This window comes from Perca flavescens, chromosome 13 (genome assembly GCF_004354835.1).
Source record: "Perca flavescens isolate YP-PL-M2 chromosome 13, PFLA_1.0, whole genome shotgun sequence".
In the NCBI taxonomy this organism is placed as follows: domain Eukaryota; kingdom Metazoa; phylum Chordata; class Actinopteri; order Perciformes; family Percidae; genus Perca; species Perca flavescens.
The window spans coordinates 18,524,148-18,596,236 of NC_041343.1; the positions used below are offsets into that span (position 1 = coordinate 18,524,148).

Sequence of the window (72,089 nt, forward strand, 5' to 3'; positions counted from 1 at the left end):
TCCCGCTCCATTGTCCCCTCACTCGCGAACACAACCCCAAGGTACTTGAACTCCTTCACTTGGGGTAAGGACTCATTCCTTACCTGGAGAAGGCATTCCATCGGTTTCCTGCTGAGAACCATGGCCTCAGATTTAGAGGTGCTGATCCTCATCCCAACCGCTTCACACTCGGTTGCGAACCGATCCAGTGAGTGCTGAAGGTCGCAGGCCGATGATGCCATCAGGACCACATCATCTGCAAAGAGCAGCGATGAGATCCCCAGCCCACCAAACTGCAACCCCTCCCCACCCCGACTACGCCTCGATATCCTGTCCATAAATACTACAAACAAGATTGGTGACAAAGCGCAGCCCTGGCGGAGGCCAACCCTCACCTGAAACGAGTCCGACTTACTACCGAGAACCCGGACACAGCTCTCGCTTTGGTTGTACAGAGATTGGATGGCCCTGAGAAGAGACCCCCTCACCCCATACTCCCGCAGCACCTCCCACAGTATCTCCCGGGGACCCGGTCATACGCCTTCTCCAAATCCACAAAACACATGTAGACCGGTTGGGCATACTCCCAGGCTCCCTCCAGGATCCTTGCGAGTGAAGAGCTGGTCCGTTGTTCCACGACCAGGGCGGAATCCGCATTGTTCCTCCTCAACCCGAGGTTCGACTATCGGCCGAACCCTCCTTTCCAGCACCTTGGAGTAGACTTTACCAGGGAGGCTGAGAAGTGTGATACCCCTATAATTGGCACACACCCTCTGGTCCCCCTTTTTAAAAAGGGAACCACCACCCCAGTCTGCCACTCCTTTGGCACCGTCCCAGACTTCCACGCAATGTTGAAAAGGCGTGTCAACCAGGACAGCCCCTCCACACCCAGAGCCTTGAGCATTTCTGGACGGATCTCATCAATCCCGGGGCTTTGCCACTGTGTAGTTGTTTGACTACATCAGTGACTTCCGCCTGGGAAATCGACGACAATCCCCATTATCCTCCAGCTCTGCCTCTAACATAGAGGGCGTATTAGTCGGATTCAGGAGTTCCTCAAAGTGCTCCTTCCACTGCCCTATTACCTCCTCAGTTGAGGTCAACAGTGTCCCATCCTTACTGTACACAGCTTGGATGGTTCCCCGCTCCCCCTCCTGAGGTGGCGAACAGTTTTCCAGAAGCACTTTGGTGCCGACCGAAAGTCCTTCTCCATGTCTTCTCCAAACTTCTCCCACACCCGCTGCTTTGCCTCTTTCACGGCAGAGGCTGCAGCCCTTGGGGCCTTCGGTACCCTGCAACTGCCTCCGAGTCCTCCGGGATAACATATCCCGGAAAGACTCCTTCTTCAGTCGGACGGCTTCCCTGACCACCGTTGTCCACCACGGTGTTCGTGGGTTACCGCCCCTTGAGGCACCTAAGACCCTAAGACCACAGCTCCCTCGCCGCAGCTTCAGCAATGGAAACTTTGAACATTGTCCACTCGGGTTCAATGCCCCCAGCCTCCACAGGGATGCACGAAAAGCTCCGCCGGAGGTGTGAGTTGAAAGTCTGTTGGACAGGGCCTCCTCCAGATGTTCCCAATTTACCCGCACTACACGTTTGGGCTTACCAGGTCTGTCCAGAGGCTTCCCCACCCCCCTGACCCAACTCACCACCAGATGGTGATCGGTTGACAGCTCTGCCCCTCTCTTCACCCGAGTGTCCAAAACATACGGCCTCAGATCAGATGAAACGATTATGAAATCGATCATTGACCTTCGGCCTAGGGTGCTCTGGTACCAGGTACACTTATGAGCATCCCTATGTTCGAACATGGTGTTCGTTATAGACAATCCATGACTAGCACAGAAGTCCAACAATAAACAACCACTCTGGTTTAGATCAGGGAGGCCGTTCCTCCCAATCACGCCTCTCAGGTGTCTCCATCATTGCCCACGTGTGCGTTGAAGTCCCCCAGCAGAACAATGGAGTCCCCCACTGGAGCCCCATGCAGGACTCCAGTCAAGGTCTCCAAGAAGGCCGAATACTCCGAACTCCTGTTTGGTGCATATGCACAAACAACAGTCAGAGTTTTCCCCCCACAACCCGCAGGCGTGGGGAGGCAACCCTCTCGTCCACCGGGTAAACTCCAACACAGCGGCGCCAGCCGGGGCTTGTGAGTATCCCCACACCCGCCCGGCGCCTCACACCCTGGGCAACTCCGGAAAAGAAAAGAGTCCAACCCCTATCCAGGAGTATGGTTCCAGAACCAAGACTGTGCGTAGAGGTAAGCCCCACCAGATCTAACCGGTGGCGCCCACCTCCCGCACCAGTTCCGGCTCCTTCCCCACAGAGAGGTGACGTTCCACGTCCCCAGAGCCAGCGTCTGCCGCCCGGGTCTGGTCCGTCGAGGCCCCTGACCTTCACTGCCACCCATGTGGCATCGCACCCGACCCCAACGGTTCCTCCCACAGGTGGTGGGCCCATGGGATGGAGAGGGAGTTGCCACGTAGCTTGTTCGGGCTGTGCCCGGCCGGGCTCCGTGGCAAACCCGGCCACCAGGCGCTCGCCGACGAGCCCACCGTCTGGGCCTGGCTCCAGACGGGGGCCCCGGGCTTCCTCCGGGCAGGGTCACTCCATCTCTGCTTAGCTTTTTCATTGGGGTTTTTGAACCATTCTTTGTCTGGCCCCTCACCTGAGACCACTTTGCCTTGGGAGACCCTACCAGGAGCACAAAGCTCCAGACAACACAGCCCTCAGGTTCACAGACACACAAACCTCTCCACCACGATAAGGTGATGGTTCACGGAGAAGAAAATGTCATGAAAATGTCATGAAAATGTCATGAAAACTCTTCACCACAACTTTGACCGTTGCCAAGTGGCCAGTCCATCTCTGGTCCAAGAGACGTTTCAGGGTATCGCCTTTTTACAGAATAGCCACGGTTGGCTTCCTGATGAAGTTGTACAGCATGTTGCATACACCAAAAAAATCCTCGACAGCTGCTTCGCTGGACATCGCATGAATCACAACCAGATGAAGTTGGTGATTAAAGCAGTGAATAGATGGTATGTTACGATCCAGCTTGTTTTGGAGCAATTTCTGCACACCACCATGCCTGCCAGACATGAGTGATGTGCCATCATAAACCTGACTCAGGATTTTGTCTGTGCTGAGTCCGGCGCTGGTGAGCTCATCAATGATGACACCTGTCAGAGCCTCTGCATCACCTTTCTCAGATGTGGCCATTACCAAGAGGCGCTCACACACACCATAGTTTTTGACAACAAAACAAAACTTACAACTACAGATCCAGTGTGCCATCCACTTTAATTGAATACCAGCTATCGCCGACTTGTTGCACTATCTCTTCTGTCACGAGTTTGCTCATCATTTTGATAATCTCGTTTTGTATCTGTGGGCTGGTATAGCGTGCATTCTGTGGGATTGTTTTTGTAATCCTTGTCAGTTCGGGATCTTTGCGCATGGTGTACTCAAAGAGAGACAAAAACAGCCCCATGGAGCTATTATCATCTAGCACACTGGCAAAACCAGAATTATCTCCACGTAACGGCAACTGATTCACCACTAAAAACTCCAGCATATCAATTACGGCTGACATGTAGTATCTGTTGCGAGCCAGTTGCTCTGAATTTAAGAGAGTGGAAATCTCTTCCTGTCTCTCTACGTTTTTCTGAATCTCTCCACATTGCTTCACATGCTAAATGTTCTTTTGAAGCTGCATGCTTATTTAAGCCCTTGCCTGTTTCGATTGCACGTTTCCAATCATTGAATCCCTTAATGGAGAAGGTCGCGTCCGATGATGCAGATTTGAATTTCCTGCAGGCATAACAAAATGCAGAGTCCTTTTCCACCGAGTACTCAAGCCAGGCCCTGTTCAAATACCAGCTAGAGGAAAATGATCGCTTTTTTGAACCAAACATTTTAACTGGATATTTCTTCAACACAACCTGTTTGGGTTTGTCTGTGCCGAGGTCACTCACACCCACTGATTCATCAGGCAGTTGTTGTGGCCCAAATGCTGCCCCAGTCGCGGTTGCACTTGACCTGCCAGGCCCAGGGTCATCAGGCTCAGACTGTCATCCAGGGTCTCCTTCTCCAACATAAGGCGTCGGTGTCGTTTCAATTGTGGCAGAGGAGACTGTTGGTGGGCTTTTCAACCACTTACGGATATCCATCTTCTTATATACTGTCTATGATCTGAAGCGAGTAAGCGAAAACTCATCCAGTTTTTAAAAATTCGCGGTAACTGTTGAGCGGCTACACTGACGTAGGCAACGTCACGTACGTAACCTAACGTTCTTTTTAGTAAGGCCGTGATAGGCTGTTGCAGTGTAGATTCCCATCAATCAAACAAAATCACACCATTGTTTCTTTATATATTAATGTTTTAATGATAAAGAATGCAACATTAATGGAAGACAAAATTAGCAACTATGATAATATAAAATTACTGTATTTTTTAAAAGATCTGTGCCTCAAGTGGGGGGGCACAAGCATTTTTGGGGGCGGGCCCGGCCCCCTATGGCCCGCCCATAGCGACGGGTGTGGTTGTAACAGTTAGTAGTTAACAATAGTCACTGTCCATAGTGATCTAAAATAGTTACAAAAGTTATTTACGTTATTAGCATTAACCCTGATAACAAGTCAGGTAAATTAAAGCAATATTTTAGTGGTTAAAGTTATTTTAGTTCTAGGGAATGTAACGTCAACGTTACTGGTGCAGCAACAAGTCTGGGAAAAATCACTTATAACGTTTCAAACTGGAAATAAAGACTCCGTAGAAAACAGATGTAAACGTGCTGTTTAAAAGCTCTTAGCAATAAAATACATCACATCTTTGTAGCGTCCATGTTCCCATGAACAACAGAAAGAACGATCAGTCCATTAAACATTTAGTCAATCAATAGAAAAATCATCGGCAACTGTTTTGATAATCAACAAATCATTTAAATATTTTTTCAAGCAAATATGTCCAACTTAAACTTGCTTTAGCTACTCCGTTGTGAATATGTCAAATATGGCATTTGGCTTGATATTTGACATATTGTTCCACTCAAGTGCAAAGTGCACAACAGGAACGGAACAGAGTAATTTATGTTAATATTAAACCTGTGCTTTTCATGTAATGAATGTAATGAAGTCAAAATAATGGAAAAGGCCAACCTATAAGATACATCTTATCACATCACATTAATACAGCCAGTCATCACTTAATAAGCTGTGACTCTCTGTAAGCTATTTCCTGATATATTTCTTTCCCCTTGTAGTCAAGATTTTATTCACCGTTTAATAATTTAAGGCATTTTTTAACAGCAGGGTTCTGATACAGTGAACTGCTTAATTGTTTCGGCCTATTTGAGTAAGACCAACACACTGAAGAAAATAAAAAAGGCCAAGCTGTGTCGGCAAACATTCAGTCAAGGTGAGTTGTGATTTCCAACTTTTCAGTGTCACCTGGAGTTCTCCATGAATGACCACTAGAAATACTAAAAACTGCTACTTTTGATTATTCACTTAAACTGGCTGACTGATTTATCACATGTCTTTGGTTGAACTAGAATGCATGGATTTTGTCCTCCATTTCTTACAGTGGGCTCGGGCTGGGGAGTCTGTAGGACCAGGATGGAGAAGTGGATCGATCACTGTGACCAAAGACCTCCTGAAGCACATATTGGCAGTAAGCACAAAATCAAGATTATTATTAAGTAATTGCAACCCTATTATTTAAGCTTGGGACAACTTTAAGGGGATTTTGCAAAATCTGCTTCATTTAATAATTATTTTTCGTTTGTAGTCTTAGCAATAGATCATGTTCACTGTTAACATGGTAAAAAGCTAAGGTTTGGTTGCCTAAATTAAACATTAAATCACTAAATGAATTTAAAACATTTGCTCCATATTCAACAGTATTAAGAATACCCAAAGGCCGTTACGTAATAATGTCTTGTGGATTTCCAACATCTACCTGGCAGATCATTTGTCATTTGAAGTTCATTTTGGGGGGGTTGAGGTGCCTAATTAGTTGCCTGAAGGATCAACAATCTGGTTATCCAATGCATTTCTGGCGTGCCAGAATTTTTTGTTGGCAGTCTGAGAAGTTTATAGTTTGTGTAATACAATTTGCTGTGAACATGGATATAGATGTTGATGCACATGGCACAAGCCTACCAACATTTGATAAATACCAACTTTGTTTTTAGAGTCACGTTTTCTTCTAGAAGTTTATTGATGTCCTTTGCCAATGAGTGTTAAGGGGCCCTGTGCCAAGAAGGCAGGGCTTTCATATCAATGCTAACCACTGAGACACAATGTCTCTTGTCGTAGAATTTTGGAGAGCCAAAATTCAGAGACTTGAAGAAATTTCAGGAGTCTTGATGACTTATGTAGAAGCATTTAATGAATCTTGATCAAGAAGAATTAGGATTAAGTAGTACAATTTAACCACAGTGTAGTGTCATGCTGGAGATGTTAAGTTAAGCTGTTTACCAAATACGGCTTTCTTTGACCTTTAATGCAAACAAAAATATTACTGGTGCCGTAAACACATATGCTTACCTAAATCATGAACCCAAACACCTCAGCACTGAAACCAGTGTCAGCCTGACTATACTGCGGTATGGCCTATATCCTTAGGTGTGGCGTTTATTCAACTGTGTCTTCCCTGTGTTATCTAATTCCGGGGACCTTGGTAAACAGAATCACAGGCCCAAGCCTTTTTGTTATCTTGCAGCTGAGGCGACCACTCTTTTTCAGCAGTTGCTCCCAAACTGTGGAATGATTTACCACCGCACATTAAAGGTGCGCCCACCCTCCACACCTTTAAATCTCGTTTAAAAACATATTTTTATTCCCTGTCATTGTTAGTGTTATTTTATTTATTTTGTTGTTCCTTTTTGTTTTATATGTTTATCTCTGTGAAGCACTTTGGTAACCTTGTTGTTTGTTTAAATTGTGCTATATAAATAAAGTGGATTATTGGATTGGATGCAGCTGCTGAACATCCCTCATCTCTGCTGACAGAGAGTTGTCCTACTGTCTAGCTTATGTAAGACAGGTTAGAATGAAGGGTTGCCAAATTGGTCATGATGGGCCTGGAACTGTAGGTGACCTGAATGTGACCTAGGGTACCACTGTCTTAATTTAGCAGCATGAGTTTATAAGCTGGAAACTCCACCACCTCACCCATTTTATTACCACACAGAAGCTACACTAAGTCCTCCCTTGCAAAAAAGGACACAAGCAGCTATATTATGGCACAGTAAAAAAAAAAAAAAAGTTTATTTTTTGTATTTCCACTATAAACTGAATCAAGATAATGAAGAAAATACAGCTCTATCAAAGGCCAGAAATGTCAGAACGCATAGTGTAAGGAAAACCCTGTGGAAACTCCTGTACGTCTTACATAAGGCAAAAACAAAAGTACTTGAACAACAATAAGCTGCATCATTCGTCTCTCTGTGTTGGAGGCTAAACCCTCTCAGGATCAATTATTCAGTTTGGTCATAACATGTTTAAGCAAGACTGTTGTCCTCTGGGAAACAGCCTGGTTTGTGGAGAAAAACAGTTCAGGTCTCTCCTGAGGGCAAATGTGACAGTACAGTAGCATTGTGGTGGGATTCCCCTGGGCCACCCTGCTGGAGGGCCGGTTTGTAATAGAGGAAAGTCAAGTTTACTCTATAATTCATGATGATTCCTTTAGGATCTCTTTACTTTTGAAAGTTTTCAACCAACATAGGAAATGTAATGTGCTAGCAACACCTATTATCAATACTACTTCCACATCACTGTTACTTCTACTGTTACTACTACAACTACTACTACCACTACTGTGCTATTACTGCTACTATTGCTAATACGATTATGACAACTGACAACACAACTTCTACTTTGCTATGCTAATCAGTGACATCTCGCTAACACAAAAATCACTTTAGGGTAGACAAATGACAGTTGATTTGTAAGAATTTACACAATAAAGTTGTGAAAAAATAAATATAAATACTGGGAACCAAGCAATCGACACGTTCCAAAAAGGCACACGCTCCAAACAGGCCCTGCACTAGTTTCATCAAAATGAATGAATTTCAAATTAAATCGTATGAGGTACAATTTCAATGAAATGTTATCCCATCAGCATGATTCATCATAAAGCAGAATGTGGCCGCCAGATCGGCACAAAGAAAAAGAGTCACACGCTTAAATGGCGTCGGCACTCCAGGATCCAGTTAAGTCTCGGCGAAAGGACACCACTGCTACCGACATTCCGCTGGAAACCGACGCCTGCACACTGGCTAGCAGGATGGCCAGCAGAGAAGTCACAGTCAGTGTTCAATTCCTCTATGCTTGACTTGGTGCCCCCTCTGATGTAGAGCAGGGGAAATGGTCTTGCTTGTCCACGTAGTTGGGATCGGAGTCATAGGTCGTAGCTGATAGCCATCTTCACCTTTTCCTTTGTGTTTACTCCGATGTTTACGTTTGAAAACCTGAAGCGGCCAGGCTAGAAGAGTCAGCTAGCCTGACAAGTCAGACCTACATCAAGATGTTGGGTCTGGGAACTCACTGTTGACAGAGCTCAATCCGAGTGGCGGGATAAACGGTTGTCTTTCAAATTATAATAATAATAATAATAATAATAATAATAATAATAATAATAATACATTTTATTTGTATTGCACTTTACACATGAAGGACACATCTCAAAGCTACAGGTGCACAGATAAAAACAGGAAACATTAAAACAGTTAAAAACAGCAAGAAAACAATAATTATATTAAGAAAATGCAATAAAAAATAAGTTGGTCTTTAATTTATTTTTAAAAACCTCTATAGACTGTGGTTCCCTCAGGTTGTTTGGGAGGGCATTCCACAGTCGAGGCGCAGCCGCCTGGAAGGCCCTATCTCCCATAGTGCGGAGTCTGGACTTGGGGACCTGGAGTTTGTGGCTGTCAGAGGAACGGAGATGTCAGGTAGGGTTATGTCTATTGGTAAGTTCTTTAAGGTACAGAGGTGCGCTGCCGTAGATACACTGATAGGTCAGGAGACAGATCTTGTACTCAATCCTGAACCTAACAGGAAGCCAGTGGAGTTTATGGAGGATGGGTGTGATGTGCTCGAATTTGCGCACCCTCATCAGGACCCTGGCTGCAGAATTCTAGATGTACTGCAATCTCTGCAGGCTCTTGCCAGGGATCCCGATGAGGAGGGCATTGCAGTAGTCAAGTCTGGAGGAGACAAGGACCAGCTTCTCTGCATCAGAAAGAGAGAGGAAGGGGCAGAGTTTCCCTCTGCACGCAATAGGATAGCACTACAACCAGGCAGAGCAACAAAGAAGGTAGCAGAGCTAGTTGATGGATTAAACTTTAAACTTTTGCCGTATCCGGTCGGCAAAACTCCGAACACATCTTCCTTTTTTAAGAATGATTTTAGTGCCGTTCTTTGTTCTTTTCTCAAAGAAAAGCTTAACTCCAAGTCTTCCAGAAGACTCCTCTTCCCAGCAGCAGCAGCCATAAGCCCGCTCACCGACTCTATACACGATGTGATTGGCCTGACCAGAGTTTGGTTTTTCCAGCTCGCAAGTCAACGGAGAGTGCCTAGATTCCCCTGGCTGCAAATTAAAAGAGTCAGCAGGACTGGTGCGTTGATTTCACTGTCCTGGTGTGCGACTCGTAAATGACTCATGACGTAGCCGCAGTGATGGTCTTGTTAGCTTGAGATCTTCTTCTCCACCTTTTCCTTCATGTTTACTAAAAAAAATGACAAGCTGGCCAGCTAGCCCAGGCTAGCAGAGTCGGCAGGAGACTGGCAAGTTGATTTCCCTATTCTGGTGAAGGACTCATACCCACATGTCATCACCGTCCAATGTCAACCACATAAAGCACAACTAATATTTGTAAAATAGACAATTCAGTATAATTTTTGTGGAGCTGATGGAGAGGCGGGGTCAGTGCCTTCTAAAACAGATAATTGGTTGAGTGTCAGAAAATTACTAATCAATTGTCTTATGTAATTTCTAAAATAAAAATGCCCAGCATTTGTAGGTTTCAGCTTGAGGTGTGTGCATTTTCTTGATCTTATTTACTTATGAAGATAATTACTTGTTTTCTGACATATTGTAGAAGAAACAGTCAATTGATTTGTTGAACAAATTAACTTAAAAATAAATTGATAACGAATAAAATCATTAGTTGCAGCCCTACTGTATATATTGGTGGTTCCCTCAAGAGGCTAATTTGTGAGCTTTTCTTTTGCAGAATGTGAAATAGTGTAATGAACCGTTCCCTGCAGGCAGTGGATGGTTCTCGCCATTTTACCCTCTGTTTAGGGTTTTCAGAGGAGATCTGTCTCTGTGGGAGATTCTAAACACCTGTAATATACCCAGGGAGCTAATGTCATTAATTTGGCAACCATCTTATTATATCTTAATAGTAAACCCCTGTGGATAATACTCCATGTAATAGTTTGAGTTTATATGTCTCGTTACCCTGGAGCTTCAGTAGTCTCTTGAGTAGGTTCTGATATTGTTTTAGGCACAGAACACTGAGCCAAATGAAATTAATAAGAATTATGAATGTTTGTATTGCAGGAATTTAGAATGCACTTTCTCCAAGGCAGGAGTTAGGATTTAGTCTATCTCCCTCTTGCTTTCACCTGACCTGAGTGCAGTTTTATTGCATATAAAGATATTATGTCAGAATTGTCTAGTTTTTATTATAAATAGCTAAAGGATCATTGGTGCATACAAACAGAAGGACTTATTTTGGATTTGAATTAAAACACATTTTAGGGATAAACAGCTACAGTTATTTTTGCCAATTCATTTCTGGCTTATGTATCCATCAAAATACAATATGGAACTTAAATTATATTGTTTTCATAGAATGTTAAAATTGATGAATAGATTTTTGTATCAGTTCATGGACTGAATTTGGTTGTGTTGTGACACCTGGGGAATAGAATAAGTGTACATTTTACAACTTCTAAATAAGTGTTTGCTCCATTGATGAAGATTTAATGCAGAGCTGTCCTCTTATGATTCTGATTAGTTTAACAAACAAGTAATACAGTTGCTCAACTAAACAAGCATTTATTATATGCTTGTTGTTAAAATAATCCAGGTCATGGAAAGTTCCTAACATACCCCCCGCCCCTCACCCCACCCTTTCTCTCTTGAGTGTCCCCTGGAGTTTGGGACTAAGTCTAACTGTTTTGGATGTGTCGTCACCTTGCAAGAGCACTGTCAACAAACAACTCATTAACAGCCTCATTAGGCAGAGTTGTTGCAACTTTTAACAGGGGAGTAAAGAACAGTTCAGTTGTTGACTTCTTACTCATAATGACTGTAAGAATCAAACAATCATAATTAAATGAAAAAGCAAAACAAAGACTTTATGAACATATAGTATTTATTAGAGTGGAACCCTCTGGGCCTTCAAGATGTTCAGTAAAGGCCTAAGAAAAAATCCATCCATCCATCCATCTTCGTCCGCTTATCCGGTGTCGGGTCGCGGGGGGAGCAGCTCCAGCAGGAGACCCCAAACTTCCCTTTCCCGAGCAACATTAACCAGCTCCGACTGGGGGATCCCGAGGCGTTCCCAGGCCAGGTTGGAGATATAATCCCTTCACCTAGTCCTGGGTCTTCCCCGAGGCAGCTGGACGTGCCTGGAACACCTCCCTAGGGAGGCGCCCAGGGGGCATCCTTACCAGATGGCCGAACCACCTCAACTGGCTACTTTCGACACGAAGGAGCAGCGGCTCTACTCCGAGCTCCTCACGGATGACTGAGCTTCTCATCCTATCTCTAAGGGAGACGCCAGCCACCCTCCTGAGGAAACCCATTTTGGCCGCTTGGACCCTGGATCTCGTTCTTTCAGTCATGAGCCAGCCTTAATGACAATAGGTGAGGGTAGGAATGAAAACTGACCGGTAGATCGAGAGCTTTGCCTTCTGGCTCAGCTCTCTTTTCATCACAACGGTGCGATAAATTGAATGTAATACCGCACCCGCTGCGCCGATTCTCCGACCAATCTCCCGCTCCATTGTCCCCTTACTCGTGAACAAAACCCCAAGGTACTTGAACTCCTTCACTTGGGGTAAGGACTCATTCCCTACCTGGAGTAGGCACTCCATCGAATTCCTGCTGAGAACCATGGCCTCAGATTTAGAGGTGCTGATCCTCATCCCAACCGCTTCACTCTCTGCTGAGAAGTGTGATACCCCTGTAATTGGCACACACCACCCCGGTCTGCCACTCCTTTGGCACTGTCCCAGACTTCCACGCAATGTTGAAGAGGCGTGTCAACCAGGACAGCCCCTCCACACCCAGAGCCTTGAGCATTTCTGGACGGATCTCATCAATCCCAAGGGCTTTGCCACTGAGGAGTTGTTTGACTACATCAGTGACTTCCACCTGGGAAATTGACAGTGATCCCCCATCATCCTCCAGCTCTGCCTCTAACATAGAGGGCGTATTAGTCGGATTCAGGAGTTCCTCAAAGTGCTCCTTCCACCGCCCTATTACCTCCTCAGTTGAGGTCAACAGTGTCCCATCCTTACTGTGCACAGCTTGGATGGTTCCCCGCTTCCCCCTCCTGAGGTGGCGAACACTTTTCCAGAAGCACCTTGGTGCCGACCGAAAGTCCTTCTCCATGTCTTCTCCAAACTTCTCCCACACCCGCTGCTTTGCCTCTTTCACGGCAGAGGCTGCAGCCCTTTGGGCCCTTCGGTACCCTGCAACCGCCTCCGGAGTCCTCTGGGATAACATATCCCGGAAAGACTCCTCCTTCAGTCGGACGGCTTCCCTGACCACCGGTGTCCACCACGGTGTTCGTGGGTTACCGCCCCTTGAGGCACCTAAGACCCTAAGACCACAGCTCCTCGCCGCAACTTCAGCAATGGAAACTTTGAACATTGTCCACTCGGGTTCAATGCCCCCAGCCTCCACAGGGATGCACGAAAAGCTCCGCCGGAGGTGTGAGTTGAAAGTCTGTCGGACAGGGGCCTCCTCCAGACGTTCGCAATTTACCCGCACTACCCGTTTGGGCTTACCAGGTCTGTCCAGAGTCTTCCCCCACCCCCTGACCCAACTCACCACCAGATGGTGATCAGTTGACAGCGCCGCCCCTCTCTTCACCCGGGTGTCCAAAACATACGGCCTCAGATCAGATGAAACGATTATAAAATCGATCATTGACCTTTGGCCTAGGGTGCTCTGGTACCAAGTACACTTATGAGCATCCCTATGTTCGAACATGGTGTTTGTTATAGACAATCCATGACTAGCACAGAAGTCCAACAACAAACAACCACTCTGGTTTAGATCAGGGAGGCCGTTCCTCCCAATCGCGCCTCTCCATGTGTCTACATCATTGCCCACGTGCGCGTTGAAGTCCCCCAGCAGAACAATGGAGTCCCCCACTGGAGCCCCATGCAGGACTCCAGTCAAGGTCTCCAAGAAGGCCGAATACTCCGAACTCTTGTTTGGTGCATATGCACAAACAACAGTCAGATTTTTCCCCCCACAACCCGCAGGCGTAGGGAGGCGACCCTCTTGTCCACCGGGGTAAACTCCAACGCAGCGGTGCTCAGCCGGGGGCTTGTGATTATCTCCACACCCGCCCGGCGCCTCACACCCTGGGCAACTCCGGAGAAGAAAAGAGTCCAACCCCTATCCAGGAGTATGGTTCCAGAACCGAGACTGTGCGTAGAGGTAAGCCCCACCAGATCTATGTAGCGCTCCACCTCCCGCACAAGCTCCGGCTCCTTCCCCCACAGAGAGGTGACATTCCACGTCCCCAGAGCCAGCGTCTGCTGCCCGGGTCTGGTCCGTCGAGGCCCCTGACCTTCACTGCCACCCTTGTAGCTTTGTCTTCGTCTGGCCCCTCACCTGAGACCACTTTGCTTTGGGAGACCCTACCAGGAGCACACAGCTCCAGACAACACAGCCCTCAGGTTCATAGGGACACACAAACCTCTCCACCACGATAAGGTGATGGTTCCCGGAGAGGCTAAGAAAAAATATTAAAAATAATTTTTGTATTCAAATTATTTATTTATGTATTTATTTTTCTGTTTTTATTCACTGAAATAATATTAATATTGTCTAGATTATTGTTAACTTGGATTTACTTATTTTTGGCAAACAGTGGTTCAATATAACGGTCGGGGAAATGGACCAATCACAATTTTTGTGATTCCCCCTAGCGAGACAGGGCCTTCAGTAGCTGGACCGAATGGCCGTGTAATACAAGTTAATGGGGGCATGCATTTGATAGTGACAGGTGTCTTTAGTAGAGCAGATAAGCATAACAATTGTGCATTTTGTGAGAAAAGCATGACATTTCTAACATAGTTAGAGCATACCATAAGATTATTTTCCGATGTGGAGGGAAGTGAGATTTGACCTCTGAGAGCCATTAGAGGTCAAAATCAAGATGGCCGCCAGTCCCTCAGGTCTAATGTTCAAAAGTGTCTAATTTTGGAACCAAACAGTGTAGAAAAACATTTAAGGTGTCATTTTCAACTAAGTTGGGGGTGCCCATTCATTTGGTGATACTTTTGAGATCACCAGAATTTAAGAAAATGCGTTTAATATCCTTATATACTTCACAGTCTTTTGCTTATACATTTATTTTACCTTGGACATTGGATTGGAACTATGCAATATGGTGAAACTTCACCTCCAGTTTAACACTTTAGAGATAAAACAAAACAATTAAGGATTAGCCAATCATATTGTGATGTGTGTGAGTTGTGGGTGGGATGATTTCCCCAGATCTTCCGGGCATTCGCGTATACCTTCCCCATGGGTCCTAGTTGAAGCGGCTCCCTAAAGTTGTCAGCGAGTGAGAAAGGAGACTTCAGTTCCTTCAACGATAGGAACAACAAAAAACGAGTATTGATTAACAGTTAGAGCCGTAGATGACGGCAGTCAGTGAAGAAGTCTGTGTGGCTGGATTAACTTAATTTTCAAGATCGCCTTTTCAGGAAAAACTTTGCCAGAATTAATGCAAACTATAAGAGCTATGAGAGGCATTTTCAAGCTAGCAGCTAATCTTACAGTCCCTATCCGCTGTGCTGTTTTGTATTACTTATATTTCTTTGTTATATTGTGTACTCGGAGAGAGAGAGAGAGAACTAGCGAGAGAGAGAGAGAGAGAGAGAGAGAGAGAAAGAGAGAGAGAGAGAGAGAGAGAAACATTTGATACGTTTTACTTATTTGATGAATTTTGCATGATTCTTGCAATTCTTGAGTGGCATCTTCATGGTTGAATGCACTTCTTGTAAGCAGTTTCGTAAAAAGCTTCAGCTGAAAAATGAAATGTAAATTAAATTATAGTATTTTAACAGATATTAGTGTGTTGTACAATTCTGCTAACAGCTGTAACTGTTTTTGCATATGACTGTTCAGCTGTGGTCTTTGTAAATAATAAGCTACATGTTAAATTACATGATGATGATGATGATAATTTTCATCCCAGAAACCTAAAGGATTCCACAGCAGACAGTGTTGTTGAGTATGGTGTTGAATTAGCATAACTACCATATTTTTCGGACTATAAGTCGCTCCGGAGTATAAGTCGCATCAGTCAAAAAATGCGTTATGAAGAGGAAAAAAACATATATAAGTCGCACCGGACTATAAGTCGCATTTATTTAGAATATAAATACAAGAGTTATTCAACTACACAATAGCACACAGAACAATACGCTGAATACGGTAGGTGTCCGGTATGTTAACGTAACACATTAACAGTTATTGAACTATACAATAGCACACAGAACAACTAGCTACCAGGGCGTGGAGCATTGATGTATTAAAAGGCGTGGAGACTAACTGCACCGTGAACGAGCCCCTCCCGACTCGTTCCTCCAGCTCTGGCCGTCTTGCTTTCAGCCCACGATTAGACGATTAGCTTTCTTTGTTTTCTTCATTGCAGTAAGAGTCACCTTTTCGCCAGTCTCCCTCATAAATTTCTCCCTCATTTCAAATCTCTTTCTGCTGCTCGATTACCGTTTTCGGCTGCATATTTTACTACCTGCAGTTTTTTATCTCTTTTCTTTTTTGTCAGTTGTCTTTAGGAGGAGCGTTGTAGTTGTCACCAGCCTAGAGCGCCCTCTCACGGCTGTAGACGGTAATGTTTTCAGTATGAATTAACATGTAAAAACATGTTAAATTATATATATTTTGATACATAAGTCGCACCTGACTATAAGTCGCAGGACCAGCCAAAGTAGGAAAAAAAGTGCGACTTATAGTCCGGAAAATACGGTATGTGTTAGCAAGCCAAGGCACTTGCAAACATAATACTGCATTGCTTTTTGATTTTCCACTATAACACAAGTTGTATACTGTTAAAAGATTTTAGCTTAACATACAGAAATATAGTAAGCCTAAAACCAGTCTGGATCAGCGGAAGTACATTTCCAGAATAATTGCCGGACCTGGCAATTATCTGTCCATCCACTTCCGCTCTCTCTGTGTTGCCGTTCTCAAAATCTCTTCGTTTCGGGAAACAACAGCAAACTTTGAGCTAGCAAGCTACATGCTGAAAATGGCAAGTTGTTTGTTTGTTCAATAAGGCAGGCCTACTTCCCAGCCAGCAATGACATGTGGGGCCAAGATGGGTTAAGTACAGGTTCCATGGTTACTGTGTGGGCATGGGCTTTGGCTGGGTGAAATCAGCGGGTCCCATGTAGGTTTTGTAGTATGAGTCCCACATAGGAAGCCCATATGAGCTGATTACATGGGCTCCATAAGGGACAGGCATGGGCCAATTGGGCATGGGTTTGAACTGAGAACACATATATGGGTCCTGCATAGCATATTTATGGGCCAAGTGGGCATGGGTTTGAACTGAGAACACATATATGGGTCCTGCATAGCATATTTATGGGCCAAGTGGGCATGGGTTTGAACTGAGAACACATATATGGGTCCTGCATAGCATATGTATGGGCCAAGTGGGCATGGGTTTGAACTGAGAACACATATAGGGGTCCTGCATAGCATATTTATGGGCCAAGTGGGCATGGGTTTGATCTGGGAACACACATATATGGGTCTTGAAAGGCATATTTATGGTCCGAGTGGGCATGGGTTTGAACTGGGAACACATATATGGGTCTTGAATTGCACATTTATGGGATGAGTGGGCATGGGTTTGAACTGGGAAAGCATATATGGATCCTGCATAGCATATGTATGGGCCAAGTGGGCATGGGTTTGAACAGAGAACACATATAGGGGTCCTGCATAGCATATTTATGGGCCAAGTGGGCATGGGTTTGATCTGGGAACACACATATATGGGTCTTGAATGGCATATTTATGGTCCAAGTGGGCATGGGTTTGAACTGGGAACACATATATGGGTCTTGAATTGCACATTTATGGGACGAGTGGGCATGGGTTTGAACTGGGAAAGCATATATGGGTCCTGCATAGAAGTTTTATGGGCCGAGTGGGCATGGGTTTGAACTGGGAACACATATATGGGTCTTGAATGGCACATTTATGGGCCGAGCGGGCATGGGTTTGAACTGGGAATGCATATATGGATCCTGCATAGAAGTTTTATGGGCCAAGTGGGCATGGGTTTGATCTGGGAACACATATATGGGTCTTGAATGGCACATTTATGGGCCGAGTGGACATGGGTTTGAACTGGGAATGCATATATGGATCCTGCATAGAAGTTTTATGGGCCGAGTGGGCATGGGTTTAATCAGGGAACACATATATGGGTCCTGCATGGCATATTTATGGTCCAAGTGGGCATGGGTTTGAACTGGGAACACATATATGGGTCTTTAATGGCATATTTATGGTCCAAGTGGGCATGTGTTTGAACTGGGAACACATATATGGGTCTTGAATGGCACATTTATGGGACGAGTGGGCATGGGTTTGAACTGGGAAAGCATATATGGGTCCTGCATAGAAGTTTTATGGGCCGAGTGGGCATGGGTTTGAACTGGGAACACATATATGGGTCTTGAATGGCACATTTATGGGCCGAGTGGGCATGGGTTTGAACTGGGAATGCATATATGGATCCTGCATAGAATTTTTATGGGCCATGTGGGCATGGGTTTGATCAGGGAACACATATATGAGTCCTGCATGGCATTTTTATGGGCCAAGTGGCCATGGTTTTGATCTGGGAACACATATATGGGTCTTGCATGACATATTTATGTGCCGAGTGGGCATGGGTTTGATCTGGGAACACATATATGGGTCTTGCATGACATATTTATGTGCCAAGTGGGCATGGGTTTAATCGGGAAACACATATATGGGTCCTGCATGGCAGAGGCGCAAAGTAACTATGTAGGCCTATTGAGTTATGTAATTACTTACTGTACAATTTTTAGTAACTTGTAGTAACTCTACATTTAGGCTAATCAAGCATGTTGAGATTTAGTAATTGTAACTCAATACATTTCAAGTGACGCTAGTCACCAAAGAACAAACATTGCATAAATGTAGATCTTTCACCAAAACAATCCATCAGTCATTTTTGTTAGCCGTGCAGAAAATGAAAAATGTAACTTCCCAAAAATGTAAAAAACATCAAAATATGTCAAAGTTTACGCTGTGTTGAATTATGCTGATTAGTGGACTCTCAGAAAGGTTGCAGGCTTACCGTAACACTTCAAATAATAGCCCAGTCCCAGACGCCTGTCCCTTGGGGCAGAAACACATATTTAGACAAATAACTATGGTCGATATTATCGGCCGATATTGGCTTTAAAATTCAATATCGGTATCGGTTTTTGAAAGGGTTTAAAATGACTAAATATGTCATTTTATACCTTATTGGAAAGCTTGTTTCCTCTCAAAGCGAATGCAGACAAAATTTGGGTGTAGGTTGTTGGCCAACCAGCATACACACAGGGTTTGTAGAGTAAATAAATTCTTGAGCAGGGCAGATCTAAGCCCCAATGAGTGGAATGAGTTGAATTTTTGTTCTTGTGTGGATATTTGTTTTCAGTTTACCTCAGTCAAAGAAATGTTCAGTTGGCATCTTCTCTCAAAGGGGTAGTAAGCACCGCACCCCAGTTAGCCAACCGGTTGCTGGCTAGTCCTTCAAAACTTTCAAATCCCCAGTATCAAGGGAGTCATGGAACAGTGGGCAGTAAGCCTATAAACGATCATATGTTTCGGTATCTGTATCGGCTAATATTGGTATCGGAAATTAAGCATTGGACAATATTGGTATATCGGATATCGGTACAAAATCAATGTCAAGCATCCCTACAAATAACCCCATACGGTTATCCACATCCCATAAATGCCTGTCCCAATGGTCTATTTGATCAAATAAAACTCTGGGATCCTATTCGAAGTTTTACGGTACTTCATTTTTGAAGATGAGGCCAAATAGCTCACAGACAGCTAGTCCCTTTATGGACATGAATATGATGCATTTATTACCTCTTAGGAAATTGTAATTCAATATTTGTTAGAAAAGGACTTGCAGGAGGCCTCATCATCAATCTGTAGATTTCCTTGGACCAAGGAGTAGCATGTGTTTCTATCAAGGTGTAGCTCATACACCAACAATGACAGATGTGTTGGCTGTAAAAGGTACAGTAGATCTGTTTGAGAAAAAAATGAGGGAAAAACACTTGTTTTGTATCTAATCAATTATTAATGATTAATAGATTGTTGGCATTTTAACTTTTGGTAAAGGAAAACTCACATCCAGCCCTAGTCTGGAGAAGTGACGGTGGTTAAAAGTAACTAATACTCTGAGTAGTTTTTTTTTGTTTTTTTACAAATTGTACTTTTACTTGAGTATTTCTCTAACACCAGTACTTTTACTTGTAACAGAGTAATATTTTAGCAATGTAACAGTACTTGTACTTGAGTACAGATTTTCAGTACTCTTTCCGCCTGTTATGCACACAACACCTAATTAGGCTCATTCATAATGAAGCCAGTGGAGCAGTTAACGTTTGTTAATTCTCTCAATTTACGAATTTTACTGTATTTAATTGTTATTTGGTCAGGCAGTTCTCAGGACATCTATAAGGGGCCTGTATGCGAAGGCCTTGTTTCGCGCTCAAAACGTTAGCAGTCCATTCGGAAAGCACTGCTGCTAGCTGTGACTTCAAGGAGAACTTCTATCAGACATTCACAAATTGAGGTAAGTTGAAATATTATTTTGCCAGAAAAATAACACTGCAGATTGTACAGTGGTCTGTATTTTTGGTTTGTGCTGTTAAATCTGATGTAGAATCTAACCAAAAGGAAAAACAGCGGGAGAGTTGGACAATAATTAATATATCACGATAGACGGAGCTCTGAAGCAGACTTGTGTGCCGCTTAGTGTTCGCTCTCTCTGGATAAAGACGAGCAGCAGCACAGACACCAGGGGCATCAGACCAGTGGTAAAACCAATACTGATTACCAGGGCCCAAGGGGAGAGAGGGACCTTGAAAAGTCTGGAATATATTTTATTTTACCTGGATATTTTTATTTCCTAATAACATTTCATAATGCATATCAGATGAAATGTAAAGTTAGTGTATTGGCAGATTAACTTTGTTGATTGACTGACTATTTTGTATACAAAAAGGTCTCACCCCCCCCCCCCTTGCTAATGTGCCAAATGGTTTAGTCCACCTGCATGCATTACGTTAGCTAGTTCAGTTGAGCGTCTGTTGGAGCGCAAACTTCTGCTGTAGAAATGTCTTTTCTCAAAGAAAGCCAAATCATGCTACCAAAAAGAAAGGAAAGACAGGAGGAGGAGAGAAAACAGAATGAGGGGAAACAATTGGTAACTGACTTCTTTTCAAAGAAAGGTGAGCACTAACTGGAAAAGAAATCCATGGTGCTTGTCGGGGACCAAGCAGTTAGGCATGAGGAGTCGCAAGGAGATTTCAAAAAAGGGGTTTTTATTTTACCCACAAAAAATTCTGACAACAAATAAAGATAAAGTTCAGGCTCTTAAAAGAGGTCAAACAAACAAACTGAACTTAAGCTCTGAACATAACAAACTCAAAAATACAACTGACCTCCTATACAAGAAACAAAGGGGACTTATATACTGGGTGATCAGACCAGGTTTGACACCCAGGGGGAGACTAACAATAACACTAATATGTAAATTACAAATAACAAAAGAAAACAACTAAACACTTACTCCAAAAGAAATGTAATCTTAATTAACATTAACTGAATAAATGTACTAAAGACAATACAAATCAAAACTCAAATATCTTGAGGACAAATAAAGCTAACTCCCCCCTGACATAACAAGTAGTGGTAGAGTCCAATTTACCACCCCTATAAAGCTGCTGTAGTTCCAGACACCACCCCTTTGTCCCTGCAGCCTGCATGCCTCGCTCCAGGGTGTGGAATCTGCAACACTGGTAAGCTCAAAGAAAACAGTTATATTAGAAAACCAATCCAAAACTAATAAAGTATATATGTAAACCAAATCCAGTGCCCTGTAAGTTATTTAAAACTAAATAAATGTTTACAACAAACTATATAATGTGTCTGAAAAGATATAGAAACCAATCTTAAGGAAAACAGCATGAACTAAGATAAATGTGAGTGTATGAGGTTACCGCCTTTAAGATGGCTGTGTGGCCACGGCTGTGGCCATCACAGTGCTAAACTGCTTGAATATCTCCGTGACTGTTAGCGCTAAAAAACGGACTGAGACAACCCATTGAAAGAGCAGAACATGCACTTGTTGGAGCAAAAAAGAACCTTGCTAAATTGACTTATGCTCCTTTGTTTTTAGGTGCACTGAAGAGTAATGCAAAGACTCAAAATGTGAACCGCAAAGAAGTGGAAATGGCGCTGTTGAAGTGGTTTACCGGCGCACGTGACCGTGGGAGAGGGCTGCAAGATCCCAAAGAGAAAAAGGAGCGTCCACCACACAGACGCCATGAGTGTGTTTTGTATTAATGTATTTTTTGGAGAGGTGTTTTTTTTTTTTATTTACCGGTATGTTGTAACATTTAAATTGTTTTTTAAAGATCATTTTTGTTGTTCAATTTAACAATATATTTCCTGCAGTTCAAAGCGTCAAGTGTCTTTTATTTATCTTGGACTTATATTCATTCTTCGTTTTTCTTAGATTGCTTCCTTAAACCATTTGGCATGGTTGGGCTTAGATGGGCCTTGCATGAATTGCCCAGTTAGGACCCACATAAGATCCTTACAGAGCCCACTTTAAAGGGGTGATAGAATGCAAAACCGATTTTACCCTGTCATAGTTGAATAACGACCGTTCGGTGGGTAAATAGGACATACATAGAAGCTCAAAGTCCCACTGATACCCCTTTACTATGAAAATTTCATATTCTGAAACTGCCGCTGAAAATGGGTGAATCCCAACAAAGCTGGAAGTTGACGTCAACCTCCCAAAAACCGGAATCTTTGTCAGCCCATGGTGAATGGTCACGCCCCAACATTTACATAGGCTACACAACTGACCTGAGATCAGGTAGTCTTCCGCAGATCTCTGCTATTCCATTACAAAATTCACTTCTGAAACTTTTATGGGCCATTTTACAAAAATGGATGGCTAATTGCAAATTTTGTCCAACTGTGTGTCGGAATTCAGCTGCCGGTGCTGCCTGTGTTGCTGCCTTGCCGCCTGACCTGCCTTCCTTCACACACCCCGGCCTTCTCTGAGGTACTTGGAGCTCTGTCACGACTGGCAGCCCACAGCACTCCATACCCGCGCAAAGTCACAGTTTTTTGGATAATGGACTACTAAACACTGGTGCTCTGACAGAGCTCCAGGGCCTGCAGCTCCCCTCTTCCTGCTAGCTAAATGCCCGGTGTGAGTGAGTGAGAGCACGGTCAACGAGCTTGTTACGCCAGCAATCTGTTACCACAGGTTCCAGTTAATCTTTTAATGTGTGTAATTATATGTTGAGTTATTTAAACAAACGATTGGGGAAATAAACGCCGCTTGTCCGCGAGTCTCATTGATAGAGCCTGCGGCTGGATGTAGCTCTATCAATGAGAGCTAGCTCCTCCTAGAATTCCTCTGAAATTTACAAATATTTATTAACTTGAAATCGGACACCGTTGTTAGCTTTATAAGACATTTAGGGAGATGTTGTATACGTGGCGTGATGAAATTCAAACTGTAAATATACAGAAATTACGCCAAAAATGAAGCTAACTATCCGTGATTTGTAGCTAGCTACACATAGCTAGGATTGAAGGGACAGTCATAGCTAACGAAACCCCTAATCTTCACAAAAATTCCTTAACTTGAAATCGGACACTGTTGTTAGCTTTATAAGACCGTTGGAGATATGTTGTATAAGTGGCGTGACAAAATTCAAACTGTAAATATAGCTAGTTATGCTGACAGCCAGCCAAGATTAACTGGAACTGTTGTAAGAGATTGCTGGTGTAACAAGCTCGCTGACCGCGCTATCACTGTCACACACAGGCCATTTAGCTAGAAGGAAGAGGGGAGCTGCAGGCCCTGGAGCTCTGTCAGAGCACCAGCGTTTGGTCCATTAACCCCAAAACGGTGACTTTGCGCAGGTATCGAGTGCTGTGGGCTGCAAGCCGTAACGGAGCTCAATTGAGCTCAGAGCAGGCTGGGGTGTGTAAAGGAAGGCAGGCCGTGCAGCGAGGCAGCAACACAGGCAGCACTGGCAGCTGAACTCCGACACACAGTCTTACCAAATTTGCAATAAGCCATTAATTTTCGTAAAACGGCCCATATTTGAGCTTTATATAGTTGATTTCTCGCTTAAAAAAGTCTCAGAAGTGAATTTAATAACGTAATAGCCCGACAAACAATGTATAACTTTGCAATGAGACCTGCTGTCGAGTCTCCCATGTGTTTCTATGTAGTTTGCTCAAACCAATCAGCGCGTAGCTCATTCTGAATATTCATGAGCATACCATATTTGGAAGAAAAGCTCTTGTTCCAAATAGAGCCATATTCACAGGGTAGTTAAGGGCCTAATAAAATAGCATTCGGGCAATTTTCAGCCCAACCAATGTTACATACCCCATTAGGAGACCATAAGGAACAGTGTAAAATACCCTATATAATCATTCTATCACCCCTTTAAGCCCATAGGGGCATTCACGGTTGAATCCTGGGTGCAAACCCACTTTAAACCCCTTTGGGCAGGTGGGGCCCCAATGGGTCTGACATTAATTACCCAGTTAGGACCCACATAAGACTCTTACAGGTCCCACTTAAAACCCATCTGGGCATCCACGGCTGGCCCCCGTGTGCAAGCCCATTTTAAACGCCCTTTAGGCAGGTGGGGCCCAAATGGGTCTGACATGAATTACCCAGTTAAGACCCACATAAGACCCTTACAGGTCCCACTTAAAACCCATCTGGGCATCCACGGCTGGACCCCGTGTGGATCCCGGGTGCAAGCCCATTTTAAACGCCCTTTAGGCAGGTGGGGCCCAAATGGGTCTGACATGAATTACCCAGTTAAGACCCACATAAGACCCTTACAGGTCCCACTTAAAACCCATCTGGGCATCCATGGCTGGCCCCCGTGTGGATCCCGGGTGCAAGCCCATTTTAAACACCCTTTAGGCAGGTGGGGCCCAAATGGGTCTGACATTAATTACCCAGTTAGGACCCACATAAGACTCTTACAGGTCCCACTTAAAACCCATCTGGGCATCCACGGCTGGCCCCCGTGTGCAAGCCCATTTTAAACGCCCTTTAGGCAGGTGGGGCCCAAATGGTTCTGACATGAATTACCCAGTTAAGACCCACATAAGACCCTTACAGGTCCCACTTAAAACCCATCTGGGCATCCACGGCTGGACCCCGTGTGGATCCCGGGTGCAAGCCCATTTTAAACGCCCTTTAGGCAGGTGGGGCCCAAATGGGTCTGACATGAATTACCCAGTTAAGACCCACATAAGACCCTTACAGGTCCCACTTAAAACCCATCTGGGCATCCATGGCTGGCCCCCGTGTGGATCCCGGGTGCAAGCCCATTTTAAACACCCTTTAGGCAGGTGGGGCCCAAATGGGTCTGACATGAATTGCCCAGTTAGGACCCACATAAGACTCTTACAGAGCCCATTTAAAGCCCATCTGGGTAGCCATGGTTGGATCCCGGGTGCAAGCCCACTTTAGACCCATTCGGGCAGGTGGGGCCCAAATGGGTCTGACATGAAGTGCCCAATTAAGACCTATGCAGTACCCTTACAGGTCTCACTTTTAGTATGTCTGGGCTTCCACGGCTTGCCCCAATGTGGATCCCGGGTGCAAGCCCATAATGGGGCCCACATTTGCTGCCCATGAAGCCCTCATCTGGGCCCCTCATGTCATTGCTGGCTGGGTTGGTTCTTTTGGGGAATAATTGTAAAGATTTACAAAGAATTTGTTTATTAACTATCTAACTTGGACGTTTTGGGACCGATTGGCGGTGATTGCTATGGACGAAGTACACACAGCATTACACTGGTAAGAGCAAATACGTTTAAACATGCATCCAGCTAATTTAAATAACAGCTAACTTCATTTAATATTGTATGTGGCGTTTTCTTTACCGGGATGGAAATGTTCCTTCCTTCTTTGTAGAGCCACCGTCGCTGCATCCGGAGCTTAGCATCGCCAAAGATGATTGTGATTGGTTTAAAGAAATGCAAACAAACCAAAGCGTTTTTTCTCCTATCCTAGAATGTATGTGTGGAGGGGCCAGACTTTACTCCACAGTGCTGTGGAGATAGGTCTGGCAGTCCGAGACTAGCCTAAAACTGACACGTGATGACAAATGTCAGTGGACACATAACGTTAGGCATACTGAGTGTCAGGATCTCATCCTGCTGATGCCTCACGTTTTATTGCCTGTATTACATTTTTGTCTTCCTAAAAGCTCAGTTTTTTAGTTTGGCAGCTTATAAAAACTTTGTTATGGTTCTTTACCCTGTTGTTAGTGCATTCAACCACACCGCAGCTTTTAGCCATTTTTCTGTTGTTTGTTAGACGGAATTGACAAGGAGGCACCTTCAGAGCGATGAATTGTTTTCTCCATGTGTGGGCAGGACTTAAATGCGCTCTGTCTCTATGGATTGAAAATGTTTTTTTTATGCTTACATACAATAGAATCAATGGATCGACTGCCAGAACAGTTAAAGCTTGTCAGAGCTTCATCATCAGAAAGAGAGCTAGAAAGAAGAGCTTACCTCTGTCTACATTACAGAACACAGTGCTGACGTGGAGTACTGAGTTTTAATCACTACATTAAACACAGTGCTTTAGACACTATATTGTAAGTTTGAGATTTTGTTTATAATGGACTTTTTCAACTCCGCTCTTGGAAAAAACATCACTTTTGTGCGTCCTGCATACTTCATAATAAGTGGATTTATTGGCATACCATATATTAAGTATATATATGTCTTACTCTTTTTTGTTTTTATTGTCTCAGTGTTGGGAAACACAGTTGTAATGGCCGTAATATACTTGGATCATAATCTGAGAACTCCAAAATATGTTGCTGTTTTTAATTTAGCTTTTGTGGACCTGTGTGGTAGTTCTGCTCTGGTGCCAAAGCTTCTTGACATCTTTCTGTTGAACCATCCCTACATCCCCTACAACGACTGCTTGGCATTCCTTTTTTTCTGCTACACCTGCCTTTCTATGCAGTCATTTAATCTGGTTGCACTCTCCTATGACAGACTGATAGCTATCATCTTCCCACTGCACTATCAAGTGAAGGTGACCCACAGGTTTATGCTGTTGTTGATTGCCTCATTCTGGGTCTTTGTTATTATTGTTGTACTTATTGCAGTTGGCCTTCTTACAAGACTTTCCTTCTGTACGTCTGTGGTTATTAACAGCTATTTCTGTGACCATGGCCAGATATACAGGCTTGCCTGCAATGACACAACTCCCAACTCTGTCATTGTTGTGTTGTTACCGCTTCTTATTCTTTGGCTGCCACTGACATTTATCTTGTTTAGTTATTCATATATTGGCTATGCATTGTCTAAAGTAGCCACAGTTCAGGAAAGAGTAAAGGCCTTTAAAACCTGCACAGCTCATCTTTCATTAGTGACAATTTATTTTCTCCCAATAATAATCACATTTACTATGAGTTCAAAAATAGATCCAAATGCCAGGATCATAAACCTGGCTCTGACCTCCGTCTTTCCTCCCATGCTGAACCCAATCATTTATGTTCTGCAGACGCGAGAAATCAAAGAGTCTGTAAAAAAAATATTAAAAATCAGAAAAAAAATCCAAAATTACAGTGAAGAAATGAATCCTAAAGTGACCATTTGTATATCTATTTTAGGCTTTGTGTTTAGGACATTATGTACATTAAAGTAAAACTTGTTGATAAAATTCAAATAAGCAACAGCTATTGTACATACTAGATACTTTTTTTTGACATCCCACAAATATTAACATTAAATTAATTTATTTCATAAAATTTACATTACAATAATTTATCTTGAAATAAAATAACTATTTTAAAGATAACACAATACCGTAATAACTCCAGTCTACAGTATGATACACCTACAATAAGAATTTTCTGCTAATTGGTTTAATTTATGCTTATATGCTTGTGTAATGCAAACAAGTTCTTGTGATCAAAGTTTGTCTCTGCACATGTCTTGATGGAGTCTGCTGTATATGTATATAGTTTTCATTTTCATCTCTTGGTGCAAAATCCCCCCAAAAAGCAGATTTTATTCCTAAAATAAATTATTGTTATTATTATTATTAAAGAGTTATTGCAATCGAATGTTGTAAAATTTTGCTTCTTTATGTTTGTGGATATGTCATATTTAAAAGGAATGAGACCCATTTTGTTTTCTTGTCTGCTTTTTTGTCTAAATTAATCAACTGTTTTTTCTAACTCAGCACTACATAAACCTCTCCGGTCATTCTGGGACATACCGACTTTTCCTGAAAAACTTTATTGTAAAGCAGCTAGAGAAAAAAATGTCTTCTGTGGAGCTGAATGCTTGAATTTCAAAATGTTGTGAGATAAACAATGCAGATTTGCTAAAATGTTTGGCCATGTTTATCCAGAGTGAGGTTATCATAGGTCCAATTTTGGCCACTTAAACCAATCGTGAGGCTCTGTGTCTTTTTTGAATGTCATTGCAGCATGCCTTAATGCATATTACTATGGTTTTAAAGAGACCAGACTTTTATAAAACGTTTTTGTTGCTGTTTGTGTCGGTTGTGTTATATGTATGCAGGTATAATGTGATGTGATTAAAGATGTGAAAGAGGCAGCATATCAATAACAATATTGTGGTAGAAATTGACTGAAGTTGTACATGTACATTGCTGAATAACTGCTACGGTTAATCATCTGTCGAATAACTCAAGAGGGGCATAGCGACCTTTGACATCAGAGGAGGTTCAGACTGTCTAGTTGTAAAGATTAGAAGACCTTTGGGGTTTATCAATTTCTTGAGATGTGCTTGTTTTGGTAACTGGTTTGGACTGGATATTGGTGTTCAGAGCAAATGACAAGACGTAACTATGAAGAGTAATACATGCCCCTCTGTGTCACCTTGTTTTGTTGTATATCTAGTAGGGCTGCAACAACGAATCGATAAAATCGCTAAAATTCGATTACTAAAAAAGTTGGCAACGAATTTAATTATCGATTCGTTGTGTCGCGCAACTATTACGCCACCTAGTCACGGAGATAAAAAAAAAAAATTGAGTTGAGCGGAGCGGAGCGAAAGAAAAGAAAAAAGAGCAGAGCGGGGGTAGAGGAAATACGGAGAGAGACCGGAGAGACCCGTAACGTTGTTCTGAAACACTCGGCGGAGGCAGAGAAATCAGTATGACCGAAGTCATCCAAGGTGTGGGAGCATTTCACACTAAATAAATCAAAAACGTGATAATTGCAAGATAAGCAAAAGCGACACGGCATGGCACGGGCGCACCACGGTGATGAGTCAGCACCTAAAACGTAAACATGTTGGAGTCCTTGATGAGGAGGAAGGGAGTTCAACAGCAGGGTAAAGTCACTACACTATCCTACTTCTGTTCCGTTCTGAAGTGAGGGACGTACCGTCCCTCCAGTAGCTCTTCTGGTGCTGGTGTTTACTCATTATCCAGCTGACTAGCATGACAAGCTAGCGTTAGCTCGGTAATAACAGTAATAAAGCAGGGTTGGTATAGTTTGCAAGACTAAAAACACAGTTTTATTCACTCGCCTTTTTTGGCCCATTTATTTTTCAATCTGTTGTCATGTATATATTGTGCGCTTTGTCCCATATCAGTTATTGTTGACAAATATATTAGTGTGTGGTGTATAAATGAACTTAACTTGCACTTACTACAATGATGGTAATAATTTAATGAATAAGTGTGTGTCTGTCTGTCTGTATCTGCTATTTGGGTTACTTACCTTTACACAACTATGAACTAAAACAACAAGTATGTATGTATTGAGTTGATGTAAATCAATGCTTTTGTTTTTTTTATCCGATTCATCGATTAATTGAAAAAATAATCGACAGATTAATCGATTATTAAAATAATCGTTAGTTGCAGCCCTAATATCTAGCTGAATGACTATAATCTATGCAGCAAAAGTTGTGTGTAGTTTTGGCATCCTAGTCCCAGAGCTGTAATAAAGTACTTTCTTGTAAGACAACAGAGACTGGCCACAATGTTTATTTTATTTATTAAAGATTAAGCACAACCCTGTGAGACCCAACAGAGAGGCTCCAGAGTTACCATGGCCTGTAGTGAAAGTCCTGACAGAGGTATAACTGAAATCTGTAGAAATCTGTTCCAGTTACAGCCAACCAATGCTCAGGTTAGCTCTGAAGTGTGTCAAATTCTGTTTTCAAATAAGAGGAAAACCAGAATGGAAAGATTAACATTATTAGCTGATAAAAGTAGGTTACTGATGTGATGGGCCTTAGAACCTGACTTTAATCTCTCATACTGTACATACCGCTCTCATTCGTATCAACCACAGGCTAATCCGATGGATGTTTTTTTCTTCCAAAACCATAGCTAGAAATTAACTTTAGTACTAACTTTTTAATCATATAGACCTAGAGTTAGCTTTTTCAGCAAGGGCTGAATTATAGGACATTTAGAAAATTTGAATTGTGCCACTGGCCAGTAAACTATCTAGGCTATGTTCTATGTTTTTGGTTAAAAAACAAACAAATCCAACCCAATTTTGACCTCCAAGCTACTTCAGAATGCACCTAACAGTCTCCAAAATACAATTCCTAGCTGGGATTTTAGCTCAGTCTGTCTTTTAAGGATATCACTGATCAAGACAGTACAGTGTTCAGACCTAATATTTGACAGTTCCTGAACAACCGCTAATTCTTTCAGCTGTGTGCCTCTGCCTCGCCCAGTAAGTGAGCGCCCAGCAAGCTGTGTGCAACAATAGGGGCCTTGGAGCGTTCTTAAATATAAACAGAATCAACAAAAGCCAACATTGTCATATTTACAAAAATAGCCTTTGGTAGATTGTTGTGTATTTAAAGAACAATTGTGCAACATTGCATTTGTATATTTGAAGATGCTGAGAGAACCGCTTTACAGTTGTGTTGCTGGTGGGTGCTTTCAAGAGTATTAATTCATATTAAATTGAATTGTACTGTGAGGAAATGGAGTGTAAAAGCATACAAGTTTTAACTTTATATATTAAATTGTGCTCAGTTTTAACGGTTTTCAGTGCAAGTGTTTTCTTACTTTTAGAGTCAACTAGTTTTATAACTTCCAATTAAACATCTGGGAAATTAGTCTTTAACAGTCTATAGTAATATTATATGTGGCGTTTTCTTTTATCAGGATGCAAATGTTCCACCAAAAAAAGTTCCTTCCTGAGACCATTTTGCAGAGCCAGCATCGCTGTGTCTGGAGCTTAGCGCCACCCAAGACGATTGTTATTGGTTTAAAGAAATGCAAACAACCCAGAGCGTTTTTTCTCCTATCCTGGAATGTATGCATGGTAGAGCCATACCTTACTCCACAGCGCTGTGGAGATAGCTCTGGCAATGCGAGACTACAGTGGGGTTTTAAACCAGTTTGAATGAAAACAGTTGCCTGCTGCGGCCAAAAATGATGCTTTGAAAGCATCGAAAGTGAACCAAAACATTAAAGTTGAAACCCATTATAAAGTTCCGTAAAGCTGAGTAGAGCTGTAGATTCACGTGATCATTCTCTGTATGTTCATCACTATAAGCGGCTCCTTTCACATTGTCATTTGATACATTATTGTTATAAATATATTGATTAAAGTCACTTTAAACAAAAAAGTAATTGAAAGGTCACTGAAATACTATATTAAAGATAAAATATGTTATACTGTAGATGCTCTATAAATTTGTGCTAAGTAAATGTGAGTCAGTAAGATTAATTGAAATGGGTTTGTCTGATGATCTCATACAAAAGACACAGGGGAATAGACATTGATCTTATTTGACAGAAAGGCAGAGGACTGCTTCTCTTAGTCAAAACAGGTAAAGCTTGACAGAGTTCTGTCACCAGAAAGAGAGAGAGAGAGAGCAGCTCATACATAAAATAGCACAGTGCGGATGCTGAAGCACAGAAGGACAAGGACACTTCTCTACATAAATCACTGCGGTGTGGATTTTCTTTTTTTAATGGAGTTATTCAACTCAGCTCTTGAGAAAAACACCACTTTTGTGCATCCTGAATATTTCATAATAACTGGTTTATCTGGCTTCCCAAATATTAACCATTACTATGTCTTTCTGTTTTTTGTTTTTATTGTCTCAGTGTTGGGAAACACAGTTGTAATGGCTGTAATATACTTGGATCATAATCTGAGAACTCCAAAATATGTTGCAGTTTTTAATTTGGCATTTGTGGACCTGTTTGGTAACTCTGCTTTGGTGCCGAAGCTTCTTGACATCTTTCTGTTGAACCATCCCTATATCCCCTACAACGACTGTTTGGCATTCCTTTTTTTCTGCTACACCTGCCTTTCTATGCAGTCATTTAATCTGGTTGCACTCTCCTATGACAGACTGATAGCTATCATCTTCCCACTGCACTATCAAGTGAAGGTGACCCACAGGTTTATGCTGTCGTTGATTGCCTCATTCTGGGTCTTTGTTATAATTGCTGTACTCATTGCAGTTGGCCTTCTTACAAGACTTTCCTTCTGTAAGTCTGTGGTAATTAACAGCTATTTCTGTGACCATGGCCAGATATACAGGCTTGCATGCAATGACCATTTCCCCAATTATATCATTGGCTGTTTGTATCCTGTTCTTATTTTTTGGCTTCCATTCATTTTTATCCTGTTAAGTTACCTATATATTGTCTATACTTTGGCTAAAGTAGCCACAGTACAACAAGGACTCAAGGCCTTTAAAACGTGCATAGCTCATCTCTCATTGGTAGCAATATATTTCATTCCACTGTTAATCACATTTACCCTGATGGAAAAAATACATCCAAATGCCAGGATCATAAACTTGTCTCTGACCTCCGTCTTTCCTCCCATGTTGAACCCAATCATTTATGTTCTGCAGACACAAGAAATCAAAGAGAGTGTGAAAAGGTTATTAAGAATCAGGGGGAAATCCAAAATAACAATTCAAAAATTAACCATAATGTGACCATTTGTCTATGCTATGCTATGCTATGTATTTTGGTGTTTTCTTTTCCCGTAAATGATCCTTCCTAACATCACACAAATGTTTGTTACTTTGCGTTATGTATAAATCTACAAATCTATAAATCAAATAGATCTTTTGTAACAAAAAGTAATAAAATCAAACAATGTAAACTATAATTTTCCTCCCCAAAGGTTTAGAAGCCCAACATGCCAAATGAATGGTATTTTTTTAGAACATCATAATGAGCATATTAATAAAAAAATTTTTCTACTGCTTTTGTGTTGAGTTGGATCTAACATGAATTATTTAAAGGGAGAACTTATTTTATGAAATAATTTGTGTGGTGTGTGCATTACAATTTTAACTGAAAATGTAGCCAATACTGTTGTCTACAACAGCCAACCCAGCTTACATTTTGTGAAACAATGTAATAATAACAAAAGGTTTTGTGTAATTATGCCATTGCAAAAAATATAAAGATATACAAATTATATATACTATAATATAGTTATGAACATCTAAAATCAGTGAATAAACTATTTATTGTGACCAAAGAGTTTTTGTCATTTGTTATTAGGGGTGTCGCCGACTAATAATTTTCATAGTCGAATCAGAATTGTTAAGTCTTGACTATAGTCGACTGATTGTCGAATCATGTGGGTGGGGGGCCATGGAGGCAATCTGTTGATATTTATATCATAATAGGCTGTATATTAACTTATTGGGAGAAAAAAGGAAAACAAGTAGTTCTATGTAAAATCTTACATTGAGCACCCCCATATAGCCAAAATGGTATGTACCTTGTTTCATAAAGCCCAGTTCAAAGTCAGACCAAAGATTTGCGACGAGACAAAACTGTTTTAGAACATTGCAGGGAAAAGTTGCAGCTGTCAGAACTCAACGAGTGCCACGAGCACGGTATGCTGTTGAGCGAGCTAGAGAGTAGTCTATAGCCACAAAGTTACACCTCCGGGATTGCTCTGGTGCCGCTGGAAATTCCGCCAGATGTCTTTTCGGCCTGGAAAGACCCTCCTCCACAGATGATATCCAGCTACAAAAAAAGCCTGCAAGTCGGAAGTTAGAACGGAAGTACAAAGAGTCGTTGCTATGAAAATGATACACCGCATCGTCTCGTCGCATTGGTGTGAACTGGAAGGTTTCGGAGCGTTACAGACCGGCAAGTTGCAATTAGCTGCAAGTTTCAACTCATCTCACCACGAATCTTTGGTCTGGACTGGGGCTTTACGCCTCTGAGAAGATTAGACTGTGAGACTGGCAGTCGAATCAGACTCCTTCGATCAAAGCATTGAGTATTCAACTATTCTGGGTCACCCCTACTTGTTATTATGATAAAGTATCCCCTAACATCTGGAAATGATCAAATCTTACAATAGCAATAATCTTGTTTTTTCTTTTCCTTTGTTTGATTGGCCATGCCCTCACTGTGATAGTTCTCCTAAAAAATGTAGGCGATGATGGTATAATAGTTAAGACCAGTTAATGTATACACCTTTTTATCTTTTTTTGTTTAACCTGTATTGGATTTATTTACTGGTTACTGTTGGCTCATTGATTATGCTTCTTTTTTATTATTATTTTTTTAAGATAATTTTTATGGCCATTTACGCCTTTAATGATAGGACAGCTCAGCAACGTGATCTCATGACTTCGCGTAAAAATACACGCCCACTTTCTTAAGCCAAGTGGCGTGTTGGTGCATTTTGAGTTATCCGCGTGTATGTCTACGCTGTATACAGCGGACGTAAACATACACGCCACTTTTTAAACTTTCTAAAGCCAAGTGCCATGTTATCTGCACGCATTTTGAGCATTTTGGGTTTAGGAAAAGAAGAACCAGTTGGTATGCATTTTGAGTGCCGTATACAGCCGACAGGTATTACCGTATTATTATTATAAATGTACATGCTGGTCTCACCAAACATCACCCTCAGTTATCCAGGACAATAAATGGCAACATATGAAATGTTTAAACATCTATCCCTTTCAATTACAGTTTTTTTTGATTGCTAAACGACTAACCACAGTCTGCATTACCAACAGTCACCTGAATTAAACAGTTCACATCACCTGCAAAACTCATTCCAAGCAACACAACTCTTCACACCTGTCAGAAAATGAACAATTTGAGTGACTTGACACTACTCAATAGTTTATTTAAGGAAAAGATATAGATTGTATAATATACCAATTTTTACATAAGGTAAACAAGAAGGAATGAAAATCAGCAGTTTTCTTCAATATGGTATTTTGTCTCTGGTAATTTATGGAATTACTGGGGAAAAAAACTAAAGGTACATACGTAACAGTAACAAAGAATAGTGTGACTAATCCTGCCTCTCTCCAGCATCATGTGGCAAGTTTTCTTCATCACATTGGATGTCTGGATCATCTCTAAATACAAATTAATTTTTTTTCGATCGCTATGACAATATTTTCAATACTTTTAACAACTTTCCTAAACTCTTAACGCACCAACACACAATTGACAAAACATGCTCAAAATCTCACATTGAAAACTAAACTCTAACACCAATTTTCAAAATACAATAATTCACTAACACAATAAACTATGTCGACCAAAACAATGCAAACATGTCTCAAAATAAAGTAATTCTTCCAAAACACTAACACGTTCTCTTCCAACAGGCACATTTAGTCAATCATAGCACAATGTCATACAAAACACTAACATCCCATGGAATTACAGGAACTGCATTATTTTATGTGTCAGGTCTGCCCCTTATACAATGAACAATAGTATATTGTGTAGATCATAGATTGTGTTTTACACTGTAGTTTCTCTCTACAATGCCTCTCTACATTTTTGTTTTGTTGGGTTTAGTAAATGCATGCATTTTGTTTCTTTTGCTGCAGAAATTCAATACAAAAAAATGAATGACCCATCTCAGAGTGGCTTTATAAAATGTACGGTTTACTGAATGAAAAAAAGAAGACAGAGACAGAATTGTCCTGGTACTCGTCTTCCTCTCCCTCATGCAGCAATTTTTCTTACTTTCTTTGTGTTCATCTTTATTGTAGGGCTGCAACAACGAATCGATAAAATCGATAAAATTCGATTACTAAAAAAGTTGGCAACGAATTTAATTATCGATTCGTTGTGTCGCGCAACTATTAGGCAACCTAGTCGCGGAGATAAAAAAAAATTTAGTTGAGCGCAGAGAGGAGCAGCGCGGAGCAGCGCGGAGCAGCGCGGAGGAAGGGAGTTCAACAGCAGGGTAAAGTCACTACACTATCCTACTTCTGTTCCGTTCTGAAGTGAGGAACGTAACGTCCCTCCAGTAGCTCTTCTGGTGCTGCCGTTTACTCGTTATCCAGCTGACTAGCATGACAAGCTAGCGTTAGCTCGTTAATAACCGTAATAAAGCAGGGGTGGTATAGTTTGCAAGACTAAAGACACAGTTTTATTCACTCGCCTTTTTTGGCCCATTCATTTTTCAATCTGTTGTCATGTATATATTATGTGCTTTGTCCCATATCAGTTATTGTTGACAAATATATTAGTGTGTGGTGTATAAATGAACTTAACTTGCACTTACTACAATGATGGTAATAATTTAATGAATAAGTGTGTGTGTGTTTGTGTGTGTGTCTATCTTTCTGTCTGTCTGTATCTGCTATTTGGGTTACTTACCTTTACACAACCATTAACTAAAACAACAATTATGTATGTATTGAGTTGATGTAAAGTAATGCTTTTTTGTTTTTTTTTATCCGATTCATCGATTAATCGAAAAAAGAATCGACAGATTAATTGATTATTAAAATAATCGTTAGTTGCAGCCCTACTTTATTGTTCCTTTTCCACACAAAATCAGCCCAAATAGGTTCTCTTTTACTGTATGTACTACAGTAACATATGGTCATGCGATTGAAAGAACCTTAACACCTGAGTGCGTTTCCTAGATGGGAATCAGCTGTGATTTATCTATTTGCATAGCTTCAATCAGCTGTTTCTCAGTAGCAATGGAATAAAATGGAGGGGGTATATTTGTGTTTATTTGTGAACAGCTGTTCACTTTCACTTTAGTCTATACATTAGGTTTAGAACATGTTATTATCTGTTCTGACTTAGAGTGTGAAAGCATTTGCAAATTGATCAGTTAAAATCCATTGTTTTGGTCTTGGTTGAGCTTGTGTGTAAAAGACGTTCAAGCATTTTAAATTTGTGTTAACTGTATGCATTTTGTGTCAAAGCAACAAGAAATGTGTGTGTATCTATAGCCTACACAGACGGATGTTGTGCTAACTGTGTTAAGAGTTTAGGAAAGTTGTTAAAAGTATTGAAAAAATTGTCATAGCGATCGGAAAAGACTGTAATGGGGTGTTTCCATTGCTTTCACCTCCATTACTTTCTGAAAAACAGTAAAAACGTAGTTTTACTAATGTAAAGATACAGTGTTTTTCACTTCTTTTTTTCATAGCTGTGTACATAACCTCAGACATCTTACCTGGAGAGCAGTTTTTACAGCAGCTGCAGCCAAGCTAGGCGCGCAAATGTGACGTCAAGAGTGCGCCATAGCCTGCTAAGGTTTTTTGGTGACGTTGCCGCCTGTGCTGGGTGCATGAGAATGAACCAGCAGTGATCTGAGATTTTGTCCAAAATTTTCAGATTGGACAAGACTGAACAAAGAACTTTTCAAAATCTGGATTTCAGACCATTCCCCAGTCTGCATCTTTCACTACAGAAAGGTCATTGATGTGCTGTTTCCTTGTGCTCACTCCATCTGAACTGACAGTATATATTGAAGTGTGTGTGTATCAGTTTTTTAGCTCCTTTTGAGATTAAGATCAAACCCATTGTCTTTACCTGGTCAACAGCTTTAATATCTTCTGATTTAATTAAGTGTTTCTGTTTTTGTTTCAAATGGAATGCAAGTCACTAATCACTGTGAGTAAAACCAGCGAAACATATTTTGTTAAGAGAAAATAACCTTCTTGATACAAGATATGGAGTCAGATAAGATGAGGTCAGAGATGAAAAATAATTTCTTGTATAAATCAAACACATTTTGCTAATGTTTACATTTTTGTTGTATGTTTATGTAACGACATTGTTTTCATTAACATTCATAGTGTTTTCACACCAAAGGTGTGAAAAATGAGGGATTGTTGAAGTTAAAAAGTTAAAACCCGGCTCATGTTTTGAAAACAATGTTTAATGGGGCCTGCAGCTAAATTTAATCAAGTACACTAATACAGCATTTGAGTGTCTCACCTAAAACCTAGCTTCTAAAGAATTAATCAGGTCATGTCTGACATTTAGCATATGAAGAAGACTCATTGTCCCCACAGGAAAGGTAACTATTGTTTCTGGTTTTGGGGAGCCACTCCCTGCAGGGCCAGACGTGATTAGACAGAATCGGCACTACCATGTGAAACGACCTTTGTCTGTGACCTGGGGTAAACCTAAAATCAGAGGTGTGTCTTTAATCAGAGACCCACAATTCCACAGGAATATAATTCGGAAAATGAGGTGATGTCGGCACTTCAATCTGTGACCCGCAAGGGAAGCACGTTGAAGTCCGCTGTTTACAGCGTATTGTTTGTCATGTCACATGACTGTTCTTTTGTGACTCCGCAAGGAGAAGCATGAGATCAGTCCACTGTCAGCTGCAGTGTTTTATGTTTTATGTTGATTGTGTTTTGTCTTGTCGTTTTCATGCAGTTTCATTAAACCTTTTGCTTAACTTTCAATTCGACCACAGCCTCTCCTTCCTTCCTCCAGAAATCGAAGAACACGTCTTTTAGAGAATTCTTAACACAAGCAATGAAAAATGAACTAGAGTTTGGTCCACATAACTGTGCAGACTGGAGTTAGAGTTTTGCACATGTGACTCCAGTTGTGCCCACTGTCATTTAGCAATCGAAAAAAAACTGTAACCCATACTATCTGATGTGTTTCTTTATTTTACAGGTTGGCACTTTCATTTCCCTACACATTATCCTATATTTACTTTGAATAGTCTTTGCTAATATTGCTCTGTGGAGGCAAAAAGTGCAACTGTTTTTAAGGCGGCAGTCACACTATACTTTTGTCTTACATTCACTTCCGTTCAAATCCATGCAGAGGGTCGGAAAATGTAACCACTTACATATGAGTTTTTGCAAAGTTCAAGCTTGGTAAAATAATGACTGATAAGTTGATATGATGTAAACAGTCTTAACAAAAAAAGGAAATGAAGACCTACAGGCTGAAGATAAAACATGGAGTCTACAATTCTAGTAGGCTTGCACCATCTAGTGGTTTGCACTTGTATATTACTGGATTCCTGCATTACAGTTGAAATATAAAAACCATAACAGAGGCAGGATGGCTTGCTGTGTCTACTATGTCAGTATTTTAGCATCAACAGCTATATAGCTAACTAACAATGTCTTTATTGATTGAATTTGTGTTTACTTACTGTACAAGTAAGTAAACATGTACTTACATGACCCAACCCACAACAAAGTTTCTCTTCTAACATCTGTTATACTATAAGAGCCAAAAAAACAATGGTACCTCTAGCAAAGTCATGATATGCATAAATACAAAAACAAATAAGAGTTGCATGTTTGCTATCACCCTCCAAGACATGCCTCAGTCCTTTACCCTTCTGGGGTTCATCACCTGCCTGAACCTAGGTATCCTGTCCTGCATATTCCCTCTGTAGAAGCTCCCGTGTCTCCCCCCCTTCACAAATTGGTTAAATGTTTTCCAGATTTCCTCATACACCCCCAATTAGTTTTTTTTTTTTTTTTTTTTTTTTTTTAAATATATACAGTAAGTTAATCTCTCCATGGATATACATTGCGCCATATTTTTGATCCAAGCACCAACAGTAGGTGCTTCCTTTTTCCTCCATATGAGAGCTATAGTCCTTTTTGCCTGTAGTATAGCGAAATCAATACCTTTATATTGTTGGGGTTTCAGATTTAGATTTCTTGGATACAGGTGCAGCAATATCACCTTAGGGTCAAGTGGAATGTTCAGACAAGATGAGTTTTAATGATCACCTTCCCTGAAGAATGTTTTAATTTTGTCACACTCTCCAAGTTCCTTTAGCCTAATTGCATTTAAAACAAAGGTCAGGTATATTACTTTTGTATTATTTAATTGGACAGGATTAAATGTATGTCTGCATTAGCCAATTATATTGGAGTAGCTTTAAATCTTTGTTTTTGAGATGTGTCACAGGTTGTTTTTTTTCAATCGTTTTCTGAAATGTCCTCTTTTAAGTCCATCCTCCATGTTTCCAGTCTGGTTATCGATGTTTCTTTAGAGTCAGATGCAAGCCAGTTATATATTAATAAAATCAAACACCTCTCATTGCAGTTGTTTGTTATAACTTCATCTAAGGTCCCAACTGATTGGTTTTGCATAGAAGAAATGAAGTTCGTCACTTGGAGATATTTAAAAAAAAAAAATCCTTGGGATGTCATATGTTAGAGAGATTTCTTCAGTGGTCATTAGAATCCCTTCTTTAAAGAGGTCACCTACTTTACTTATTCCTTTCTTTGCCTGTATCTGGAATCCTGCATCCAGCTTGCCTGGTTTAAATGAAACACTGACCCACACTGGGGGTGGTTAATGACTTTGACTTTAAAGGTGCTGTAGGTAGGATTGCATTTGTCGACAACTTCTCGGCCCCTCCCCCCTTTCTGCTAAAGCCCAAAACTGTCTCCTAAGCCCCTCCCCCCACAAGGGAGAATGAATGTGTGTGCATGAGCAGTGATTGACACGCAGTTAGACACCCCCCCCCCCCTGAACCTGATTGGTGCATCTGAACAGGGAGCGGTGGATTTTTGCAAATCACACTACAGGCTGTAGGTTTAATTACCTGCTTCATGTAGTTCTACTAGAACATAGGGTCTGTTTCAGCAAATATGACAGAAAGTTAGTTTTATAAGTCTTACCTACTGCACCCTTAACAACCAAACCTTTTACTATTTAAAAGTCATCCTAATTAATCTCAGTTGCAATTACTGTAAATTTAAAAACAATTCAAACTTGAGGGAAATAGGTGGTGTGCATACATATTGTTTTTGTGAAGCTGTTTTCATTGAAATTGAACCGTCATTGAAAGGGCCACAAGAGAAAAGCCAGTAGTTTTAGCTTGGCTATCTCCCACTCCTTTCAAATGAGAGATGATTTTATTTCTTTTCCCAAAAAAAGTTAACATCTTGTTTTGTTAATCAAACTGATTGAAATTCACAAGTAAGCATGTCCTCTTGAACTGAGCACAATAAACAAGTGATAATACAGTTTTAGGAACAACCAGAGTAGACCATAGTCCTGTCACAGAATAATAACTGAGTGTCATAAATGGTACAGCTTGCACTGTACACAAAAACCCATTAGAGGGCAGGGACTCATCATATTACCATTCTCTAGTCTATGTCCTCCATTCGCTTAAAGTACAGTGTAATGTGTTGTTATACTATATCTTAATTGTATGAGAGTACAGGCTAAATAAGATATCCCCAATCTATTTAATATCAATGTTTACAAGATGTGTAAGAGTTATCTACTGTAGCACATGGTGCCACACTATTCTCAAAGATATACAGTAAACACAAAAGGCTTCTCCCTTTACTATAGGCATGTTGTGAAAATGTCCCTATGTTCAAGTACATAGGACATTAGGTGACATAGGACATAGGAAATGTTTATTTAAATACATAACATATTCAGTAAAGTATATTGTCAAAACTAGAGAGAATGTGTTATCTGAGATAATCTAATGACCAATATGAGTGTGAATTTTGTGATTTGATTAATATATATATATATAAAAAAAACTCAAGTGGTAAATTGCTTCAATAACCACCCTATCATGTGTCAATGATTGCATTTCCATTGCGGAACACGGTTTTGTGGAGATTTTATTTAACTGGTAAACTCCTGTTTAGTGTTCTATTTTTGATGACTGATTGTCTGGAGGGACACATAAGCGTATAAAATTAATGAAATGTTAGCTGCTAATATTATTTCTAAATTATTAATGCATACATATTGTTTTTGTGAAGCTGTTTTCATTGAATGTGCACCGTCATTGAAAGGACCACAAGAGAAAAGCCAGTAGTTTTAGCTTGGCTATCTCCCACTTTCAAATGAGAGATGCTTTTAATTATTTTTCTTTTTGAACATCTTGTTTTATTAGTCTCTCAAACAGTAGAGTTGAAACTGATTTGCTGTAGCCATTTAAGTATGATGAGGCAGGAATTTAATCTTTTTAAAAGAGATAGAGCACACAGGCCTTAACTGTGCAGACAATTGATGCATTCAATCTTCAAAAGGCAAGACAAAAACATCTAAAGTAGTAATTAATATATATAATTTAGGTTTGGCCTACTGGGGAAGCTTTTTTTACAGTCAACAATATATAAAATTTTGAAATCAGTTGAAATCAGTTCCGGCGCTCTGGTTTTCCAAAGTATTTTTTTTCTTCTGCAAAATCAGTTTTTTTGAGAAAGAGTCCCGGCTCTTGACGTTTTAACATTCTACACAAACTACCCTCAAAGTCTAATCATATTTTTCTTACCAGTGCAAGGGCTCTGATTTTGATATCTTTGGTTTTCAAAGAATATACAATAGGATTGATGCAGGGTGGGATGCAAGAGGCCAGCGACAGGCTCAGCACACGCTGGTCTGGGTCAATCCGACCCAGATAAAATCCGACAGTAAAAATGGTAAAGACAGGAATGTAAAATACAGCAACCAGGATGATATGCTCAACACAAGTGGCCAAAGCTTTCACCCGACTGTCTAAAGATTTCATCCTAAACACGGTCACCAGGATGCTGACATAAGACAGAAGAATAAAAGTAAAGGGTCCTCCTAGGAGCAAAACACTGAGAAAAGAAGCTGCAGACCACTGCATTGTGTAATCATTACAGGCGAGTCTAAACACAGGTGCATAGTCACAGAAATAGCTGAACACTCTGACAGAATTGCAAAAAGACAGTCGAGTCATTATAGATGTTGAAAATGTGGTTACTCCCAGAGCAAAAGACCAAGTCAGGCCGACAATACAAGACATGCTGCGCAATGTGTTGATCGAGTTGTGACGCAGAGGGAAACATATTGCAATCAACCTGTCGTAGGCAAGTATAGCGAGTGCACAAGACTCCAGAGATATTATAGCATAGTAGACAAACATTTGTAACAGACAGAGGTTGAATGGAATAAAGTTATCCTTAACGAGGAATATCTTTAGCATGCTGGGAATAGTGCACGTGTTTAGAATTACATCAACTACTGCCAGGTTAACCACAGCCAGAAATTTTGGAGTGTGTAAACAATGATTAAAGGCAATTACATAGATCACCAAACTATTGAACAGCACTGTAACCACATAAACAAATGCTAAAAAGATGAAGTAGACACTGATGAAGGAAAATGTCTCAAATCCGATGATATAGAAGCCTGGAGGATGAATGATGAGAGAGTCATTTAAAACAGTCCTGAGAGAAGACATAGTTGAAGTCCACAGGCTGCGTTGGAGGACAACCACTGCTTAAAAACTTTCCAGTCTAAAGAACAGAGAAATCATGTCATATTGTAGATTATACCTCTAAAGAGACTATAAACCACATGTATAATTTACATGCCAGTTCAATAAGCACATTTAAACATAGTGGTATACAGTATAACACATATTTTCATTAAGATACATATGCTAAAAAATCTGTGAATGCGGCTTACCAGATATTCTCTAAATTATTGTTTAGCAGCAGCTCTATTTGATGCTGCATCCAAAAGCAGTCTGACTTGTGTGGACAGTGGAAGATATACTTTCCTCATTGATCCCTTGAAATAAAACTCACAGCTGTTACTGATGATGTCATGTAACAATAGCCTATTAATGACCTTCATTTGATCCATAAATAGCAGGATTGTCGCTTACTCTGACTAAACTTCTTACGCTCAAAACAAACATCTGATTATTGTTTTGGGTGATGAACACTCCTTTTAAAAAAGCTGATACGATATGTCCCAAAATAAATTAAAGTAGGTTCAGTTGCCCACATGAGATTTGGATCATGGACATGATGTTGCAGTAACACTGCGCTGCAATACTTTAATTTTCATAAATATGACAACTTTATAACTTTCTTCGTACAAACTGCTGCATAAATCAGAGTCCAGTCAAATAGCACTATTGTGCCACCCTGATCACAATAACTTAAGTGACCTCTTGTGACTTGTGAAAGTATAAGAACTTACAAAATATTAGAACTTACAAAAGGCTTTGGGGAGAGTGTTTGTACAAAGTGAGTAAACAGCATAGTGTTCCATAAAGGTACATTTACCGTTAAACATGGTTTTAGTGGATAGGTAGGTTAGGGTTAGGAAATCATTATGGCATGTCATATACGTACTTACGAAGATGTACAAAAAAAATACTTTTGTAACACTGTCATGATACGCTCTATATACAGTACAAGTGTAGGAACTTGCAGGACATTTTGTGAACAATGTTTGTACAAAGTGAATACACAGTGACAAACACATGTAATGACTTGTATGTTGCAAAATGTTCCCACGAGGGTGCATTCATCATTAAACAGGCCATGGTGAGCCAAAACAAAGTAGTTTTAATCGGCCCAGTTTATGATGCCATCCCCAGAGAATGCTGGTTAATGACCTTTGTTGTAACAAACAAACCTTTAACTGTTTCAACTTGAGACTAATTAATCTCTTCTACACCTATTAACAATTTGAATCATCAAAACTTCAAAGCAAACTTTCTAACCTGCCAAAGGCCAGTCGGACTCAACACTACGCCAACTGTCCTCTGTCCTCCTTTTGTTAAATTAGGTGACAAGTCTAAGCTCAACATCTTTATCATACTGACTACATTTATTTTTTGTTGTACCAAAGTTTGTAATTTTAAACATCACCCACTTCCATTCACAGTTTTAACGTAGGTTACCATTGTTTTTGTGGTGTCCTCTAGGGTTTGTTAGGAACCTTTCTCACAAGTAAAATGTTTACTGAAACAAAAATACTTGCTGCGCTTTGAAGTCCCTAGCTTATGTTGTTTATGGTTCATTGTAGCTCACAGACCCCTCACAGTGTTGCTCGGACAATATTTTTAGCTGTTGAGTTTTTGGTGTGATAGATTTTTTAAACCTGGTCCACCCAGTCACTAAGCCTATGGCTTAAATGACTTAAATGTTTCATTCAATAGTAAAAGCAATTCGTATCTACCTTAAAGCTTAAGTGCATAACTTTTTGATATTAAAGGTCCCATGGCATGAACATTTCACTTTATGAGGTTTTTTAACATTAATATGCCAGCCTGCCTATGGTCCCCCAGTGGCTAGAAATGGCGATAGATGTAAACCGAGCCCTGGGTATCCTGCTCCACTTTATATTGAGCTTTTCTCGGTTAGGCTCTCCACCACAAACACTTGAAAATCCAGATTTTTTTGTAGCTTTATTTTCATAAACAACAATTAAATTAGGTACAGTCTTTCCACCTCAAGCACATGTTGTCAACACATCCCAGCCAGTGTGTGTGTGTTTGTTTGTGTGTGTGGTGTTGGAAGTTCAGCTGGGCGCAGACTCAGTGGAGGTTAGCTGCTTCATGAGCTGTTCTTTCCGGGCAATTTGGAAATTCATCATGCAGTCTTTGAAAGTCTGGACCTGGCTCTGGCACACACGCCAGTCCTGGTGTTCAGCCATGCACTCCTGCACAGCATAGTGTAGCTCAGCACAGCCAGTGCGGGATATCATCCGTTCAACAGGGTCATCATCATCATCATCATCTTTGTCTTTACGACTGCGGTCATGGGGTGAAGAGGACGCCATCCTGTTTCAATGCACAGTGCTGACCCAGGGGGTCTGCTGAGAACAACACAGGATGCGATTAATAAACAGGTGATAATACATTCCAGCTGTTCCTTCAGCATACATCTGTTTTCAGGCCTATTTACAGTGAAATATATCTCGAAATCTCCGGCTATAAAATCTTTTGTAATTTAACTCACTTTCTTTAAGTAATTTTGAGAGGGCCTATTTAAACACTTGATAAGGTACTGCTCCATTTTATCAGTAATGTTCTATTACATTTCAGTATTAATCATAATTTCTCATCTTTTGAATCTTTATGATTGGTTGAGTGTGTTGTAAATCTACCCTGCACCATAATGCACTTTGCATCTATATATCAGACAAGGCTTTTGTGAGGCTTTTATTGTTCTTGATCAACAATGATATAATTTGTGCAATGTAACACATCTGTATGCAACAGTAGTAAAGTAAGTACACTTGAGTACACTCAAGTAGTGTAACGTTACTGTATATGTAAATATAAATGTTGAGGTACTTGTACCTCACTTTCCATTTTATGCAACTTCACAATTCACTCCACAGACTCAAAGTTCCTTTGCAGATTTAGACATACAGAACATATGACGATGACGTGAACATTTGAAATAAGCTCCACCTCGACCAGTTGCTACATGCAAGTGTTTAACGTTAGCTACATGTTAATGCATCAATACTAACCCATTACATAGCACTCTGAAAGGGGGCATTTTGCACAGTGAGTAATTTGATAATAAAGTAAAGTAGACGTTTACCTCTGTCTGTAACGTAGCTACTTTTACTTGAGTGTGATTTTGAAACCAGGACTTTTACTTGTAATTAATTATTTTTAAATTGTTGCACTTGCTACATTTATTTAAGTACAGTAAATATGAGAATACTTCTACAACTTGAAAATACTCGTCGGTGTCAAACTACCGTGGTCATTTAACGTTAGCCGCACTAACATTAACATCAGCATAACGTTGACGTTACCTAAAGTCACATCGGTTAACGTTTGCTAATATGATCGACAACGGAGCTAGCTAACACAAATTTCCACATAAGCCTCTCTTGTTTTTACCTGTTTATTTTCTTTTTGGGTGGGTCTGTCTGTCGGTCGAGACACTGAAATTAAGTATCCATAACCTGCATAACTATGGACCAAACATTGGATTCAACCTCAACGCTGTTGTTTACAGTGGAAGACTTATATACTGTCTATGTGGAAGACGCATTTGAGCGGAGGAAGAAAGTGTAACCGTAAAATAGTACCGTTGATGCATACATCAGTTCCGCTTCATACCGAGAAAAAAACTAACAATGAAGTAATTTGGTGATTAAATTGAAGTTTACCTATAAACGGATATATGAATGAACATATTGTTCATAGTGCAATTATTAAATGGCGCAAATTCTGTGTAGATACACATTAAAGCCACTACAGGCAGGCCGTTAATGTCTAACCCCAACCAATCGAGCTGCTTCGTAGGGCGGGACTTTATTAGTTACGTGTGATCCATAATAACCTATGATAACAACGCAGGCCGCCTCACCATGTCCTCTCACTTATTGAGAGCTTATTCTGTTGAAGGCAGCGTATTCTGTTCTACGCACACATGTATAATGTGCCTGTAGTTCATCTAGCCTGACTATAAATGCTCAAAGCCTGTTACAAATGTTGTGTATTTAGGTGGGCCTACTCATTAAAACATTATTTGATAGCCTATTTTATAATGTTTTGAGTTGTTTAATAATTAGAAACTAACCAAAAAAACATTGTGGGTAGGCCTATTATCTCAGATAACATGAAGACCAATGGGCTATATGTGACTGATGGGTCTTGCTTAGGAGTGGGATATTGATTGAAACCTTAAAGAAAAATGTGACAACATAGCCCTAACTATTTTTAAATGGGGAATAATTTAAGCAAGCATCTTGTTTGATTGGGTTCCCTTACAGAGCAAACTGAGCCACTGAAACTTCAAAAGGGAAAAAAGAGAGTTGCAGTTGTAGACTTATTTGTTTTTATTTTAAACATTTCAACCATTTGATTAAAAACAATGAAATTACTGAAATCATACAGCAGTTTGACACATGAAGACCAGGGTTTACATCCATGCCCGCCATATGATGATGTGTTTAGTCTACTAACCTCACAAAACAATGTAGTTAGAGATTGGAAAAAGTCAGCGTTTGTAGCTTTTGTAGGGGTCTGTTAACCCTTGTGTTGTCCTTCCGTCGACCACACAACTCTTTATTTTTCTGGGTCAAAATTGAAAATTTAAAACTTTTTTCTAACGTTGTCTTGTCGACACTTTTGTCGCTTTTACCCCAATGTTTTTGTCATTTTTTCTGAGCCTTTTGAAGTTTTTGAAGCTTTTTTCTGACATTTTTGTCACTTTTTTTGACTATTTAATCATTTCTTTTTCACATGCTATGAAATTAAATAAAACACCCACAATCAATGAAAGTAGTGAACTGATCATTTATTTTACCTGTGAAGAGCGTTGTACGGAACCATCCACGTTATTTTTTTGTGAAAATTTCGTTGTAAGAAACCCAAATTTATGATGTAGAAACTGTTCGAAAATGGGTCAAATTTGACCCGAGGACAACAGGAGAGTTAAGAAACTAAAGTAGACAATTTCAATTAATTTTTAAGTTGTTGATGTTACTAGTCAGTTGTGTGTCAGAGTCAGAGCCAAAACAAAATAGTTCTAATGAGCCCCATTTGTGTTGCCATCACCAGAGAGTTTGGTTAATGACCTCAACTTTAACAAACAAACCTTTCACTGTACAGTATATAAATCAGACTAATTAATCTCAGTTGCACCTATTAGGAATAAAAACTATTAAAATTGGAGAGACAACTTCACACAAACACTGAATGTATACCCAAACATTTCATTTAACTTACAACTGCTTTTACCAAGTATCCTCAGACTACTTTTTTATTTGTTTAATCAAATAACATTTTTAAGCTCTAACCTACTAAACACTAACTTCCATTTAGACATTTACCAGTCCTTACTGTACATTCATTGTTATTTTTTTTAGGCAAATGGCCTCCTGTGACTATATAACTTTAAAGCCAGGTTTAAATGTCTCATTTCAGTAAATATTCTATTTGTAATTATTGTATTCTAGTAGTCTAACATGTTACGCATTTAAATAATTGAGAGATGTAGAGTAGCCTACAAGCTATCGATGATCAAAATCAGGTAAAATTATACATTTAAATTATCCCTCTGCCTCCAATTTATTTTTATACAATTTTGAAATGTCAAAAAACTAAAATATTTGTCCTAGAAAGTTTGTAACGCAATGGACGCTCACATATTTGAGCCAAAAAACAGTTATTTCTCTACACACACCTTTCTTTCCTGCAAGGCTTTAATGATTTTAAACAACCAGAAATCAACAAAAGAACGAAACAACTAAGTAAACCTGTGTTTTTGTGGTGCAATGAACCCTGGGAGCTAGCTTAGCTAAACTTAGTTCAGTATGACTGGAAAATGCATTTCTGACATGGAACAAGCAGCACACTGAATTTAAAGCTCTGCAAGTCTCTTTCAAATCTTTCAGGTAACCAATAGTAAAAGCCATTTGGTAGCAGTCAAATTTACAAATGTCATGCAGTTACATTCAAATACAGCCAGGTATATTTTATGTCTAAATAAGTCAGCACAATGTATTTTGTTCACTTGTTTAATTTTGTGAGAGTTTAAATAATGGCAGAATAGGTAATAAAAAACAAAATTAAGAAACAATCTACCTGTACCATCCCTGCTTTATCTGTTCCACAATGACAGATATGTAGAAAGACCCCTTTTCTCTTTCTCACACACACACACACACGCACGCACGCGCACGCGCACGCACACACACACACACACACACACACACACACACACACACAGTCTTGACTGTTGAGTGTTAAAACCCTCCACTGCTTTTGGATAGGAAAGAAAGTTGTCATGGGCTTGTTTTCATCCTATGGACCAGTGCCAGGGCTCTGGTTTTAATCTCTTTGGTTTTTAAAGAATATACAATAGGATTGATGCAGGGTGGGATGCAAGAGGACAGGGACAGGCTCAGCACACGCTGATCTCGGTCAATGGCTCGCACATAAAGCCCTATAAAGAAAATGCTGAACGTAGGAATGTAGAATACAGCAACAAGGACTATGTGCTCAATGCAAGTGGCGAGAGTTTTCATCCTACTGCTTAATGATTTCATCTTGAACACAGTAATCAGGATGCTGATATATGTCAGAATAATACAAGTAAATGGGGCCATCAGATTCACCATACTAAAAGCTGAAGCTACCGACCACTGCAATGTGTAATCATTACAAGCAAGTCTAAATACAGGTGCAGAAATAGCTGTACACTTTCACAGAACTGCAAAAAGACAGACGAGTCATGATTGCCGTGCTATAAGCTATTTGTCCCAGACTGTAAACCCAAGTCACGCCTACAATACAAGACATGATCGGCAGTGTGTTGAATAAGTTCTGACGCAGAGGGAAACATATTGCAATAAACCTGTCATAGGCAAGTATAGCGAGTGCATATGACTCTAGAGATGCAGTAGCATAGTAGACATACTGTACATTTGTAACAGACATATATTGAATGGAACAAAGTTGTCCATAAAGAGGAATGTCTTTACCATGCTGGGAATAGTGCTTGTATTTAACATTATATCAATTACTGCGAGGTTGACAACAGCCAGAAATTTTGGAGTATGTAAGCAGTGGTCACAGGCAATTATGTAGATCAGTAAAATATTGAATACTAGTGTAGCCACATAGACAAACACGAGAAAGATAATGTTGACACTGATGTAGGGAAATGTCTCAAATCCGATGATATAGAAGCCAGGAGGATGAATGATGACAGAGTAATTTGAAACAGTCCTGAGAGAAGACATAGTTGAAGTCCACAGGCTGCGTGCTAACGGGCTGTGTCTAGTCCACAGTGCGTAAAAGCTCTCTGGTCGGAAAAAGAGGGTTAAAAAAAGAATCTTATCCTTTTCCTTCAAATGGATACAAATACACTTATGCATTTGGCATTGAAACCATATGTTTTCCTCCTGAGTGATGAATATACCATGCGACAGAATACAGTGTACTTTTGGCTCACCTCTTCGTTGATGATCGTTTTACACAATGTGGCTCCATATAATGCTGACTCCAATAGTGGCCATTGAATATCTGCATGTCTGACTTGTATACAGTGGAAATTATACCCTACTCATCATTTGTTGATCTCCAGAGATAACACACAGTCTTCTAACTAACAATTATATAGATCAACAATACAATAATGAGCTGTGCCCTTTTATTGAAATTAAAGGTTAACCCGTGGAGAGTACTGTAATGTCTTCTAACTTATCTTGCAGGCAAAACAAACATGTATAATATTATTGTTTCGTGATTCTTAGCACCTCATTTATCTTTATCTCAAGAGCAGGAAACATGCTGATTATAATTAATAACACTTTATAACACTGAAACCCCATCAGCAATGTTTAGAACAGTTGTATTTGTCTCTTTACAAATATCAGTTATTTAAACAAACCGTTTATTTCCATCAGACAGGCTAATAATGTGTATGTGTAAGAGTGTTAATCGATCTGGGAGTGGGTGTGACACATCTATTTTCATTTGATTGGGTCTTTTAATAAGGAATTAATAAACACAGATATATAATTGTTGGTTGCATGCTTTCAGGACCACAAACATAAGCCTGCTTTCACTGTCCTAGCTTGGAGGCCAGTTTTAGTGAGACAGCAGAGTCAAAGGTAGATTTATCCTTGATGTAACTCCCTGTCATCATGATTTTGGGAGGATGTGTAAAACGTTTTTTATTTTGCTCATAAATATTCAAAATCCAAACATAGATATTTCTAAATCTTGTTACAACCCGTCTTACGCCCACCACTCCGCTCATAACATCTTGTTATGTACTTCTCTGTACTCCAACATAGAAACTGACTGATTGATGAAACCTGGTCAGAAACCTCATGACCAGTCAGGTCTTGCAATTGTCCTAATGTAAACCAGAAATGGTGCTGGTCTAGACCTTAATGATCTATCATGACTAGAAAGATGACAACATCATTGTTAGTTTCTAAACTTAATGGCTACTGGATAGGCTAAAATGTGTTTGAGAGAGTGGCAGGAGTCCAAAATACAGAGCATTTTTGGGCCAGCTGCTGCACTACAACTATGTTTCACCTGAAGGGTTGACCCTCAACTTAACCAAATTTAGCACATTGATCTCAATGGATCCAATCACACTCATGTCATTTCCACTTAACCTGTGCACACTGGCCTTCCAGATGCCCCTTATGGAGTCTACACAGTCATTGGATGGGCAATCCAAGGGCCTTTAAGGCGCTGACACACCAACCCGATTATCGGCCGTCGGACAGTCTGGCGAGGTCGGTGACTCGAGTCTGTTCGGTGTGTTCCGTGCAGTCGTCAGTCGGAGGAGCTGTTGCCATCCATTTTGGCCAATTTGACTTGTTGAATCGGCCAGTGGGCAGTTGGACTCAAGGACCAATCTGATTGGTGGAGTGCTAGCCCTTGTTTAGCGAATAAGTGCACGAGAAAACCGTAGCTGACAACGCCAGTATCTTCTTATTTCTAGCCATCGTATTTTCTTCCGTTCAGCGAGTAATGACAACAACGATCCTTCTTGACTACTATCAACACTCTCTGATGAAAACAATGACAACAGCATGCTCTGTGTTTACTAGGTCTAGAGAAATGTTCCGTCATTTCCAGTTTAAATTTTTTGGGCAACAATACAGATTAGTGCCGCCTGCTGTTATGGAGACGTATTAGGTCTTGCGCAATTTGCAAATTCACAAATTTTGTGATTAGTTAGAAAATGGGATAGGAGCACAGTCATCACAGGTCGCCGCACACTTTGAAAAAACAACAACATATATTTGGTCACTCACTGTGCTTTACGCTGGGTTTTCACAGGCTGCTTAAACAACAGCAGAGTGGAGTGGTTCAAATAATTCCCCATAAGTTTTGTTTAATTCTCTCGTCCACAGCGCAGCCGCTCTATCTCCCTCTTTTTTTGCCACAGACACGAAGCTCTGTCCTTTTGTCTCTCTGTCTTTAAAGACAGAGAGACAAAAGGACAGAGAGACAAAAGAATTTTTTAAGATTTTTTTTTTTAATGAGTCAGGAAGCTGGCAGCAATGCCTAACTTTACTTTTAATGATATCAATCAAAGAGAAGTGTTCTCCATTCGTCTTAAAATGGTCATAAATTGATACTAGAGTAGCCTACTTCCTTGTTTACTGCTACAATGAATGAAATGCAGAAGAGAAAAGAGCCACTGTTTCCACAAAATCATCTGTTGAGTGTTTGATGGTTATTATTTGTGCTTTAGAATGTAATCACTGTGAAACAATTATAAAATAAGGTTTATTTCTCTCTCTACTGTAGAATGACAAATTCAAGTAGCTACAAAACACTAGTTCTGGTGGTGTACAGCTGGACTGGAGTATGTGACAAGTTAGCTGTTCACTAAATATGATGTGTAAACTGCCCCACCCATTTCTAGCACTTAAGATAATTGTAATGCATTGCCCCCGGGTTGTGACCCAAGTCGTATCTGAATTGTCCTGACCAGGGATCAACCCTTGTTGACCAACTTGGTTTGAATTGCCGGTTGATTAACCCTGGTCCAACTTTGGTCATTGATGTGAAAGAGGTAAAAGTGAGTGATACACAGAATAAGTTTCAAGCATCATCCTCTCTGATGGTGCAATAATCATCAAACAATCATCAAACATAATGACTCCAGACGAAATGACTTTTTGCTGCATCTAACACTTCAAAGTTGTTCTAATGAACCTAGTTTGAGATTCCATTATTCGAGAAAGCAGGTTAATGACTCTTCTTGTAACAAGCAGGCCTATTACTGTTTTAATTAAATAATGTAATTAATCTCACCTGCATCTATTAGCAGGGCTTGCAGTCTCACATTTGGAGGGAAATGGATGGGAAAATGGGGCCCCCTCTTCTGAAATAACAAGATACTTTAAGTTTATTTAGACTACACAGTTACACGTAATTTGAGGCTACTAAATGTTGGAACACAATAGATTGCACAACTAGGTAATAAAAAAATTATCAAAGCTGTGATTTTACTGTCACAACGGTAGACTTACTTGCTAATACGCCTGTTTCATAACCATCTTTGGTCTCCCATATTCTACCCTGACTATTAAAAATGCAATACTAATTGAATGACTACAGTATACAATTTTTAGTAATGAAAAACATAGAGACAATTTTCAATCAGTCATTTCAAAAAATGTATAAACTCGAAATGTATAAATTACTTAACAAAGTGTAACGACATTGACAATGAATAGTATTTCCTGAGGGGGCTTTTATCACCAAACAAAACAGGACACAGTGACCCTAGACAAATGGATTCTATCCTGCCTCTTTGACTCCTGGGAACCCTGCTAATGAGCCCTATTTGTGATGTCATTACCAGAGGATGCTGGCTAATGACCCTGCCTGTAACAAACAAACATTTTACTGTTCAGGCTTAGGCCTAATTAATCTCAGCTGTATCCATTAGAAGGTTTTGCACTCTCTCAATTAAAACTTGAGTGTAATGGGAATGGGTGTACACTGATATTATGAGTCATTATTGTTCTTGAAAAGTTCAAGTATAAATCCCTAATTGTCTAATAGTGACCTCTTCTCTGAAGGGCTGTAGGAGATAGGCCTGCGATCTATGCCTTTTCACACCATTGAAGCCCTTTCTGGAGTTGCTTTTTTATAATTAGTATTCTAAGTGGGCCATTTAACTTGTGTTAATTGTTAAATTGTGTTCACAGTAACTTGCTGCAGTAGCATTAGACCTAAACAGCGTACTGCAGAATCACCAAAAGAACGTAATTTATTTGTTACAAGACATAAAAGTTACTTGTGTGCAGCAGCAGAAAATTCGAAATGCTTTTAAACAACCTGAATAAATTAAAGGCTGCTAGTAATGACGTTCTGGCTAACCACAATCAGTCAATCAATAAATGCACCATCCAATGTTGGGTATTTAGAGTGAGGTGTATAGCACATGAGCTTCAGAAATGTCGTTATTAAACAGCAATATGGTATAAAAATGGTAAAGATATAGGGGACACCAGTGGCCAGTTTGGTTCAGTGGGTAGAGCAGGTGCACATATACTGAGAGGTTTATGCCTTGACACAGAGGTCCAGGGTTTGAATCTGACCTGTGACAATTTCCTGCATGTTTTCTCCCCTTTCTCACCTATCTGTCCTATCAATAAAGGTGGAAAAGCCCTATAAATAATCTTTAAAATGTGACTTTAAGGATCCACCTCATGTCCAGATGTTAATGTGATCATGAGAGTAGATGTACATGTATGAAAACCAGGAACAATCCAAGTGGGTTTCTAAGTTTGTGAGGGCTAATAATTAGGAAAGAACTAATCCAACTTTTTCTCTCCCAGTACTGATTTGGTACTTCAGTTTAGGTCACCATCATCTGCTGTCACCGAGTGTAGATCCGATACCAGTGCTCTCTTTTCCCCCAAATTTAAAGTTCATGTACCTCGTTGAGTAAAATTCATTGTGATTTTTATGAAGGGTAACATCAGGCATAAGGTAACAATGGTGCTAAAAACAGAGTCAGTGGCCCGCTGTGACTGATGAGTAATAATAGAAACACAGAATTATTTAATGACATCCACAAAGAAACTGTATTTCATGTGGATTAGACACAACTGGCCGATAATTGACCGATTATAAGGACAGTATCGGGACCGACTGGCAGTGTATATGACTGAAACCCTGAAAATCTTGTATACTTTCAAAGCAGTTTGGAAGTCCAACAGTGTAATACATTTTTGAAAACTGTGTGCAGTGCAATATACAAACTGTGCAGAGATTTACTGTTATAGGCAAAATCAGAAAAAACAGAATATAAAGTTATAAGTTAAGGAGGGGCTTTTTACTCAGTGCCGAAATGTTTTTTTTTGGGGGGTCTGTCATTAAAGACAAGTAAACTGTCAATATAATACATTTGGATTTTTCATCTAAATTGGTCAAATTAACATAAGCTGTGCTAAACTGAAGTTTCAATATCACTTCCTGTGTACATAACATGAGAAGACTGGGTTCACATTACTTTTTATTTAGAGGGCTGTAACACTAATGTCTCTTTAACATTTTGCATTTCCAGTTTCCCTTCCATTTTAATGAATAAAGGGAAGACATTAATTAGGCAAAAAGTTCAACAGTAGAGGGTTTGTTTGTTTACAGGCAAAGTCATTAAGCATTGTTCCCCAGTAATGCCATAACAACTGGGACTCATTAGAGAGACTCTTAGAGGCACGATTCTTTTATCTTGGGTTATCATGTCCTTTTGCATGATAAAATGAATGTTAGTTGCAAATTCCAAGTGGAATCTTATGAAATGCCAGACAAGATGAAAAATAAGTACAGAAAGGCAATAAATAATGATGTAATTAATGTCTTCTGGTTTCCCTACTATGCAGCTGTATTGTGTGTTCAGGTCAGTCTATCTTTGAATATTACACTGACCTTGGCTAACCTGTAATGCAATAAATCAATGACAAACTCCATCTTGATGATTTGCACCAGGAGCAAACTTACTTGGCTGGGCATTGATTTATGTAGGTTATTGGGTAAAAATAGATGCGTTGATTATAGGTTCCTGATAAGGCAGGGCCAAGAAACCCTCCTTGAATTGATATGGGCAGAAATGAGAGCTCCAACAGTGGATTTAGAGTTTCAGGACCATGGATAGCAACTTATATTGCAGGCTTTTGGGAAACAGTTGGCCACGGCTTGAAAGCAGGTGTTTCAAAATGAAAGACACGTACTCATTGTAAAAATATAATGTATTACTCCAAAACTCTTTATTTGTTAAAGTTGTATGTGAGTATAACATGTTAAACTTCTCCGGCTGTTAACTAGCAGCACCTGTGATTTATGGCTGCTGATCTACATTTCTTTAATAATGGCGTTGATTTATAATTCTTTTCACTCCAAGGTAATGGATATAAAATTAACACTTGTGTTCTCACTGCAGAGATCCTGTGTGAAATTGATGTGTGAAACTTTAAACATAATTAACTTTCTCTGGGGACATGTCAGCACAGATGGCACTCAGCTCTATGTGCTCCACCGCACTCTTTACCTAACAATCTACATTAACTCCTCTAAAAGCAACACTTGCAACTTGCAATACTTTTACAGACTAATGTAATGGGTATTTTCTTGAGACTTATTTGAAATGTAATCACTAATGATCTTGCCTGTAACCAATACAAAAATGTGACTGTGACTGTAGACTCTAGATTAGCCTAACTAGTCTCATGTGCCTCAATTACAAAGCACTGAACTCTCAATTAAATCTCACAATTAAAATCTTTTATCAAATAATGAGTAATGTTTCTGTCAAGGCATGGCATCAGATATGTTTATACTGTAACAGTAATAGTACAGGTGTAAGTTAATACAAGGTAACTGTATCAGCCTTAATCAATCCACATCTCTCCCCTCCTGCTAAGAGGACTGGATTCTGCTGCACAGAATAAAACTGATTCTGTACCTATAATTATTTTATTTCCATTAATGACCAAACATGTTTGACCCACCAGTTTCCTTGTGTCATTGGATAGTAAGTCCTTTTTATAGAGTGACCTTAATTAACATAGTCATGAAATTAGACACATTAGACAGAGAGCTGTGTCCGGGTTCTCGGCAGTAAGTCGGACTCGTTTCAGGTGAGGGTTGGCCTCCGCCAGGGCTGCGTTTTGTCACCAATCCTGTTTGTAGCATTTATGGACAGGATATCGAGGCGTAGTGGGGAGGGGTTGCGGTTCGGTGGGCTGGGGATCTCATCGCGGCTCTTTGCAGATGATGTGGTCCTGATGGCATCATCGGCCTGCGACCTTCAGCACTCACTGGATCGGTTCGCAGCCGAGTGTGAAGCGGTTGGGATGAGGATCAGCACCTCTAAATCTGAGGCCATGGTTCTCAGCAGGAAACCGATGGAGTGCCTACTCCAGGTAGGGAATGAGTCCTTACCCCAAGTGAAGGAGTTCAAGTACCTTGGGGTTTTGTTCGCGAGTGAGGGGACAATGGAGCGGGAGATTGGTCGGAGAATTGGCGCAGTGGGTGCGGTATTATATCAATTTGTTGCACCGTTGTGACGAAAAGAGAGCTGAGCCAGAAGGCAAAGCTCTCGACCGGTCAGTTTTCGTTTTTACCCTCACCTATGGTCATGAAGGCTGGGTCATGACTGAAAGAACGAGATCCAGGGTACAAGCGGCCAAAATGGGTTTCCTCAGGAGGGTGGCTGACGTCTCCCTTAGAGATAGGGTGAGAAGCTCAGTCATCCATGAGTAGCTCGGAGTAGAGCCACTGCTCCTTCGCGTCGAAAGGAACCAGTTGAGGTGGTTCGGGCATCTGGTAAGGATGCCCCCTGGGCGTCTCTCTAGGGAGGTGTTCCAGGCACGTCCAGCTGGGAGGAGGCCTTGGCGAAGACCCAGGACTAGGTGGAGGGATTATATCTCCAACCTGTCCTGGGAACGCCTCGGGATCCCCCAGTCGGAGCTGGTTAATGTTGCTCGGGAAAGGGAATTTTGGGGTCCCCTGCTGGAGCTGCTCCCCCCGCGACCCGACACCAGATAAGCGGAAGATGGATGGATGGATGGATGGATGGATGGATGGATGGATGGATGGATGAAATTAGACACAGTTGTTTTCATCCGCAGCATGATATCACAGCCACAAAGGTAATTCTACATTCATTATATTATATTTAGAGGTACTGAATAATCTTAACCTTAGAATATAAGAGAGCCTCATATTTTCTACACAGGAAATCAGATGAGCTTTGAGGTCCACCTGTATATGTGTTCATATTTTAAAAATTAAAGTTACATTTTTTAGTTTTCTCAAATGCCCCAGACAAATGTATCCTAATGAAGTCTATCTTATCTTAATATATATGTCTTACCCTGAAATTGTTAATTTCTTTAATAAGTGGGAGGAAAAAGTATTTAAAGATTACTGCAGTACAGAGACTGTCAGACAGATGTTGATTTAACTCTGTGGTAATGTTTTAGAACGTGCTGTAGTGTATTTTAATGTGATTTTGCATCATATTTCCCATCATTGTAAACATACTGCACAATAAGTGTTGTGACCACATTTTCTGTACACCTTAAATATAATGCAAGTGAGTTAGGGATGAATCAGCACTTTTATTATCCATTTCAGGCAACCTTGAAACTGGGATACGTGAACAGATGGTGAACCAGGTCGTGCATGGTGCAGATTAAATGTGAGCTTGCTTTGCACTTTCCTAGATGTGGAAATAAAAACATGCTGGTTTACTTTGTCCAGGTTCAATGTAGCCAAATGGCCACATGAGGGTAGTAGTTGGCAGATTTTAATGGTAAAGGCTAAGGGTGCAGACCCATCTGCACAGCACTGTGGAGTAGTGTGCACTCAAATGCCCGCTGAATGACATAACAAGGTTACAGTCTTTTGAACTAAGTAAACTACAGCCCACAGAACATAATGTTGGAGCTGTATCAGTTTAGCATTATAGGATGCTATCAGCCAATGCTATGTTTCAAAACATGAAACCAAGACTTTGTTTGTGATGAATTTTCAAATACAAATACGAATGGGTGAGCATAAGAATTGTGAAAGTATTGTATTGCGATGTACTGTGGTTGCATGTTTAAATGCAGTTTATAAGTTGGCTTGAGACTTTACTGAGAGGAAAGAGCTCTTTTAATGCTCAAAAAATGACGGATTGGTTGTCCAAGCTGCTGCTGTTTTCTCTGAGGTAACGGGCCAATGTTATAACAGCAGCTTCTCTCAAGTGAAGGACAGCATGAAATATTCAAACTGCTGAGACTGCAATTATTTTTCCCAGCCATTGAATGAGAAGCAGCCCATCACCATACTCATACTCACTGGCAGCCTATTAGCAGTGCTGCAGTAGATGGTGGTGTGATTGATGGAATGAGATTTAATGAGCAATACACATTTAGTAATTAGGCTGAATAATTACAATTATATATATTATATAATAATATAAGGCTTATTATCATTTTTGGAATTGCTTCAGTAATTAAAAAAAATAATGTAATGAAATATATTTGGGTGTCACTGTAATTAAAGCCACAGTGGTGGGCTTTTTCTCAAATGTACTACAGAAAATGAGGCAACGATTTACAATCTAAGTAAGAAATGTTGAACTGTTTGTCTGACATATAGCATATAATTCTGTTTAGAAAACAAGCTTATTAATGCTGTTTGTACTTTCTGTTGAATGCAGAACTGTGAAAGTCAGTCCATAGACATTACCCATAATTGGTATTTTTGACACCAGATTAGATGATTTCCCTTTGTCTTAACTGGACATTGTATATTGTCTGACTTAGGGTCACTGAATACAGTAATAAAAAACTGACAATGGTATATCTTAAATGTTCTAAAATAAGGTTGAAATCCTGCTGCTGAGCATGGCATAATTAGTCCACAATAACTGTACATCTTACACATCTAATATTCATTCAAATATTGATGGAGTGATTTCTGGTTATACTTCCAACTTGTCCTTGGGAGGACATTCCAGCCCATTAACGCTTAATTAGTCCCTCTTGGCCCCTCTGATTATTCAGTATTCAGTACCATAGACAGCAACTCATAAAAACTGCAGTGGATCCAGATCTTAATGAAGTACAATGCCATAAGGCCATCAGTAACTTTGTCTGTGATACAGATGAGAAGCACTCATGATTGGCTTTAGTGGGATTTTTTAGTTCCTATTTTGATAACTGCCATGTTGCCTGGATCATGTCTTGTACATCAGCGTCACCTTTTCAATCATCCCATTAACCTGGGATGTGAAGGATATTTGTTATTCTTTTTAACCAAATTATCTAATCCAAAATCAGCGCCGGTGACCTTGCTGGAAAGAACTTAATTGAAAATGAATGTGTGAAATCTGAGGAATTAATGTTTGTCCTACAGTGAGGGATCAAGGTCAGAACTCTCCCTCTCTCTCTCAGTATATCTCTCTCATACACTCATTCCATGCATTGAATACTTCTGCTTTGAAATTGACAGGCAAGTCAACGGGTTTAATAAGTGTATAGATCTGTGACACCTTTCCAGCTTGTTAAGGCAGAATCTGTTCTTCTGGTCAAAGGCCGATCGACCAGCCAACTGTGTTTATCTGCAGTCCAGGATGAATCGAAACCCAGGCCAGGACTGCAGTCATCCTCTTTAAGACCTGGACTGGTCCTGATCAAAATCCACATGCTTAGAGGCCAGACAGAAGTTCACAATATCAGACTTGAGTAAATTGGTTCCCATGGTTTATAATTACACTGCAGAGTAGCCAGAAAATGGAAATATTGACTGGAGTAGTGCAGTTGTAAACTGGGATTCATGCATTATTGCAGAATTATCTTTCTTTTCTTGCACAATACTTTTATGATATGATATGGCTCTGTTGGACTTCTTACTAATCTAATCATACTGTGTGTGAGCTTTGTATGTATGATGTGTCATGGAAAATTGTCTGTAACCTCTCAAAAACATAAAATAATGCACAAAACCCTAAATTCAGGAGGAAAAAGTCCACTCCTAAGATAGACAGAAGTGCAGATTTTTTCTTTCATAGTTGTCTGAAAACAAGAAACCGTATCTGATTGGCTAAGTTTCATGAGCTGTTCATTAGCTGTTCATCAGCTGTACACTCGAACACAATATAGAACGGAACCTAACCATATTTTTCTTAGCAAAGCATGTGATGTTTTTCAGTCTTTAGCAAAATAACATATGGTGTCCACAGTCTCCTGAAGAGGTAGAGTGCAGTAGAATAACAGTTATCAATGATTATTGATCAAACTAATGTTTTCATGTAAGTTTACTTTCACAGAAGTTAACACAGTGTATAATATTCCCAGAGGATGCATTTATCATCTAACAGGGCACAGTGACCCCAGTCAAAAGGATTCACTCCTGCCTCTGCGACTCCTGGGAGTCTTTTTAATGAGCTCCATTTATGATGGCATTACTACTGAATACCGGGTAATGACCTTGCCTGTAACAAACAAACAAACAAACAAACCATTGAACCTTCTGCTGTTCAAATTTAAGCTTATTAAGCTCATAAGAAGGATTCCCAAGCCTGCCCTCTAACAATAACAATTAGAGGGAATTTGTGGGGGAGCATATTAATAATGAGCCATTAAACAAGCCAACTTTCGGTACTCAACAGTTTTTAACACTAGAGCGGTACACAGATAAATCAACCACACTCATGTATTGGCCAATATTAGCTTATTGCAGATATATATCAGTATTGATGTATGTGTCGTAACAACAAATTGCAGTACAGAAATGCCAAACTAGGTTTCGATGTAACTGGCAAAAAGTGTCACCATTATGTAGTTTGTCCACCAGAGTGCACTGACACGTTGATTTTTCAACTGAAAAATGTCTTGCTAAGTATGTAACTTGGTCACAATTGTTTTTTAAAAGAAGAATGTAATGGATCTGAATGAAGATTGTTTGCTTTGTTAAAAAAAATACTATTGGCCAATCATTATCAGCTGGGCTATACTAGGGACACATTTCTTTCAGTACCCAAAAAGTATTTCCAGCACTAATTGTAATAAAACCAACATTATTAACATATTAACATGTTACTGTAATGAAAGTAACCCACCTGCAAAAAATTATTTCTTAATTTTAAAATAGATTTGAAACATTCTCAATAATTAGGTGATCAAGAGAAGGTCACTCTGTAAGTGTGACGTACTATAACACCCAGTGCAGTGGAAAAGTCAAAAGCAATGTCAGAGAATTTAGTCTTTGTACACCATGAGGTGTCCTCCATTGACCCCTGTCATTCACAGCAGCCACTGTGTATGAACATTTCTGTCAACACTGAATCAGAACTGCAATACATTTCTGATTGCTGTGACAATGTGTTACATATTTGTGTTTGAAAGTAAAAAAGTGTACTTTGAGATTAAGAAGAAAGTTCTGGGTACTGGTTTTGTGTGGTAGCAACAAAAAAAGAAGAATAAGAGAGAGGGGGAATAGAAAATCACATTTGCTTCCAGTTCACTGCACTCCACAAAGACACTAGCACACAGTTCCCTTCCAACAGAGAAGTCATTTCAAACTTTCCTGAGTTGATATTATGAAAGTTTTACTGACAAAATTGTACTTTAGCAACATCTAACCAAAAAGATTTTACCCTTAGCCTTCTCCTGCCCACAGAAACACTTCTGCTTCTCCTCACCTACTATGCCAAAACCCTTCCTACAGTATATCTTCAGAAGGCAGCCGAGGCCTATTCAGCAATCAATAACCAGTAATCACCGGACTTATTCTTATTCTTTATTTTATAAAGGACAACACACATTAATTAACATTTCTGTTAATCTGTTAGCCAGCCGGCTAATTTTCAATTGTAGTCCTTTGGCCAGATGATGTTAGACCAGAGCAACAGGAAACAACAACACATTAGTACAGGTTACACTATACAGACAGAAGTCAACAAGACACCATACAGACAGCTAGAGCAACAAATAAGCTTTCTCAGTAAGCCATGCAGAGCTACAGGAAGCAGCAAGACATTAGCACAGTTACACATCAACAGTATCCCCATTCAATATAAGAAGCCATGCAAGCATCAAAACACAGCCAAGTAACACTGACCCGTTCCATCTTTTTGCACCGTTCAACCATGAAAGCAGTAACAAGCAGTAATAAAAAGATGCAATAGGCTACATCAGGAGTTAATACATCAGGAGTTAATACAGCACAGGTTAATAAGATGGTAAAATAGTTCAAATGCAAGTTGATTTTTCATACATACCCAAGAAATGCAGAATGGGCTATATTTGACACTGGTCAAGACTACAAACAGACTACAAACTGGCCGACTCTTTTCCATATGTCATATCACAAACCTCCCACATTCAGTTAGTGATGCATACTATTGATCTGTGAGACACCATGGTGAAAGTGTTTCTATGGAGGAAAGATAGTGGCCTGAAGTTTAGATGCTCAGATATGATTTCATTCTCTGATAGCAGCAGCTGTTCAACAGTAAAGATAATATTTTCACTTTCATTTTCGACATCTCCCATAGTTTGCACTTGGGCTTTGGCCTCCCAGACATTCACATATAGAGCAAGACGATGAGTCATTGCTTTGCATAAGGACTAAAAAACTTTAATGAATCTTTTCTCTACTCCCTTTTTCTTTATCTGTCTCTTTCCATTTTTTCTTTTTACTGGGCTCAGCTTAAACCCTGTCCCTGCGTCCTTTATAAAGTCACTCAGCTGGATAAAGTCATTTACCTGGATGAAGGGGAGCGAGAGAGGGGAATAGACAGGGAGAGTGAGGGTGGGCTGTGCAGGGCAGAGAGGAAGTCTTTGTCAATCACCTATTTGTAAGGAGAATATAGCGAAATAGAAGAGGAATAAAGAAATGTAGCATTGGCAAGTGAAGTACACAGAGAGTGCAGAGTTGAAGCCTGAATACTTTGAAAAGAAAAATGTTATCTTTTTAATCAACCACAGCAGAACATTGTGTTGTTTCTTCTTCTTTATTTATGTACCATAAACCCCCAAAGTACGAAAAAAGGCTGCTGGTTGAAGAGACAAATACCACACAGGGGAAAGAGAGAGAAGATCGCAGGTTGAAGACTGTTAAAACTAACAATGGAAAAATCATTAATTATTAGTTACATACAGTGGTGTACATTTAATTAAACATGTGGTGCAAATTGCTTTAAAATATAATGTATTCTCTGAGATTAAAATTGTGATAAACAGACAGACAAACAAATGTGTTTAGTGTCTGTTTGTAAATTTCTTTAGTCCAGATATTGTGAGATATGAAATATAGTACGTAACCACTAAGCCCAGCACTTAAAATTAATCATTAAGACGGTACGTCAATTAAGATCCTCTCTCTTTCTAATACTTTGGTTTACGACCATTCCTATCATCTATCTATCTATCTATCTATCTATCTATCTATCTATCTATCTATCTATCTATCTATCTATCTATCTATCTATCTATCTATCTATCTATCTTTTATTTATCTATTTATCTACTTGTCTATTGCATGTTGTTCTTCAATCTAAAGTGGCTCACCTTGTCTTAGATCTGGTGTAATAATCACATTTATTATGATTTACAGGAGAGTGAAAGCATGTCAAATCACACTGATTCCAGATAGTCAGCCACTTGTTTCCATGCACAAACATTCATTTGCCTATTGCCCTCCACCACTGATGTGAGGTTACATAAGAAAAAAAGGCAAACAATTACTTGCTTATGAAACAAATTATCATAATAATAACAATAAATCCCTAATGCTTTCACAAACATCTTTGTCTAATGTGCATCAGTTAGATTCTGTTACATGTTTTAAAATACTGTAATATCCTCACACACATTCCTACTCTCCTGCTGTTTTCCAGCTTTTGATGTTTGACCTTTGTTTCGAAAATTCCCGTGATCTTACTGTAATGCAGCCCTCGAGTTAAGAGTTTTCATGAGCTCCGGGCTGTAGAGTGATACTGACTTCTCAGGTTGATCGGGATTCTTCACGGTTTATTCGTCACAGTACTGATGAGATTACAGTAACATTGCCATGCCTTTCTGTTATATCTCCCCATGCAGACCTCTGCAGTCTTGGACTCTTGGGTGCTTTACAGTAATAATAACTTGTGAACACTTGACGATTCTGTTTATATATCCATAAAGGAGTGAGAAGTATAAACTTCATAAATCCCACCCCGTGTGTGTGTACACGCAATTCAGTGCTTGTAAAATCTACCCGCTTACCAATTGCGAATGTGTTCTCCCTCTCTCATAATCTATTTTAAATTTACCATTTACCATTCAGAAACTGAAATGCAGAAACTTTTCCTGGTTGTCCATTATACTTTTGATCTGCAAGGCTTACTCAGAGCATTTTGTGCCAAAGCAATTATAAATGACTGTAGTCATGTGAACAACTGACCTAATGCTCATATAAATAGTCATATAGTTTGACAGAGTTTAATAGTCATTCGAAGATTGTGCCAAAGCGATTGAGAAAGACTGTAAAAAGAAGCAGATGAGAGAGTCAAAACCTTTTTCTGGTGAGCCCAGAGGTGCTCGATGACGATGTGACATCTTACTGTGGTTCACTCACATGTGAACACGTGCTCAACATTTCACATGGTGTGGATGCACTCATTCTATTCTTTGTCTGAAGGAGAGCTTGATGCTCTAAATGTCACTTGGTGGTAATTCAATAAATGTATGTCCATGGGAGCATTAGCTAGTGTGCGTAATCTATTTTTCCGGCTTCTACATGTTCTTCTGTCCAGAATCTAGTATTTATCTTCTGAATGTGCGTGCTTTTGTAAACCTTTTTGCAGATGCACTCATTCACACCTGCTTGTAGCAAATTAAAAAAAATACTTTTTTAATACACTTCCTGTGTTAATGTTTGGCACAGTGCTGCATGAAGTCAACATTCCCTGACAGTGATGATAAAATGTACAGACATAAAGAACACTGCTAACTCACCATTTTTATTTGACCTTTTATTAATGTCTTGGTTGATTTTATATGTCTACAACAATCACATGCGTGGTTAGATTCTGTCACTTCCTCTTTTGCCACTTCACTGATAAACTGACCTGGTGTCAAATAATACAGGTGTTATTTTTCTGTGATCAAAGGCTGTTCAGAGAGACAAGGTTGGTAACATAGCCTATGTTCTTGATGATGAAATATGACAGTTTAATCCAGCATTGCCTGCTTGCACGAACATGGCACTTACCAGCTTCCATGCCTCATCTTCCCTGCCCCAGTCTCTCTCTCCCTTGTAATATGCACTCCCTCAGTAGATTATAAACAGGAATACCTTGTTTTCCTTGTGGGGTTTCCTGAATGTAGGCCATTTGTTTGCAACAATTTGCAAGGGCTGCAATTTTTTTTGTAATTACATTAATTCACTATTTCATTCCAGCTTCTCAAATCAGAAATTGTACATACCTTTACTGTATATTTGTCACTTGGTTAATAAGATAAATAATACTAAGTTAGTCTGAAGCTGCTGTAGACTAATATGTTAACATGATGCATGGAAAGCATTCCTCTCTTGAGGAGATACAATAGTGCTTAGAAGTAGTAGTATTCAGTTGTGCAAGATGAACACTTAATAGTCTCTTATAGTCATTAAACTGTTTGGCTCTGTGCTTATCCTAGTGTGAGAGGGATAGCCTACCACATGCAGTTCATTGGCCAGCTGCTGAAAAATGATGAAACCGGTTGTATAAACTATTGATTTTGGTTGTAACAGGACTGCCTGGGAACCCCCCTAGTCTTTGATAACGTACTCCAGTTCGCCTCTCGGTATTGGCCTGATTTTTCAGTAAGTCAAACAGCCACGTTGGCCAGTCTCGGGTCAGAGTCCTGCTCGTAGCGGTAATGGTAGACCTCCATCTGGTCTCGGCACGCCTCTCTAATATTGTTGAGCCACCGTTTGATGCCTCTCCGGTTGAGATACAGCACCATTAGAAACACCACACCGATCAGAGCCAACACTATACCGAGGAACACGTATGAAACCGCCTCAAGGTTCTCGTTCATACAATCCACGTCCTCTTCCCGGAGCTTCTCCACAGGAACCCCTCTCTTGGCCTCCGGCTCGCTGCACAGGAGTCGCCCTGCATCCGGGCACTGGGATGAGTTTTTCAACCAGTAGTAAAACGCCTCCAGTTCACAGTTACACCGAAACGGATTTAAAGACAAGTAGATGCGTATGCGCCTTTGCTGGTACAAAATGGTTACATCTCTCCCCCCTATGCTCTCTATTGAGTTATTTATCAGCACTAACGCGTGAAGATTATACATATCTAATAGGGGAATAACCTTTAGCATGTTTCCCGCCAACTCCAGTCTGTGGAGGTTGCGCAAAGTGCTGAGCGCATGTGAGAGCTGCTCCGTGGCCGGAAGCAAAATAGAGTGATTTAGGTAAAGGGAGCGCAGCTCCAGTAACCCGTGGAAAGCCCTGGCTGAGATAGACTCCAGCTGATTGTGGCTCAGATCCAGCATATGCAATCGGGGGAGTCCCAGGAAGGCGTAAGGCTCAATAGCCTTTATCCCGTTATAGGACAGCGAGAGTGCCGTCATTTCCAATTGCGTCCCGTTGTTCATGAACGCACCACGCTGTAAAGTTGAAATGTTTTTCCCCTTGAGTATCAGGGTGGACGTCCACTCCGGTATGTTTCCAGGTACCTCGGTGTCCTCCCCATCACGGCAGGTCACAGTCCCGGAGTCTCTGGCACAGATGCATGACGACGGGCAGGTATCATCCGTCCTGACAGGCGAAAACAACAAACACGCCACTGCTGCGAAATTCAAACACCACCAAATAGAAAAAAGACACTTTGAATTGTCGGCACTGTGAAATATCCACATATTCTCTCTCATTTTAGTCTCAAAGCAGCTCTTTGCCGATGCGTCTTGCAAAGAAGGTGACCGACTACAATCCTCCTAGGCATGTAAAGTCTAATCAGTCCGGCTTCGGTTATTTTGAACCATCAGAATAGAAAAAACGCTCTTACCACAGTCACCTTGGTGATCTGTAAAGATGACTTTTCTTTTCTTTGGGATATTTACGCATCGGTACGGTGGACAACAGCCGAGTGTGGCTGCGAAGAAAGCTGCGCTCCCTTGGTGGTATTTTTGACGCCTGTCACTGAGAGAGAGAGAGAGAGAGAGAGAGAGAGAGAGAGAGAGAGAGAGAGAGATGCACGCCATAATACAAGTACTCCCAAGTCATCCTAATTTTAGTCAGTGGTGGAATGTACATTTACTCAAGTACTGTACTTAAGTACAAATTTGAGGTACTTTACTTTAGTCTTTTCTTTTCATGCCATATTCTACTTCTGCTCCACTACATTTCTGCACTGACGTGGCTGACTGTGTCATGTTGTCTCTGCTCATGGAGCAACAAGGAGTTTTACATGTCAGCTATAAGTAATTAGGAAGAAATGAATTATACTTTGATTAAGCAAAAAGGTGGCTTGGAGCTTTGATATGAGGGCGGCATGACACAGCACACCACTTAAATTCAATTCATTTTTCATCTTAAGTGGAAACACTGACAATATTATAATAATAAAGAAAGAATGTCTGCTCAGAAGTTGTAACACCTGCTAGAGGTTCAGCACTATGGACAGCTCCACAGAGCACCACAGTACTTGGCTTATAGGAACTTGTATTGATCTTTGTTCAAAAGGAAGCAATGAAAAAAGTAGCTTGCAAATGGTAAGAATAAAGGTAGGAAAAAGAAAAGAGGAAGGCCCTTTAGTTTTTTTCTTTTTCTTTTTAACTGACAACAAATACAAGATGAGCTGAGGGCGAAAAAAAAATACAGAAATAAAAAGGTTCAGCACCAAGGATAGTTCCAAAGAGCAGAGCAGTGCAGTAAGTTCTGAGTACAGAATGAAAGAAGGAAAGTGAAGAAAGGAAAAGAAATAAAGATGTGGAGGAGAAAAGTCTGTTGAAGATAAAGATAAAGATAGATAGATTCAAGACCATGGATAGCATATAGAGTAAAGCACAACTGGAAATAGTTGATTAAGGAAAGAAAGAAAGAAAGGCTAAATCCTACTTAACACCATCCATTCTTCTCTGTCACGTGTGGTCCCATTTCTAATAGACATTGCACACCAAAATAACTTTCAGGATGACCTAACCATAATAGCCTTTTAACAAAGGAAGTTTAAATCAAACCATTTGGGATCCCATACTATAATTGGAGAGAGGTGTGCTCGTTTGTGTAAACGTGCATATCAGAAATGTGCATACTTAAAACTTTCATTTCATTTTTTATCTTACACTATATATACTACTTGGCAGTTTTACTTCTTTTTAATGCAGTTATTTTGGAAGAACTACAGTCAACCAGAAATACGTCTTCACTGTAACACACAAAGTGTTCAATCTGCTGGGAATATAACAGAAGAAGAAGAAATAATAGGGAGTTTTCAGTTTCACATTAAGGTTTGCATCATGCCAGCAAATTAGCACTGTCGGAAAGTCATGCCAAACGGAGGAGATTTGCTCACGGTAGCAAATCTCCAGAGAAATCAGGTTTGATTTCTAAAGAATATTGCAAAATTACTTTAGAGCAACCGTGACCAGGCTGTGTGGCTGCAGCTCATCCACATATTCAGTGGAAATTATATAATGATAGTCATACTGACATCATACCAGTAACAGTACACTACAGTTTTGATGTATATATCTGTAGAATATGTCACATACATTATATATATATATATATATATATATATATATATATATATATATATATATATAAAATTGTTTTTACATTCCGTACATGCTTTGCTTTTTCTCTATTCTCTATTTCTGATTCATAATGGATAGTTTAAAGTAGAGAATGGCAACCAATATAAGAGGTAACAGTGCCACTATAATGTAAGAGACATGAGAGTGATATTGATCTTCTAATCTCAGCAAGAAAGCAAATAAGCATATTACTCTAAATGACAAACTATTCCTTTAAAGGACAATAGGAACCATAGAAGACATTTAGGCAGCATGTTTGTATTAAACAGAGGCCGTAGCACTGGGAAGTCATAAGCTGATTGCAGTTCGCTGTCATGCTCAAGAGCACTAAATCTGGAACGGGTGGACAAAAACGGCTATGTTGTGGGTGTAAATATAGACACTGTGAGAGGGAGAGAACGAGACAGTGAGGCAACAAGACAGAAAGAGATGGAGAATGATGGAGAGTGGTACTCCTGCTGGTGCTCCTGATAAGCATGGAGGGCCATATTACTGTCAGGTTGTTTTGCCTATTACAGCATATGGGATAGTATTTTGTCTTCCAAACAAACAAGGTCATCTGCTCAGTCCTCCTCTTCTTCTTTCAGGACCCGTTAGCCTGCTCCACAAGTGTCAGCTCTATCTGCCGGTACAGAGAGCTGATATAGTGGTGGCTACTTTTCACAGGCTGTTGCTGGGATATTGTTATGGTGCCCTCCTCGTGGCCTTCAACTTGACACTGAACCTTGTAATTGATTTACTCAAGGCTGCCCATCCCTATCTCCTCACTATAGTGTGTGTGTGTGTGTGTGTGTGTGTGTGTGTGTGTGTGTGTGTGTGTGTGTGTGTGTGTGTGTGTGTGTGTGTGTGTGTTAAGCTTTATGTATTAAGCTTTGACCAGTTGCCAATAACCTTGGCAGTTGAGTCTTCCTCATATCCTCAACTGTGTCGTTATTTCTGACAGCTCTGGTGCATATGCTAAATTAGCAGTGGCATGCTGTTTTTGTGTGTGCATGTACTGTGCAGTATATGCCAGATGACATTTTGTGTGCATGTGTAAAAATATATCTCCACTGCAAATTCCCCTCTCACATTTTGATTTCCTCCCTCATCCTTCCTGCGTCACTCGACATTCATTAACCTTGTTTTAATAGCCAACCTGATCGATCATTGCCATCCCTTATGATGTGCAGTTTTGGTTGTGACGGACTCAAAGACACGTAAGGCATTAAACAATTAAGTAATTTTCCAACTTCTCCCATGTTCATGCTGCATTTAGAAGCTCACTCTGAAATCATGACCTATAAATAAATGATTGGTCTATTTTACTACTACTGTATGTCAAACTGCTTTCTCCTTCCCACAGTTTTGCAGTGTTACATCTTCAGTTGATTCATTCTGCCCTTCTTCTTACCTTTGATGGATTAGCAATGTTCATTTAAGTTTTGCACAAAAAGGACTTAAACCTTAAATAAAAGTGAACATGTATTTCCCTTTCTGTAGAGACTGTTAGCAATTTAAGTGACTTCAAGAAATTTGTATGTACAGGATAATTACTGGCTAGAGGCACACACACTTATACTGCTGCTATGCTGGTGCCAGGGGATGTCCTGTGGTCCCAAAGGCAGTGTGTTTGTCTGGTCCAACCATCTCTCAATCTGTCTATCCACAAACATGCTCCTTAAACAGTTCTCCACCACCAGATGAATAAGAGATGAGGGGATGAGGATGGAGGTTGAAATTAGGAAGTACAGTGGAGTCCATGTAGAGGCCTGTGGGGATGAGGGTGTAAATGGATCTTCAGGGTAGGTGTCACCTGTCCTGGGACCATTAATTAGTCATTTAGACTTGTAATGGAGTGAGCCATAACCTGACAGACACAACCTGCCAAACAAAGCCAAGTCACTGAATCAAAGGAGTTAGCTGTGGCTGTTAATCACTTAATCACTGTGAGTGGAAAACTATAGATGATCAGAGGAATCACTGAATCCATGTCATAACATTACATATAATTAAAGTGGAATATATTCTCTTTGTTGGATCCTGAGATTTGAGATCTGAGACAAATGAAGGATTATATGTAGGATAATTTGTATCATGAGAATAATGATATTAATAATGATTTTATTTGAATAGCATTTTTCCAGTGTGTTGAATGAAATGCAAAAACAAGATATACAATACTTTATTGACAAATGGCAATGATTTAGAGCCAGGACATAAACACATTCC

At 40.2% G+C, this 72,089-nt stretch overlaps 5 protein-coding genes and 1 pseudogene across 6 annotated transcripts; 2 read left to right on the forward strand and 4 right to left on the reverse strand.

The window, feature by feature from the left end:
* The first annotated feature begins 25,702 nt into the window (after positions 1-25,702).
* LOC114567361 (olfactory receptor 1-like) lies at positions 25,703-27,342 on the forward strand. The gene has a single exon (XM_028596449.1). It carries the CDS (start codon positions 26,259-26,261, stop codon positions 27,297-27,299), a length of 1,041 nt encoding a protein of 346 aa, XP_028452250.1. The 5' UTR covers positions 25,703-26,258; the 3' UTR covers positions 27,300-27,342.
* A 3,626-nt stretch (positions 27,343-30,968) lies between these two features.
* LOC114567360 (olfactory receptor 1-like) lies at positions 30,969-33,017 on the forward strand. Its single transcript, XM_028596448.1, has one exon. It carries the CDS (start codon positions 31,511-31,513, stop codon positions 32,561-32,563), a length of 1,053 nt encoding a protein of 350 aa, XP_028452249.1. The 5' UTR covers positions 30,969-31,510; the 3' UTR covers positions 32,564-33,017.
* Positions 33,018-42,114: 9,097 nt separating this feature from the next.
* LOC114567058 (olfactory receptor 2AT4-like) lies at positions 42,115-43,065 on the reverse strand. Its single transcript, XM_028595956.1, has one exon. The coding sequence runs from the start codon at positions 43,063-43,065 to the stop codon at positions 42,115-42,117; it is 951 nt and encodes a 316-aa protein (XP_028451757.1).
* Positions 43,066-45,013: 1,948 nt separating this feature from the next.
* Positions 45,014-46,822, reverse strand: coa4 (cytochrome c oxidase assembly factor 4 homolog). 2 transcript variants are annotated; one of them, XM_028596236.1, is made up of 2 exons: positions 46,486-46,822; positions 45,014-45,437 (listed from the first exon to the last, which is right to left on the reverse strand). In XM_028596236.1, exon 2 carries the CDS (start codon positions 45,402-45,404, stop codon positions 45,144-45,146), a length of 261 nt encoding a protein of 86 aa, XP_028452037.1. In that variant the 5' UTR covers positions 45,405-45,437; positions 46,486-46,822; the 3' UTR covers positions 45,014-45,143. The 2 variants fall into 2 exon arrangements, with proteins under 2 accessions (XP_028452037.1, XP_028452036.1); XM_028596235.1 differs by having other exon boundaries at positions 45,014-45,440; positions 46,486-46,820.
* A 2,557-nt stretch (positions 46,823-49,379) lies between these two features.
* Positions 49,380-50,339, reverse strand: LOC114567059 (olfactory receptor 1M1-like; annotated as a pseudogene).
* A 15,730-nt stretch (positions 50,340-66,069) lies between these two features.
* Positions 66,070-68,221, reverse strand: tpbgl (trophoblast glycoprotein like). Its single transcript, XM_028596192.1, has 2 exons — positions 68,126-68,221; positions 66,070-67,909 (listed from the first exon to the last, which is right to left on the reverse strand). The coding sequence occupies exon 2, from the start codon at positions 67,713-67,715 to the stop codon at positions 66,936-66,938; it is 780 nt and encodes a 259-aa protein (XP_028451993.1). The 5' UTR covers positions 67,716-67,909; positions 68,126-68,221; the 3' UTR covers positions 66,070-66,935.
* Positions 68,222-72,089: the final 3,868 nt, after the last annotated feature.

Excerpts from the sequence above, each read along its gene's own strand:
- LOC114567360 (XM_028596448.1), top strand. The coding sequence starts at position 31,511 with ATGCTGAAGCACAGAAGGACAAGGACACTTCTCTACATAAATCACTGC.
- tpbgl (XM_028596192.1), bottom strand. The coding sequence starts at position 67,715 with ATGAACAACGGGACGCAATTGGAAATGACGGCACTCTCGCTGTCCTAT.
- coa4 (XM_028596236.1), bottom strand. The coding sequence starts at position 45,404 with ATGGCGTCCTCTTCACCCCATGACCGCAGTCGTAAAGACAAAGATGAT.
- LOC114567058 (XM_028595956.1), bottom strand. The coding sequence starts at position 43,065 with ATGTCTTCTCTCAGGACTGTTTTAAATGACTCTCTCATCATTCATCCT.
- LOC114567361 (XM_028596449.1), top strand. The coding sequence starts at position 26,259 with ATGGACTTTTTCAACTCCGCTCTTGGAAAAAACATCACTTTTGTGCGT.